This window comes from Eublepharis macularius, chromosome 9, assembly GCF_028583425.1.
Source record: "Eublepharis macularius isolate TG4126 chromosome 9, MPM_Emac_v1.0, whole genome shotgun sequence".
In the NCBI taxonomy this organism is placed as follows: domain Eukaryota; kingdom Metazoa; phylum Chordata; class Lepidosauria; order Squamata; family Eublepharidae; genus Eublepharis; species Eublepharis macularius.
Genome location: NC_072798.1, coordinates 36,530,538 through 36,602,626, shown reverse-complemented (window position 1 = coordinate 36,602,626; position 72,089 = coordinate 36,530,538). Strand labels below are relative to the sequence as shown.

General features: G+C 43.9%; 2 protein-coding genes across 2 annotated transcripts; both read right to left on the bottom strand.

Moving 5' to 3' along the window:
- Positions 1-15,692: 15,692 nt before the first annotated feature.
- PDXP (pyridoxal phosphatase) lies at positions 15,693-18,359 on the bottom strand. The gene is made up of 2 exons (XM_054988814.1): positions 17,768-18,359; positions 15,693-16,492 (listed from the first exon to the last, which is right to left on the bottom strand). Exons 1-2 carry the CDS (start codon positions 18,357-18,359, stop codon positions 16,167-16,169), a joined length of 918 nt encoding a protein of 305 aa, XP_054844789.1. The 3' UTR covers positions 15,693-16,166.
- A 2,714-nt stretch (positions 18,360-21,073) lies between these two features.
- Positions 21,074-67,447, bottom strand: SH3BP1 (SH3 domain binding protein 1). The gene is made up of 18 exons (XM_054988936.1): positions 66,966-67,447; positions 53,623-53,665; positions 50,197-50,301; positions 47,210-47,286; positions 40,696-40,807; positions 40,419-40,495; positions 39,000-39,135; positions 37,864-37,932; positions 37,528-37,618; positions 33,460-33,602; positions 32,911-33,022; positions 32,725-32,806; positions 30,436-30,516; positions 30,131-30,247; positions 27,526-27,623; positions 25,921-26,050; positions 24,786-24,898; positions 21,074-23,847 (listed from the first exon to the last, which is right to left on the bottom strand). Exons 1-18 carry the CDS (start codon positions 67,025-67,027, stop codon positions 23,426-23,428), a joined length of 2,070 nt encoding a protein of 689 aa, XP_054844911.1. The 5' UTR covers positions 67,028-67,447; the 3' UTR covers positions 21,074-23,425.
- Between the last annotated feature and the right edge of the window lie 4,642 nt (positions 67,448-72,089).

Below are 72,089 nucleotides of genomic sequence, written 5' to 3'. Positions count from 1 at the left end.
CTGATGTGGCTGTCATCATGAGGCAAGCACATTGGAAGAATAAAGGGCTTCTCCTCTTCTATTTTAGCAGTGGAAAGTTCTGAGGACTTGTGGCCAGGATGCCCTTCTGTGTAATTGGTGAGAGGACCATGCAGTTAAGGCAGAGCTATGTGGGAAGTCCACACCCTTTCCCTGGTTTATGAGCCCCACAGCTGCTTTTGCCTCCAGCATGACAAGCCTATGCAGACTCCCAATTCTCAGGCTTCTCCTCAGGTGAGCTCACACCTTGTGAAACCGAGGAGCCTGTTGAACCTGGTGTCTAGCCACCTGTTTGTGTACAGGACAAATAGTAACTACGTAAACATCCCACACATGTAGTCCTCCACCCTGCCCATGTACCTTCACTTTGCATGGCTCGAGTTAGCAGTGTTGAATTCTTCTCATCTGATACTGGGATCTATCAGGAAAAAAAATCCTTCACATCCTCCTTATGGACTTTCCAGGGGCATCCAACTAGCCATTGTTACAAACTGAATGTTAAATTAGAGGTCCCTCTTGGATTTATCCATCAGGGCTCTTTTTATGTTATTGGATTTATCCATCAGGGCTCTTTTTATGTTATTGAACCCAATCTTTCAGAACATTCAACCACACTCTAGCACAGTAGTTTTTAATGTGCTGCTGACAAACTGCTTGGCATTTCTACATATTGCAGAGAATGCTCAGGCATGTTCCACCCTGCACACTCAATTTATGCAAGACATTGGCCTAGACTGCTGAGCCTCACCCTCGCTATACAAGTGGAGAGTGCACTTAACACTCTTGCCAGGGAAGCTAGTTGTGGGCATGCTGTCTCTTGGGGAAGCTTGCCTCCTATTAGCAATCTTCCTGTTGCAGTATCCTGGGGAAGCTCAGGGCTTCCCAGAATGCACTTTGAAAACCACTGCTCTAGCATTGCAAAGAAGCAGAAGCCAGGAGAGGGATTGTGTGTAGACAGGGCTGATATTTGTTTTATTTATTTACTTCACTCCTAGCTCTTCTTTCTCCCCAATGGGAACACAAAATGGTTTACATTATTCTCCCCTTCTCCTTTTTACCCTGTGAGGTGGATTAGTCCAAGAGAGAAAGACTGGCCCAGGGTTACCCAGTAAGTTTCCATGGCAGAGAATGGGTCTCTCAGATCCTAGTCTGACATTTTAATCACTACATCATGCTGGCTCACTTGGTTCCCAATGACTAAGAAGTAAGGAGTAGAGATAGTCCCAGTCTAGTGGCAGGCTCTTTTAAATTCTCCTATATAATGAATTTGATTTCTCCTATATTTTTGCCATTCATTTCTATGAAGCAATCTCTTGGGCGCACAAAATCTGCTCTCCAAGGCTGCTTCCACAAAGAGATAATACCCTGTTGTGGACTTGTTGCTGTTGTGAATGCAGAGGCATTTGTAGCAGCACCGATGGAGCATCCCCATGGAGTGATTCTTTCATTTACTCCTCCCCATCACTCACAGTTGTCAGGCCCACCCCTATGCCTCTGGAGGCCTTTTTGGCCAGTTTTCTTAAAACAGAAGTACGTATATTGGGAGGGAAGGTGGCACGGTGTAGTCTGAACTTGTTAGATCTTGGAAGTTAAGCAGCATCAGTACTTGAATGGAGGACCACTGAGAAAAACTCTGCAGAGGAAGGTAATGGGAAACCACCTCTGCTTCTCACTTGCCTTGAAAGCCCTTCACTGGGATTATCATGTTGGTTGGGACTTGATGGAACGTACATACATAGCAGGCATATCACTATATACCTACCTACAGATAGTATAGTATGTAGTTATACTATCTGTCTATCTGTCTGTGGCTGTCTCTCTGGCACACCAAGGAAATCGTGATTTAAAAAACCTGTGAACGGCCCAGGGCCGTTTCCAGACGGCTTACCTGCCTCCGGAACGTCGCGCCATGTTGCGGGGAAAACGCAGGCAGGTTGGAAAGTTCTGGTGTACTCAAAAGCTTGCACACCATTATGTGTCATTGGATTGGTGTTAATAAAAGGTGTTACATGGATTGTATGTTCTTTACCCCCAGCCTAGCACTTGTTGCTGGATTGGATCTTGCAGGATCCTGTTTTGCATGATGCGTAGACTGGCAGAGATGGTACCCATTATCTCATTTAGCAGCAAGCATTTCACTTTACTTCTTACTGTTTGTACAACCAGAGCTATAAACAGCAATTCTCTTTCCACAGGAGGAGAACCAAAACGTTAGTTATCATGTAACTTAACAACAGCTTCCAAAAATTTCGCCACACGCAGTAGTTTATTTGTCGCTGTTTCTAAGTAGCCAAGATGATTTTGCTTCTGGAGAGAGTTCTGATTAAATAGTGGGAGCAGCATGCATTATGTTCCTAGGAAATAAAGGTTGCATAATGCATGCATAGACAGATGTTCCTGACTGCTGCTGGGAATCTCTTCAAAGCCAGTTCAAGTATGAAAAAGCCACCAGAATCTTCTGAAGCCAATATGGGCTTTTTTGTTTTTTATGTTTTGTGCTACCTACCCTTGATGAGGCAGAATTCATGTCCTTGCTTTCCAGACACTTTTAGTAATGACTGTACCTAAAGCTCCACGATACTCAATGTTTGCTTCTTAACTATGTGGGAGTTTAGTATATATCATCCCTCACCTGCCTCCATTTCAATGGAATGATATAAAAATTCCCCATCAGGCTTTTTTTACTCACCAGAGTGCTTGGATTATGTGTGTACCACATCCCAGTTATCTAGTGACTGTTGAGTTACCTGAACCATCTGAGTATAACACTTGTAAAGGAGGAAAGTAAAAAACCCACCATCACCCCAACTGTATTCTTTTTGGAATCAGGGCTTGGCTGCTCCATATTTCAACTGTAAGAAAGTGGCATGAGGAGATCTATCAATAAAGGGCAGTAAAAGGATAAGGAAGGACCAAAGACTTCACTACTATTTCTGTAAACAGTGACAGTCCTTCAAGTTCACTTCAATTGCTGTAAGCTATGAGGGACCATAAACTTCACTACTATTGCTATAAGTATGGTCTTCCTGCTGGGTAGATCCTATGTTGTTTAACATTTCAGTCATGGAATTTGTCTCTGCTCTGTTTCAACACTGTTAAATCTTTAAGCCGTTCTTTTCATTCATTCATCCTGTTTTTCTCTTTAAATCTTGCAAACTGCATGTATATACATGTATATTTAAATATCATGAATTGATTGCACTGACTCACACCATGTAATCCACCTTGAGTCTCAGTGAGAAAGGCAGACTACAAATGATATAAATAAAATAAAAATAAAAAATAATCCTAACAACTTTGATATCCCTGTGACTCAGCCAGAGACTGAGCCTCAGGGCACTTTACAAATACAAGCCAGGATCTAGAGAATAAATGAGCTATGTACAGTTTTTTAAAACTTATGATCCATATGCCAAACCACCTCTGAGAGTGAAGAGACTTCCCAAAGCCATTTGAGTTATGGCCTAGGGTGGGTATCTGCTGTTCAAAACCTCCCACCAAGCATACTTGAGCTCTTGGACACACCTAAAATCCCTATTTAGATCCTAGAGTCTCTTAATTAACCTAGGAACATGTGCAGTCCTGCCTTTGAAAATCAGTTTGAGGGTTAAACCCTGGTTTACAGAATAAGAATTAAGCATTAAGCATAGGCCAGGTTAGCTTGACCCAGCTTACTCAGCTTTTATGAGAGCCTAAGGGAAAATCAGCATTTGGCTCCTTCACCCAGGCTTCTCTGGAACTTCCTTGGAAGAAAGAGGAAGAAATCTCCATTTTTTAACAGTACATTGGGTATTAGATTTGTTCTATTGACTAGCTGTGTGCTGGCTCTTATCAGCTGTCATCTTACTGCAAAGCTAAACTATGGGAATGACACATTTCCCCCTTCATCTCAAAGGTGGCTTTCAGTGGAGCAGGACTCTGGGAAAGCAGTGTGAGAAACATTTATTGCCTCACCTAGTTTGTTGTCGCATAAAAACATTTCACTTTCATTTTGTATGGTGGGGGAAGCATCTACATGCATCTAGATAAGATTGTTGGCTACCTAATTCTTTCATTTAGAAGAAAAGCTGTAGTTGTACACGATCATGTCCCCAAGCTTTATTGCTAAGAATTACATCACAGCTTAATTTTGCACTGAAACTAATTTTGACCTGTAACTCTATGGCTTTTCACATGCTCGGGGATTCAATACCTGATAGTCCTCAGTTTTCTCTCAGGCTGGCTTCTGGTCACAGGTCATCTTATCCTGATAAACAAGCTAAAATGTGGCATGATGGCAACAGGTACCACCAGGGGTGAAATACACTTGTGCACATCCAGAGGAGCCCATGGGATTGGCTATGGCAGCAGCAGGCCTGCGCCACTTCAGCACTGTACTGTTGCTTGTTCCTTGGCTGAGCAGGCAAGAAGCAAAACCACCACCGGGCAGGGAGAGTCCAGAAACTATACCGTAGTGCATTTTAGAATGGCACTGTTCATACTTAGGATTTGGCGTGTGACATTTCCCCCCACCCCCCACCCCTACTTCAATCCTTATTCTACTAATTCCCAGTGCTAATTTGGCCTTTTTCACTGTGGCTGCATACTTAGTTGGCATTTTCAGTGAACTGTCCACTGTGATCCCAAGATCTCTTTTCTAGATATGCCCAGCCAATTCAGATTCCATTAGCATGTGCATGAAATTGGGATCTTTTTGCCTCAGTATGCATTGCTTTGCACTTACACGGAATCTTTTACTATTTTGTTGTTTGCTCACACAGTCTGGAGGGATCTTTTTTGGGTTGTTCACACTATTTTGAATTTCATGACCTTGAATTAATTTGGCATTCTTGGCAAACCTGGCTACTTCATTGTTCTCAGCTGATACCAGATGATTTTACAAGTAGTGGTCTCAGTACCAACTTAATCTTACCCTGTGTTTCATGTTCCTTAACCAGTGACCAGTTATTAAGAGCAGGGGTCATTTAGTAGAAAAAGAGGCACTCATTAGCATAACTCATTAGCATATGCCACACCGCTCGACATCACCGGAAATGTGTTATTAGCATAGCTGATTTGCATATGCCACACCCCCTGACATCACCTATCCAGGCTGTTTTGGACCCAATCCTGGCCATTCAGGGCCAAAATTGGGACCAAAATGGCAAAAATGGGCTGAAAATGGCCAAAAAGGGGCCCAAAATGGTCAGGATCGGGCCGCTGCTGAGCGGGAGAGTGATCCACAAACTCGTCAGAGGCCTGAGCCGGGCCGTTTCGGCCCCAATCCAGGCTGAAACAGTCCCCAAATGGCAGAGAGTCAGGTGGGCGGGGCCACCTGACATGTGACCTCTTTGGGGAACTACCAGAATTGCATTCCTGCGTGTTCCCCCTCAAAATGAGCCCTGATTAAGAGAACCTATCATTTCACAAGTGTTTACTTTATTGAGGGTCTTTGGCAGGGGCATTTCACCTGTTTTTAGTTCAAGTACATAATTCTTACCAGATTACCTTTATCTGTACTTTTGGGGATAAAGTAGAGAAGAACAATGTAAGCCGCTTTAGGTTCCCATTGGAAAAAGGTAGGGATAAATGAAATAAGTAAATAAATAATTTTGCTAATACATTGAAAGAATTCTTTTTAAAAAATGGCAACAGGACTTCCTTTTGGAAAAATCATCATGATACTTCTAAGCAAAATGACTTCTTCTGTGACAGAAATAAGGGTGGTGTCTATCCTAACCAGCTTCTATTTCATAAGTTCATGACATATTTGTGACCATCCCAAATAGGGGATGCTAAGGTAATATCTGTGACTCTAAAGCTAAGACTACCCCCATGTGCTTTATTTCCTTTCTTAGTTTTGCAACAGTTCTTTGTGCATCTGCATATGCTATGTGCTGTTAAGTCACTTCTGACTTATGGTGACCCTATTGGATTAATAACCTCCAAAACATCCTATAATTTACAGCCTTGCTCAGATCTTGCAAACTGGAGACCATGGCTTCTTTACTGAGTCAAGACATCTCATTTTGGGTCTTTCTATTTTCCTACGGTCTTCTACCTATCCTAGCATTATTGTCTTTTCCAGTGAGTCTTGTCTTCTCATGATGTGACCAAAGTACAATAGCTTCAGTTTTGTCATTTTGGCTTCTAGGGAGAATTCAGGCTTGATTTGAACTCATTTATTTGTCTTTTTGGCCATCCACAGTACCATATCCACAGTATTAATAAGCCTCTCCATTTCATAAACTGTCATTTCATGAACTCTGTTTCATATCTATCAAACTGTCTTCAAATCAATAAACTGTCTTCCTGTCAGATTTTGTCATGGTTCAGCTTTCACATCGTACATTGTAATGGTTTCTTGATATTGGTTTCCAGTGACACATCCTTATCCTTAAGGATTTTTTCTAGTTCCTCCATGCCTATCCTTTCATGTCTCAATCTCCTGCTAATTTCTTGGTTGCAGTTTCCCTTGCATCTGATGAAGAGAACTGTGATTCTCGAAAGCTTATGCTACAGTAAAGTTGGTTAGTCTTAAAGGTGCTACTTGACTCTTTTCTATTTTGCTACTACAGACTAACACGGCTAACTCCTCTGGATCTATGATGTTTCCCTTTTAGTTGTTGATTGAGCCAAAGAACAAAATCTTTCAATATTTCAATTCCTTCCTAAAATTGTGTAATTTAATGTAATGTAATTTAGCCTTAAAATTATGTAATTCCTCAGTAGTCATTATTTTTGTCTTCTTGCTGTTCAACTGTAATCCTGCTTTGGCACTTTCTCCTTTAACCTTGTTTCAAGTCTTCACTATTTTTTGCCAGTAACGTGGCGTCATCTGTGTATCTCAAATTGTTAATCTTCCTTCTGTCCATTTTCACTTCACTTTCATCTAAAAATAGTCCTTTAGAGCTGTGATATACTTTGCCCTGCAAATCAGTGCTCCAGGGTGTAAACTTTTCTTCAAGCGAATAAAGATCTTCCTCTTTTAAGAATTCAGGCTGTGTTGAGCAGTCCCACTTCTTTCATGCAGAAGCTACAACTCCTGGCTAGGCTGGGTTGGATAGCAAACAGGAGAAAGTGTAGTGGGAACTAGGAGTGCACATACCCCTATGCTCATGTACAGAGCTCAAAACCAGTGCTTCAAGCCACTGGTAAACAGACGAAAGAGCAAAATGTTTGGGCATTTACTCTTAATCCTCACGGGGAGGGGTAGAAGTGGTGCACGTCCTCAGACATGCCTGCATGGCCCTTCACCCACTGGGACAGCTTCCATATATATTCCATAATTGTAGACTTAATAATGCTTTCTGTCTTCCAAGGATGAAAGTTAGGGAGTAAGTTAGTTCTGTAATGTCCTAGCTCTCCTCTAGATTCTTTTGTTACAAAGTGATGTAACACTGGCTATCTCCCAACACTCCAGTAAGGCAGAAGAGGTCTAGTTTAAATATGATGCTGAATATGGCTGCAATCCTAAGAAAACTTACCTGGAAATAAGTCCCAATGAATAAAATGGGACTTGCCACTTAGACCTGCTTAATATTGCTCTCCATATGTGCTTAATTAGCACCCCGGCTCAACACCTGTCTGGGTTACAGACCTCTGCCATTTTAACTATATATGTATCTCTGCTTTGCATGGACAGCAGCCTGGTTTAAATGTGATGCTGTCCTCAAAAAGTTTCACAGAGAAGTTCCTCTTGACGGTTCTCATCACATGTTGATCAGGCCTGATTTTAAGGTTATTGCGTATTTTTGTTAGTAGACTAACATTTTCAACATGTGAATTCATAAATTTTCCAGTGTCCTTTTCATTGCTTTAAGTTTGGTTGGAATATCAATACCATAAAGAAAGAACAATCTCCATAACAAACAAAGAATGAATTCCCATGTGCTATATAAAGCTCTTTTTTGGCCCTTCTTTTGCAGATGGTATTCACATGGCGTATCAGGTTTCTGAGTCAACAGCTGGTCATGTAGGAATGTTTACAGTTGCACTGTAACCTTGTCAATGTGTCAATTTCAACCTACTTGAATGACACTCCTAGCAAACAAATGACATGGAATGGCATTAATTGTACATAGTATATGCAGTTTCCCTTCCCTTTACAATGACAGGTTGCAACTTGCAGCTTGATAACTGCTTTTTAAATGTTTTTAATGATGTTTGCAACAATGACACAAAACATAGGATGCAGTTTTCACCATGCAGTTGTAACTGCTGATACTGAAAAGCTGATTAGGGTCCTCAGTGCAAAAGCTTTTAAGCACTGCCCAGCTGGGCCTGTATTTGTCATGAAAGAAATATGCTTTCATTATTTTTAATTTGGTTTGGGGGGGGGATAGTGATTTCTCTTAGAGAAATGGCACAGCCGCTTTCAAATAAAATTAAGGATCGTGAGAGATGCGAGCTTCATGCCTTGTCATCAGTTCCTTACGTCTCACCTGCTTTGGCACTGGTCTGTCTTTTTCTGCTACTCATTGCAGTGCACAGACATTAAAATAGAATGGCAGGAAAGAGGACAGGTTGTGGATCCTTCTCAGTCTGCAGCACTGCCTGCCTGCCTGCATATACAAGCAAAGGGCTAAACCTATGGAAGGACCCGGCATAGACATCATTCTCTGCCTTCCTCCTCTCTCCAGCAGCCTGTTGCTTGTCCCAAAGCTTTCTTTGTGATTCTGAGGATCAATGTGGACAAATGCATCACAGCACAAGGGAATGCAGTGAGAAGGGGAGGATCAGGTGAAATAACCAGCTTCTCCTTCCTTCCCAGATAGCCGCTTCTCTTTCTAACTTTCTGGAACTCTTAAGACAAACACCAGAATAATTGCCAGGTTGGAGTGTTTCCTGATATTGCTAATATCAGGATAAATACTGCTGATTTTCCAATTTGGATTTTATTATGAATATATTCAAGAACAGGGTATATACAAGTCAGGCTTGGTTAGTCAAGTTTCAACGATATGCCTGCCATTGGTAGTGTCTCCTTCTTGAGATTTCTTTGAAATTTTGGCATGTACCCAACCATGTAGTTCCTTTGATGGAATGGCATGTTTTTTTGTGGTAGAGGAGGTGACAATCTCTGCTTATTTCCCCATCCCTCTTTGCTCCCTATGCAGCTTCTGAGAGCACACTGATCCCCATGAACAAAATTTCAGTGGGTTACAGCAGGAAGGGGAAACAAGGAAGCCCTACTGTCCAAAATCCATCAATGATTGAATCTGTACCACAGAGCCGGCATGGTGTAGTGGTTAAAGTGCTGGCCTAGAACCTGGGAGGCCTAGGTTCAAATCCCTACTCACTCCTAGCCTAACCTACCTCACAGGATTGTTGTGAGGATAAAATGGAAGAGATAATTATATAAGCAACTCTGGGTCCCCACTGTGGAGAAAGGCAGACTATAAGTAAAATAAATATAATATAATATAACATAAGTCTTTCAAGAGCTACTTTGACTCCTAGCCACAATTGAAAGTCCTGGTGATGGCAATAAAAATCCTAAATAGTCTCGGAACACAGTACTTAAGGCCCATTTGCCCCATCAAGGTCTCCCAGTAACATTATTATGCATAAAGGCACTAATGTGTACACCCCTCCCTTCTAAAGCAAGGGGAGAAACTATCAGAGTCAGGGCACTATGGCTGTGGAATGCCCTGCCTACAAGTCTTTGCCTGGTATCTAGCCTGTTACATTTTAGGAGCTAGGCTTTTAGTAGTTGTGTATTTTTTTACGTGACTATCCATTTTCCTCCCCTGATACTAAAACCATATAGCTTCTTTTTCTTATCATGGGTTTAATAGTGAAGTATCTTTGAGAGATCCTTTCAATTACATTTCATTAAATATACACAATGTTTGTTACATTAATGGTATTTTTTTATTTTGTTGTTGTGAACCCTGAAAACCAGGTCTGGGAGGTGGGCTAGAAATCATTTAAATAATTTGCTTTGCATGGGAAGTAGGCTCTAAAATAAAAGTTTGCATGTATAATTTGAACAAGAAAAAGGTATGCACACTGAACTAGAAAGGGCAGAAAGAGGCATTTCAATTTTTGTTCCAAAGTAAAAAGGTTCATATGTTCTTGAGGCCACAGATTTAATACTAGGGAACAGTGCTAGCCACAGTAACCTATAGCTATCTAGGAACCATATAGTTGGTATAATCTCTGCTTATGGAGCCAATGAATCAGAACTTTGGACTCTTTTTTTCCTTCTAGATTTTTGAGGTTTGGACCTATACCATGTTTTGCTGCTTGAGTGTTTAACTTTTTCCTCTAGCTCCTTTGGTACTGACTTTTCTATATCTTTGTAACCATTTAAACTTTACTATAATTATCCAAGTGCTTGCATTGCAACAGCCAGTACAGGGTTTGCTTATGATCAGATTACCCTTGGCCCCATCCACCTCTGTGCGTGTTGGAAGCAGGACATGAAAGGGAAGAGAATTCTCTCCAATCACACGTCCCTCTAAAAGTATGAAAACCCAACACTAAAAATGAGAGCAAGCAAATTGTCCTCTATCCGCAGAAATTTTCTGCTGCATACATTTAATTCTTTTCTGACTTGTTCAGTAAAAAAATCTTTATTAGAGAGTCCTCTGCTGGATAAAATTAGTACTTGCCAGAAACTTTTCTGGCTTTTTAAGCAGACCCATTTGGAATACAATTTAAAAAAAAATTAGATTATTTATGGTCCGCCTTTCTCACTGAGTCATAATGCTCAGTTGCTGCGATTGTTGCAAGGGGAGTTGGAATGAGCCAAGTAACTTGTCTCAAGGTAAGCGATATATTTCTAGAATGGAAACTGCTAACATATCATAGCTGAGAATATGCCAGTGCTTTCAAGCATTGTCAAATTGCTACCTTTCTCATAGGCTGCAGCCATCACCACCCAATCTTTTAAAAAGGGATGAGGGAATAGGCAACACACACAGAGAAAGGCTACCCACCCCCTTTACTTTCAGATACGACATAATACGTCTGCTTTTGAATCAAGGCCATTCCCCCTCAAACACTTAACATGCTGAGACTGGTGCTTTGAATGGACAAAGCTGTAATCCTCGATTATCTCTAAATAATTGGGATTAAGCCTTTTGATCTTCAACCATGTTAATTTTTGCTCCTCTTTTTCTAAAACTTTTACCATTTGGGGGGCTGAGTTACCTGTTCCACCAAACATTGCTCTGCATCCAGCCACAAAGTCAAGATGCTGAACCTATGCTTCTCTCCAGTATTCCATGCTTGCTTGCTTCCTCCTCTGTGCAAGCCATTGCTCAACAGATTAGATGGAAGCTACGTAACTATATCTGAATTTAGACCCAAAGTGAGAATTAAAAATATCCCCACAGTGGGGCCACATAGAAATGGGGGTGATTTTTCTACAAACTTTAGGCAGGGAACAGGTGGGAGGAAAAACCAAGTGGGCAGGTGGGAGGGATGGGGGTGGGATGGGGACTGCAAGAAAGGTGAGGAAGTGGGAGCAAAGGGAGGGCCATTAGATTCAGATAAAGGGACGCTCCTTCCCTGAAGAGGGAGAAAAAAGGAGGAAAAGCAGGGGTCAGTAGGGGAGACAATGGGATTTTTCTTCTCGCAGAGTTCCTGCAGGTTTACCTTTTTCAGCCACCCTCAAAAGGGTAAAGGGCAGCTGCTGAGACTGCTTCAGCAGCTGCGCTCTCACAGTCCTGAGGATGTCTGGAAAGGAGGAAATAGGTAGTTTTTAGTTTGTCCAAGAATGGCTTTAAACAGTAACTGCAGTTATTGTTTTCATCTTTGTAGCTATCCTTGGGCAACCTAAAAATAATCACCAATGTTTTGCTGTGGATATATTACCCTTTATTATACTTGTTTCTTAGCTCACTTGCACATTAGCCTTACAGGTTACACAATATGCAACATCCCAGTTAATTAACAAGAGAATTTCCTTTGGACTGATATCTCCAAGTTATTCTTGGAAGGAATGGTTAATTAAACAGAGTACTAAAATCCAAAGAGAATGAGCAGCTTACTTACCCACCAGGTCATAAACTCCTTTTACTATGTAGCAATCTGCACTTCACAAGGCCACTGTGTGTGAGGCAGATGGTTAGCATTTTTTTTTAACCAGAACTACAAAAGGCAGGAAGTAGCTTATATATTACACATGGGACTGGTTTGAATTCAGTCTCTTCCAGTGCTAACAAAATTATTTCCACAGCAGGCTCTGTAGTATCTCAAACAACTGAAGTAAAGGTCAAAGTCTGTCTTGTTCTCTGCAGTGAAAGGATAAATTAAAGATTCATTCAACTTGAGCAGCAAGTCTCTGTAAGCAAACAAAGCAATTTCATTGCCCTGCTGATGTTGAGATTCAAAATGAAAGTTACCCACTGTAAGTTTTAAAGAGCATGAGGGTAAAAAGCAGCAAATTAAAGAGATAAAGAAGTCAAAGGCTAGTCATGCGTGGAATCCAAGGCTACGAGGAGGTATACAAATGTTCAGAGTTTCCATAGCAGTGCTAAAGAGATTAAGCAAAGGTGTTTTCTGTATTTCCTTCCACCAGAGGCTGAAAGAGAAAGCAAATGCCTCCTTGTTGCTCTTATTGGATTTATTAGCAGTTTTTTGATAGGGTGGACCATGCCATCTTGTTGAAACATTTGGAGGTAGAAATGAGCATCAAGTAATTCCTTATGGACTGAACTCAGAGGGGTGTTGTTGGAAACCAGTAGTCATCAGCATGGAACCTATCCTGTAGTTTCACAAGGCTCAGTCATTTAATTTCTCTGTAAAAGCCTTTAGGAGGAATCATTTGTGATTTCAGAATTGGCTGTCATCAGTATATTTATTTGTCCAAACCATCCAGCTCTGCTGTAGAGGTCCCAAGCCTGTGTGTGAATGCTGTGGTTAAATGACTAAAGGTAATCAAGCTGAAACTGATCCTGACAGAACAGAGGTGATGCTGGCTGGGAAGGCTGAGGTCTTCTGGGGCACTGTGCTTCCCACATTTAATGGGGATCAGCTGACACTTGCTGACTCAGTTAAGAACCGAGGGGTTATACAGGAGCCAGTATTATTGCTGAAGTAGCAAGTTAATGCAGTTTTTAAAAAATGCTTTCTTCCATCGTAGCCCAGAAGATGGCTTCCTATCTTGATTTGGCAAATCTAGTCATTGGGATCCATGCCACAGTAACCTCCAGGCTGGAGTACTGTAATGCTCTCTACGTGGGTCTGTCCCTTAAATCAACTCAGGAACTTCTACTTGTATCTAGATTCAACCCAAGTGTGCATAGACATGGCCAGCTCCTTTGGACAGGGTGTAAGATACCATGATGCGCCCATTAAGAATAACGTGTACATATTAAAAAATTTTAAAGACGATAACACTATTAACTCTGGTCCAGAGTGCTGAAAAACGCTACTGAATACCATTTTCTCCCACTGCAAAAGTGTCCGGCTGAATTTGTGTCTTATGAATGCTTTTTGTCCACATGAATTCACAAGATAAAATCAGTATTTTAAAGAACTGCTCTCTGACCTTCCATTTAGACTGCCTTTTAATGATGCACGTTAAATGGCTATTGGGCAATAAAAAAAATCACGTACAGGAGAACTATCTGAAATGTTACTAGCCACACCTGGCCTTGGGGAAAAACCAGAACATCCACTATATCTTTCATGAAGGCCCAGCTCACTGTACAACTTAACCTAGTTTCTTCTACCGGAAAGTAAGTCCTGTATGTTTCTCAATCTCTCCTCAAAGCTGCAGAGTTCACTGTCTCCATGTTTTTGAACAAACACAAAAGAGATTGACAATGTAGAACTCACTCTCCTCTTTAAGTGCTACACATTCACATCCTACTATCCTGCCTCTCAGCCTGGATTAATGTCAGAACAGCATGCGACTACTGCGTTGGGAAGTGCTTTGGCTTTTATTCTTCCTTCTGTAAAGATCAGAGCCAAAATGTAAAGGACCATAAGCAAAACCAACCAGTCAACCTTGAAGACCTTTACCACACGAGGGAGGGCTTCAAATCTACACCATTTAAAATACTGCACTAACATTACATACTAACTTCCATTTCGCTTCTCAGCTATTATACCCAATTGGTCCTTGTATGCATTTTTTTCACACCAGAAACCTCCATTGCTGCCCAAGTCTCTGTCTGGCTAATTTGATCCCATGTCCACGTTCAACACTCTCTACTTGGCAGTTTTGTTTTTCCCTGCCCCACTGTCAGGATGTCAGTTCTTTAGCCAGAGCAATGCCATATTAACTCTTGTTATAATCAGTAGTTTTCCAGTTTGCCTCCCTCTAGGCCCAGATGTCGTCCAGGCCGTTCATACTCATGGGAGCGAAGAGTCTTATCTATCCAACCCAGCCAATGACCTTGATGTCCTTGTCTTCTCAGGCCTTTGCAGACAGGACTAGGGGGGAGGCTGGGAATGGGTGTTTGAAGTGTTGTAACTTTCGTTTTACATGCCATTCTCAACAAAGCTTTCGTTCAGCCAGGGGCCTCTCCAGCCCATGGATTATGGACACCTGTATCCTGAGCATAGTCTTTCAATAAACCTTTTGAACCAAGAGACCTTGTGCTTCTTGCAGAAGGGGTGGGAGATGAACTCGAGGTAACTGGGATTCCATAGTCTGACACCCACCATCATTCAACAGGATCACTTTTGTTATTATGATCAAAATATTTATTCATATACAGTTACTTCTCATTTCAAAGTGACCAGGAAATCCACAGCAACTGGTTAAGTAGGTGAATGAGAAAACAAGCTCCATCTCACACCTGCACTTTATTATATGCAGAATGACAGCACGTGTCAAAAAAACACAACTACAAGGAGGTACAAGTAGTGAGTGGACTCAGAGGTGACATTCACACCTTGGCACAACTAATCAGCATAATTTATACAAACACTTTAATAAATACATAATAACCAATAAAAAGACAAGCAGCAAAGACTGATTTCCGGAGGCTGTGACAAACTCACAGAACTGGAAATGCCAACATTATCCCACAAACCAAAAATTCCAGAGGAGGGCAGAGAGGGTGGACCACGTGGTTCATCCACGCCAAGGAGAGTGGGCACACCAGGCACAGACAGGGGCTAAATGATCTTCTGAAGTGTTTCATTGGTCTATCCAGTCAAGGAGAGGGGGGGGGGGAAACCTGTACGTATTTCCGTTTCTGTGCAGGCAAAGTGTGTTTGGAGGCTATTGCTGGAAGATTACTGAGTAGTAGGGACAACCAGTTCATAACATTATAGCACAATGATAGTTCTATGCAATACTTCCTTACAATAGCAGTCCTCTCCCAATTTATCAAAATTAAACAGAAGTGATAAAAATTCTTGTTGTCTAAGAAACATCTCCAGCTGACATGGCATAAAAACATTCCTTCATATTTTATTCACAGTTAATGAGTTTTACAGAACCCAAGTTCAACAATCTGGGAGTTCTATCTGGAACACAGGCCGAGCAGTACCTAACATTTCAGAGTAATTCCTGTGGATGCATACAGAAATACTGTAAGAATGGGTCATTTAGGCAACTTGCTTAAAAATGATGCCATGAAGCAGATTCATCCAGAAAACTACTTGCATCTATTAAAAGCAAACTGTATCTCTCTGATAAAATGTGTCCCCACATTTTATCCTGTCTATGGAGATACAATGTTACTTCTGAGCAGGCTTTTTTGGTGTTTCCTATCTATGTTTGAAGAGTTCTGGGACAAGAAAGCCTGACACTGGCATTTAACGGCAGCTGTGATTTAAAAAAAAATAAGAACAGCACTGGTACAAATGTTGCCTCATTAAAGCTTCAGAACAACAAATACAATAGTAAAGGACAACAGTAAAGGCCACTAGTGGCTACAGAACAACAAAAACAATTCAAATAAATAACATAGCTATACTACACCAAGAGGAAGCCAGGCGGAATACATAAACAAATAAATACTGACTTGGTCTGGAAACATTCTCTGTTTTCACATAGGACCACGTGTTCCTCTACTTCTGGCTAAAATGAGAACAGAATGAGCTCCAAGAATAAAGGGGGAAGCAATCCCCTCTCTTCATTCCTGCCTAAACAAATACTGGAATGTCATAAGCCCAGAATTAAAGAGGGGTGTGTCAACAGGAAAGAGTGACATTCTGGAAAGGGATTAGGACCCTGTATCCACCCACATTCCCTCTTACTCATCCAGGCCTGGTATCAAGTCTGCAATACTGTCCACATAGTAATGAGGCACCAGGTCCTTTGCAGTGGGGCTGTCACTGGCCATATAAGCCTGTGCCTCCTCCAGACGTGAAACGCCTGTCAGGGTCAAGACCGTATCCATACCACAGTTCTTGCCAAACAGGATGTCTGTCTCCAGTCGATCACCCACCATGAGCATGCGAGATGGATCCACACCAAAGCGCTCCACAATGCACTCAAACATGTATGTGTTTGGCTTCCCAATTACCGTTGCCTTGCGCCCAGATGCTGTTTCAACTGCAGCTGTGAGACTCCCAGTTCCTGAGAGAGAAGAGACAACACCCATGAAGATGAATATTCTAACGCTTACACACAGCCATCCACCTGTAGCAGTCTCATGAATTTAACAGTAGACATTGCTGAAGAAGAAACAAAGAACCACATCAACCACCACAGCAGAGAGGAACTAATGAGGCTTAGTTCTTACTGAGGTGGTAATCCTGAGTCTGGGCTGTACCACTTCAGATTGTAGGCTGAGGTTCATGTAACTGAATGTTCTTCCATACAAAAAAAGTTCCCTCCACACAGAAAACATGAGGCAAAAATTAAAGATATATGTGGTATAGTAGCATAAAGATGCAGCAATTTGCATCTATTTACCGGGTATACTTACAACTGTTCTTACAGAAAATGAAATTTTTTTGAATTCTATAAATATGCCAGAGAGTACAATTTTATATGCTAACTCTGTTAGACTCTTGCCATGAAAATGCATTAAGTCAGCCATGACATTATAGCACTCTCTACCACCAACTAAATTATAGATGATGCATGTCATGCTGTTAAATTTCCTGTTTCTTTTCAGAAAAATGAACAGAAAAACATCTTCCCCCTACCCATGGGTTCAAAATTTCCAGAAAAGTGTACATCTCTGCCACAGAGCCACAGCTCCTCCCTTCTGAGGCAATACGCATAGAATATAATCTATGCTATTAGGTACTGCCTGCTGATGCAGATATGCTATCAGGTAGCTTCCATGTTGCTAAAAATATCATGTTAATAAGTTACGCTTTCAGCTACCATACACTACTATATCTCTTCATACTGTATGATCATGTTCTATGAATTTGTTCTATGAATGTCTTAACTGTCGATTATCTTGTATTGACTTGCATTTTGTAATCTGCCCAGGGTATAAGTGAGAAAGGTGGACTATAGACAACCAACCTATGTATAGCAAAGATGTGAGGGGGGGCCCAATCTAAACCCAATCCAGTTACGATAGCTGAAGACTAACCCACTTCCCCTTAGCAAAACCACTGCTCTCCCTAGCCTACTTAAGACCTAGAAGTGATGCTCAAGCACATCTGGAAGGAGCTGTAACTCCCTAAAGCTTGCACCCTGAAAATCTTGTTGGACTCTAATTTGCCTCTGGACTCGAAACGTGCTTGAACTCAACACCCTGTTGACCTGAAGGCTTCGTTTCCAAAGCCAAGCAGCTGGACGTGGCTGCATGAGGAAAGGGCCGTTTGTGTACGCGCAGGAGCCCTCCTATCGGACCACGGGCGAGGCCCGGCAGCGAGACTCCCCACTCACCCGGGGTGCGCTGCCCATCGCTCAGCGGGTGCCAGGGGTCGGGGTCGGTGGCCACCAGCAGGCACTGCGGGTCGCGCAGGTAGGCGCAGGCCTCGGAGAGTTTGGAGAAGGTGAACTGGTCGTCGTAGCCCACCAGGACGGCGCGCACCGGGCCCGGCGCCAGCTCCTCTTCCCCCACCAGGCGCAGCCCCGCGTCGCGCAGCTCCCCGCGCAGCCCTTCGCCGCCCAGCACGAAGACCGGCCCGGGGGGCGAGGCGGAGGAGTCTCCGGCGGCCCCGTCTTGGCCGTCGACGAGGCGCTGCCGCAGAAAGAGCGCGGAGCAGAGCGCGGAGCTGAAGACCTGCTCGCCTCGGACGCCGCGGAAGCCCAGGCGGGAGAAACGGCGCTCTAGCTCGGTCACGGAGCGGCGGCTGTTGTTCGAGACGAAGAGGGCGGTCTTCCCGCCGCGGCTCAGGCGCTCCAGCAGCTCCGGCGCGCCGGGCACCGCGCGCTCACCGGTCCACAGGACCCCGTCGCAGTCGAAGAGCACCCCCTGCGCCTCCCCCAGCACCTCGCGCAGGCTCGGGCCGCTCAGCCGCCTGCAGCCCGCCATGCTGGGACCGCAACTGCCGCCACGCCCCCTCCGCCCGCAGGACTCGCGCGGCCAATTGAGGCCCCGCCGCAGCCCTGACGGACAGAGGGAAAGCGCAGGAGGCGGGGCGTCACGAGGCCAATCGAGGCGCGCAACGGCTTAACGTCGGGCGGGGAAGAGCGGATCCAAGGCTCAGCGTCCAGTTAGGTTTCGAGCATAGTTGTGATTGGCGGCTGGGCAGGAGGCGGCCGCTCTGAACAGCTTATGGGATGCCGGGCAGAGTTGGGTTGTCATGACGACCCGTTACTGTCGCGAAGAGGAATAGATACGGCCTATAGTAACCCGCCCGTTTGACTTTCTGAGGTGGTGGCCGGCGGGTGGACGGAGAGGGGAGGAGGAAGTAAGCTTGGATCTAAAAACTCGCTTTCTGCTGTTAGTGCTAATTTTACAGGAAGGAAGAAACATAGAGGTCTGCGCAAGCAAAGCGACACCATGTAAAACCTATACCATAGAAAAAATTAAAGAGCGACGGTGAAAGTATCCAATGATAGACATCGAACAGGAACCAAGCGGAGCGATTGGCTAACTTGACACCTATAGGAACTCAAATACTGCTTGGAGGTGGGGCTAAAATGGTAACGGCATTTTTAAACAGTGGTAAACAAACAATCGAACTTGGGCGGGGAAAAAGAATGAGTGACTAATCCTGCGGCCTATTGGTTCCGGGAGGAGAAAAGCGGCGTGGCGTATCCGTACGTGCCTGCTTCTCGTGCGGTGGAATAGACTCCACGCGAAGGCGGGAGGGAGTGGGCGATTGTTTTAGCGCTTCTAGCCAAAGCATGCAACTGAAAGCAGCTCACGGTAGCCTCTTCCGTATCCATCCTTGCATTGTGCTGTCAGTGAGGCTTAACAAGTATGGACCTGTTAAGACCCTGTGTTAGAACAGGTGAAGTAGGAAGAAGAGGCTGGTCGCGCATGACTTTCCCACTCCTATGGTTGTCCGCCTCCTGTAAATCTCCCAGAATTGCAACTGGTCGTGCGGCGTTACCCCACACACCCTGAGAGAGGAATTGGGTTCTCAAGACGAGACTAGCAGAGCCCGCTTGAGGGGAGGGAGGGATAGAAGCCCAAGGAAGGAAGGAAGGAGTTTGCCGTTGCCTGCCTCTGCATAGCTACCGTTATCTTCTTTGGAAGTCCCCCATCCCATCCTGCTAAGCTGCTCAGATCTGCCTGGGCTGTCCTGATAAGGGTAACTGGTATTAGTACTGGCAGTTTATCTCCAGCCGTTTGCACCAAATCCACACCTACCACTTGAACCACTTAAGCCATTCTTCTGCTCTCAGTGCACATGTAAAATGCAGCAAGGCAGTTCTGAAAGCGCTTCTTACTTCATTAGTGGCCATGCAGTGGGACCAATGTCAGAAGTGCATTCAGCAGCCTGATACAAGTATATTCAAAACTGGCCGTTTTGTACATTTTAAAATCCTGCTGCATACACCTTTAAAACTACCTTTCGTTTTTCACATATATTCAACATCTACAGCTGAAAAGTACCTTAACAGTACCATGTGGATTTAATTTACTGTTGCGTTTCAGCATATCTCATGTAATTTCAGTTTTCAAGAGTTTTTGTATGTGTTGCTGATATATAATTCAGTTCTACTTTTCACTTAATGGTACTGTTGAAGGATGTGGAGTTCCAGCCTTAACTGTCTTTGGAGACTGCTGGACTACAACATAACGTGGCACCAGTGGGTTACGTGGTGCCTACCAGCGTGCTTCCTCTCACGCATTTGCTTCTTTCCCAAACCAAAGAGCTTGTCTTTGCTTTTTCCCACTTCACTATATAGTAGGAGACGCTCCAGAAGATCCCGGGAGCATAATCTTTGTGTCTACAGGCAACAACCGTTACAAAACAACTACCTCCATCATACCTCCATGCTTGACTTGGAACCTCCTAACATTTGTGAGATTTCTCAAAGTATTGTAATTGGACCTAAGGACACCACAACAAAATGGCTGATACAGTGGCTAACTGTCTTCAAAATTCCCAAATTGTCCACAAGTTTCACAAGGTTGGGACTCCCACTGTAGACGGATCTTGATCCTAGTTGCACATGCAAGTAACTGTGCTGACCCTTCACACTCCATCAGTTGATAGTACAGTAATCATATCAAGCACAACAGGCCTCGGGAGCTCTTCAGTGTTCCTACATTCTCCAAACTACCTTTTCTGGGTTATTCACAGCTGCAGATTTGAGAGCAATTTCTTAGATAATACACATTTCTGTTGGTCTTTCCTGCACATGGAAATAAGCTTTTTGGGAAAGCTATTTTTATCACACGTGGACTTGAAGAACTGCATTTTCTCATCATTTTACACATCCCCCCTCCTATTTGACTGCTCTGTAGGATAAAGTATGAGAGGGGTTTTGTAGAAGTTGTAAACATGGCTAGAGTTTGGTGGTTGGTGATGGTGGTAGCAGCGAGGTGAATCATTAGAAGAGAGACTTGAAGAAGCAGCCTTTGGAGCTCTGAGCTTGTCAGATTTTGCATTTAGAAGTTCCCTCCTAGTGACTCTTTGTTGGTCTCTGGAAATAAATTGATCTTCACAGAGTCATCGTAAGACACTGATGTTCTCTTCTCCAAACTGATTCCCCACAAAGCCTATCATTTTCCTTCCTCAGTGTAAGTAGAAGAAAAGTAACATTGCACTCTTCCACATGTGCAGAACTCTGTAATAAGATTATATACCAATTGTTTCAATGAAATAAATGGCAATCATCACAACTATACAGGACAAGCACTCCTTCCATTTCTATGCAGAAGTAACACTACCATGGGACTGTAACTACCACCATTTGATGATACAGAAGTTAGACACACTGAACAATTGTGTTTAACTAAAAGAGAAGGGGGATGCTGCAAAATCACAAGGCTAAAAAGCAGCATCTAATAAACTGAATCTAATGATGTGGTTGATGAAAGCTTATGCCACAATGTATTTGTCATTGTCACAAGGCTCTGTCATTTACACAGTTCTCTCCAGAACAATCCAAGAGCTGAATTTATCCTTGCTACAAGCAAGAGAAATATTCTTTAAAAATGAAGAAACCTTCTCACATTAGCCATAAATATGACCCCACATTTAAAAAATAATTTATCAATTACGTATAAAAATAAGTCATTCCCACCTTCTGTCAAAGACTATGAAAACTAATGTAAAGAGATTCTTAAGGCATATGCATTGCAAATGTAAGTAAATAATTGCCGTGCATTTTCCCTTCTCCCAAATCCTAGGATGCATAGTTCTTTGAATGTGCTGGGAATATCTCACAAAGTATGCTCAGCACTTACAAAACTATGACCCAGGGTTTTTTTTTTGAGAATAACTAAATAGTTTGAAGTTTGTCAAGCAGATTGCAGAAGTGATCCTTAATGGACAAATTATTTTTGTTGCTATTCACAGGAAATACCCACTATCTTTCATCTAACATAGGGCTGCCTTACATGTACACCTTTACTAGCATGTGTGAATATAGTGTTTGTGAGGTCCAAACAGTATTTTATCATAATCCCAAACACAAGCTGTTCAGTTCCTACACTCAACTGCCAGTAATCAAGAAATGATGTACAAATGTACATATACGTGTGAACAAGCCCTGTGCTTATGTTCACAGTAAAAATCCATACAGTGTATCTAAGGTTGTGAGGTACAGAGCCCTAGAAAGCTCCTGTGCCTTTAAGAGCTGATAAGAGGGGGAATACTACCAATGGTACTCTCTGCTGTCACTGCAGTATTTATGTTGGAAAAGGTCACACCTGGCAGAGTTTTCTCTTCCATATGTCTATTTACAGGGTTTGCCTCTGGCAATCCTGCTGGTCAACACTTTGATTTTTACTAGAATCTTCCTTCTGTTCTTTTTTTAAGTATCTTGAAAGATATTGCACAATATGAATTTTCAGAGGTGTTTGGCAAAGGGAGTGCTGTCTTTTAACAGTTTTATATCATTTAAAAGCAAAATACCTTATCCTTTAAAAGCTGAAGGAATCCCTGAGATCATTTGAATTAATATCCTATTATGGGCAACTAGAAATAGAATAGATAAGATGTTCTTCCTTTCTCTTATCTCAGATCTTGAAGGTCATACACATACCCAGCATCTTAATGACAAAAACATCTGATAAAAACAGAGGCACTAGCACTTAAGAGGAGGGGGGGGGAGGAGAGAAGGTAAGCAAGCCAGTAAATAATATTAATGTAACTGCTGAGGCTGCAGTTCAAAGAGGAAAATCAGTGTGGTAAGAGAAGTCTCTTAACCAAGTTTTCCTTTGGACCATGTCCCCACCAAAAGTCACCAACAAAACTGCTTTTATCTTTCTTAGGGGTGGGGGTAAGTAAAAATGACAGATTTTTCCTTAACAGGTAAACAACTTGGTGAACAAAACGGTCAGAGGAAAGATGCTAGCGGCCCTACACTTTTCTTCCCCTTCAGATTCTATCCTCATTGGTAGTAGACTAAATGAAGCTGTAGACTAAAGCAGTCTAATTTTGGCCTGGACCACAGGCTGCCTGTGTGGAAGGAGAGGGTAGTTTTCTACATGCATGGAGCATTCAATAATACCACATCAGAAACATGGCTACTGTAAATCTGATGTGCTAGTTTACTAGATGCAAGGAGTTTTTAATGCAGGTGGGCAGACGTTCAAAAAAGGTATTTCAGAATTCTACCAACTCATTCTATGGAATGTATACAGCTGGCTTTGTAGCTGGGTGGTAATCAGGAAGGAAATACCAAAAAGGAGAGAAGGATGGAATGATGAAAAGAAGGAGAAGCTTCACTCAGGGACAGGAGACATGGCGAAGCAGGAAAAAGGGAGGCACATGGAAGAAGAGATTGCTTTTGATGTTGCAGACTCGAGAAGTGGCTTCCAATGCAGAACAGTGTGAGAAGTTAAAATGGCACATGTTTTTCCCACTAGGAACTGCTAGCCTTGACTGATGTACAGTGTTCCACCAAATCCTACTCTTTCTCCGTCCTGAGAAACCAGCTGGCAAAAATGATGCCTGTGTAGCTGCTTCTATGTCAGTCATTCTCCAGTGTTTGGACCTTCAGATCAGATTCTGATGGCGAGCCATTTTCTCCCATGGCTGTTGGCTCATTATGTCCTGTTGCCAGAGGAATGGAATCATTGGATGTTTCTATTCTGCAGTCATCAGCCGGAGGCTCTTCAGCTGCTGTTGCTGCCACCTCATTGCTCACAGGTTCTGACCGAGGCTTTGGGGATGGTGGAGCATTGCGACTCTGACGCCTGGCTGGCTGTGGTGGAAGTGGGGGTGGAGTAGATGGAGCTCGCATTAAGTTTCCTGCGGCTTTTCGAGGCAGGGCTTTAGGAATGGCAGGAGGCTCTGAGGCAGGAGGTTGGCTCTGATGCTGAACAGGAGCTGGGGTTCGAGGCTGGACTAGGGGTGGAGGCACAGTGGGTCGAGGGGGGGCAGCTCGCTTTGCTGCAAAGCAAAAACAATGAGATTAAATGTAGGTTTTGAAAAAATTCTCTTTGTGGATATTGTTTATTATCCATCCCATTCCTACACAGCAGCTCTGTTCCCATACCACTTTCTTTCTCCGAAAATCCTTATTCCTAATACCAATTTCAAACATGCAACTTAAAGCACTTTGTAACCATTTTGTCATTATCGGGGTACACAGCTGAAAACCTCAAGGTAGCTCTGCAAGTACTTGTACCCGTTTCTGAGCTCACTGCTGGCTATTGCAGGAAGGCTCATTTACAAGCACTTTTCAGCCTTCCTGTGCTTTGTAATTTCAGGGCCAGTTCAGACATTACAAAGTCCTCAAGTTCCCCATGTGTCTACCCAGGTTATGTTCATCAGATGTCCTCTGGGAGTTCCATGCTTGGGCTTAATTTCCAGTTGTGCATGGGCCCAATTTCAACTGGGACCATGGCATATGTTGAGAAGGGGCTTAATCCTTCCCCCTTGCACTTTATTCCTGACCCAAAATGGTCCAGAGGAGCCCGTTTTACCCTGTTCGTAGCTACACATCATATTTCATAAATGGACAAACAGCAGCTCTCCAAGCCTGTTTCAGGTTGGGGAAATGGTGTTCATTGCGGTGGGGCAAGCCATTTTTGTCTGCACCCTCTAGCCCTGATTGAAATCAGACCCACATGTGCCTGGGAATGCAGTTCCAAGCATGGAATTCCCAGAGTATGTTTGAGTGACAGGACTCAGGACGGACACGTGGACTTCATAATGGGTACATTTTCTCTTTAAGTGGACATTTACAAGTGATAAGAATTCCTTTTAGTTTGGAATCTTTTGCCACTTACGAGCCTATTTTCAAAAAATGACGAGAGGCCTTTTAAAACAATCTGCTTATGTAAGTTTCGAGGAGGAAAGATACTCAGACTCAGGACAGGACTTACATTTACGTGAGGCGTCATCAGCAGGAACAGGGGTTGGCAAGGAAACCGCTGCTTCAGCAGAGGTTTGGGTCACTTTGGGGAGAACTGTTCCTGCGACCACCTCAGGATTTTTCCTGTGAGAAAAAAGACTTGTAAGATCTTTGTGCTGTCATTTGATGTTAAAAGAACAAGACACAAAAATAAGCACTCAAATAAATGGTTCTCGTGGTGTCTTTCAAGACCCAAAAAGAAATCCTTAAACACGGCAACGCTTACGCTAGTCCCATCTAGTATCAGTAGCTCAATATCCAGTCTTCAAATAATATAGGGAAGGGATGTTACTAAGGAATACCTTTGTTGTGAGCAAACAACCCCATTTGTGTTTGCTGCTTTAAAAGACAATAATCAAGGGAGATGTATGTTTCAAGCAATGGTGCAGGAGAACAAAATATAGGATAGGAGGAGCACAGTGAAATAGGAGGCCCTTGCTGTGAGAGAACAAATGAGGTATTCTAACCATGTGGCATGGCAAGGCGTAAGAACTTTGTTCCTTGCAAGCAATATGTTACCTGGTGAGAGAAATCATGTATTCCCAGATATTACAGCCATTTGAGTACCAGGGAAATGTAATATCCCTGCAACAGAAGTATTGTCTATAAAGATGTCCAATTGATTTTGCAATAAATATATTTTCCTGAAAGGCCAGGTCTATGCAACAGATAGTTATAACATTATAATGCTATAATATAATATATAACTGCTATATATGCTATAATATAATATATAATATATTATAATAATATAATATATAACTGACTTTTTAAAAAGCCCTTCAGTGGCAGAGAGAGAAATAGGAGCCAGTGAGAGCTGAGGCAAGGTCCATTCTCACTGTGCAAATGCCTCTACAGAATAGTCTCCATGTAGATGGAATCTAAGGAACTTAGGAGTCCAAAACATCTTGTAAACTGCCTTGGTTGCACTTGTTGGGGAAAGGTGGTTCATAAATATTTTTAAATAAATTGTCAAACAAAGGAAAACCACAGTTAATTTTTGACAGTTCATGTTTCGCAAAAGCTGAGTCTATGCCGTGAAAAAGTCACTGCTTCAGCTAAGACTATAACAAGATAGCCATAACATGTAACGCAACCATGCCTACCTTTCCTCAGGCAAGGAGAAAACTGGCTCAGCTGAGAGAAGGCAGGATGTGGGCTCTTCCGCTGAAGGAACTTCACTGTCTTTAATTTCCGGTGGAGGAGTGAACAAGCCAGAGATGTTGAAGTCAATATCTTGAAAACAATCAATAAAATGAATGAGACAATCGGAAGGGCTGAAATCATACTCATCATCATGAGATGCTATGGTCCTTCCTTACATCTGATCCTTTCCACCTCTGTGATTCATGACAAGTATGATCTTTATTATCCTCTGAGGTCAAGAGGAAAAGCCCTGCTAGAAATCTTTCTGGGGTTAGATAAATGCATGGACACCCCAAACTTCCTCAGTGGCAACCTGGACATTATGTAGGTGATTGAAGAGATAGTGCTTAGTGAGTCCCTTCAAAACAAGGCAAGCTCTCCTTCTTCCTGGCATTACAACTGCAGTGACCAGTATAGATACCAACAAACTGAACACTTGTTCAGCCCTCAGTTTCACCCCATGCACCAGATAGGCTTCTCACCTTTGGTTTTTAAAGGACCACATGTATAGCAACTCTGGAGAAGCAGTATTTTCTAAATAAATAAATATATTTATATAATTATTTTGCATATCACTGGTTTCAGACACCTCAGAAATTTGTACCTGTCTTCATTCTGAAATTCCTTACCTACAGAGAAGCCTCTACAGTAGTACCAAATCTTTCTAGAAATCCTTTAGAAGATCAATTCAAAGCATTCTTTTTTAGAACGGACTTTGCAGAAAGTTTTGTACATTGTTGGATCAATTATTTTGGAAACTTTTGAATTATAGCACTTGGGCAGTTTCCACACAGCTTACCTTATTCTGCAAAATAGCAAACTCTCGCACGAAATCTCACGAGAAGACGCTGTTATCATGCGAGAAGACGCAATAACAGCGTCTTCTCGCGAGATTTTGCGCGAGATTTCGCTATTTTGCAGAATAAGGTAAGCCGTGTGGAAACAGCCTATGTTTTTATGATGTACAGAAATAGACACTGTTGGGATGGGGGAGAGGCAGGCTGCCTCAGGCAGCTAAATTGAAAACAAAATTCAGCATAATAATGTATGGTTGATTATAATTTGCTATATTCATGTTTCAGGTTACTTAACTTTGCAGATGGATCACATATTTTAATGAAGCATCTTATAGCTTTCAGCAGCTATGTTAAAGTGGCATATAAAATCAATATGACTAAATTAAGTTATGATTCCATGTATTACCCACACACCTGTTAGTGCTATCTCTTAAGTTTTGCTCCACAACCAAGGAAAGGCTGTCCTTCAAATATCGTATTCTGATTTAACCCAAAGCACACATCTTTCACAATATCATGTACTTTTATCTATTTTGTATCCCTCCTGTATTTTAAGGTGCTTGGATCAGCATAGAGATGATTCTATTATTTCTGACTTAGCCCTGATAAGGAGGAGGAGAAATATATGGGACCCCTACTGCACAGTACTGCTGTCCCCTCAAAGGACACCTTGGATTTTCTATCTATGACCACACAGAAGCTTTTCTTCCTCTCACTCATAATGAGGTATTGGTCTCGGTCCCATCAAGTCAACAGATAACTGATTACCTCCTGGGAAGAGGGACTCAGCATTTTGTATGAGGGGTTCCACAACACCCACAACTTGAATGGAGGATACAGAGGCCATGTCTAGCTGCACGTTGCTCCTGGGAAAGAAAAGCCATCAAGAACAATGTTAAGCAGATAATGAAGCCAACATCCCACGAAGCCCATCCATCTTTCCTAGCACAGAATTGTGTAAAACTCCTGAGTTTCACTAGCTTTTTCCACCAGATATCTGCAGGTGGGTTGAACGTGCAGCCAGTGGGATTCTACCTTCTACACTATTCTTAAAGATAGCCCTTTTAGTGTCTGGATTTGAGGTGGAAGAGGAGAGGTCTGGTGTACAACTATATAAGTTTGTTATTTCCCTGATTCCCTATTCTTGCCTATTGGAATCTGATTTATTCCTTGGTCTTGGTCAGGACTGGAGGTCATGGCGATTAACCCTGTGGAGACGAAGATCCCAGAAGACCCCACAGTTTCTGGGGCCTCAGACACCCAGGAGTCAGATATGCCACCTGTTGAGATCATGGCACAAGAATTCCAAACAGATCCTGAACAGGATCCTGAACATGATGGCCACACAAGAATCTGTCAGAAACCTGCCCTTTGCCAGGGATCTCATGGGCACGTGCAGAACCCCTGGAGTGGAAGAAGTGTAGAGCCTGAGTAGAGGCTCAGATCTGGTGACATCGTGCCCAGTTGGCTGCCCAAGATCACTCCTCCACCCACGAGGCTTGTGATAACTAAGATCTGTCGTGAGATTTTGCGGGCCACTGGACTAAGCTAAGCACCTGCAAGATTTTGGCTTTGGTGACAGCTGTACTCATTTGCCTTCATAAATAGCCTCAATCCTGCCTGGGTGATTATGGGATCAACAGCTCCACTAGAGTTTGCTAGTGCCTTCCTCACCTCCCTGTGCCTTAAGAGCCCTGACCTGCTTGGAGAGCAATTGGGACAGACCTTGTTATCCCAAATATTTTGGGATACACGTATATGAGAACTGTCCCTGCTCACACACACTTCCTTATTTAGGTGCTAGTTGCAGAGTTGGTAATTCTGAGTTTTAAAAGTTTAATATCAACTACTGATGATCAGAACTTAGATTACTAAGTTCTAATATGTGAAAAATTAAAAGGAAGCCCACACCTCAACTCCACAACATCACCAAACAGGGCCTCAGATGCCCAAATTTTAGCTAGTAACACTTCTCAAGTAGCTCTTGCTTCCTGTGCTTTTAAGATTATCAGGGCAAGGAGTGACCAAGCCAATAAGGAGAGAGGAGTTTACAAGAACCACCACTGAGGATGGAGTTGAAGGAGGATGTATTTAGGTTGCACAACAGATAGTGATGGGAGACCTTTGCACATTCTGGAAAGTTGCAGGGCCAAGATTTTTTCCTTTTCTCCTTAGGACACAGGAATCCGCGTGTCCTTTTATTTCTTGGGAAGTTTTAAAAGAATAAGAGCCTGGAGTCATTTTAGAGACAGTATGCCGAACAACAAGTAATCAAATGTAGCTTCTTGGTTTGTCTGGAAAAAGACTTTGGGTTCTTCATGGCTTATGAAGAAGGCAGAAACTCTATACCCCATCACAAGGACTGCGCCTTCTAGATATATACTTGCCCAACCTGGGACTCATTGAGCTGCAAATATGTGACAGGATGTCAAGTGACAGGATGAGAGAGCCAGACTTTTTACTTCTCCACTATCAAGGGAGACTATGGGTAACAGACCGGAAGAGATGGGGATAGAAAATATAAGCCAAGCAGCAGGAAGCCATTACAAAGAAAAAGCAGCCAAGTGTCACTCCCCTGAGTGTCTCTCTATCCTGCTGCTCTTCTCAGCAGACATACAGAAGCCTGAGACAGGATACCCTCTAAGTAGCAATCCTTTCAAAAGGCAACAAAAAAGTAGACCAATAGGTGCTTATGACTCAGCATTCTATTGCCCTGTATTGAAAAGACAGAAACATGATAGTATCCTTACTATATGCCATGCCTTGAACTGGAAAGCCCAGACAAGCCCGATCTCATCAGATCTTGGAAGCTAAACAAAGTCGGTTAGTAATTGGATGGGAGACCTCCAAAGAAGACCAGGGTTGCAGAGGCAGGCAATGGCAAACCACCTCTGTTAGTCGTTTGCCATCAAAACCGCACTATAGGCTGCCATAAATCAGCTATGACTTGACAGCACTCTTCACCACCACCACTATAAGCCACAACACTGGTGAGAGTGCTGCAGATTTCCTGGTTAGAGTCTAGCAGCTCATGTATGTATATTTCCAACAGCTAAGGAACTGACATCCGTGGATGAAGATCTAACCTCCCTTGCACACATACCTGATGGATTCATATGGACTTGCTTGCTTGAAGGAAGTGATGTTTTTAGCACAGACACCTGTTTTCAGAACTGCTCTGAGCCTACCTCATTCCACTCCCATTTTGAGACTTTACCTATCTTGTTAATCCTCTTTAATCTACTCATTTCACCTCATTTTCTAGTTGATGCTGTGTTTAGCAATTTGCAAGTCACTAAAAACAATAAATGTTTTAAAAAATGATGTTTTGACAACACCTAGGGAATTGTTTCCTGGGAGCGCTATACCTTACCCTTCAATCTGTTGGGGCCATAACAAGTTGGGCCCTAAGACAATGGCAATGTTGCTTGGGGTCATTTTGTTCACTTCCTGATGTTCAGCCAGCTTGGCTAAAAACCGGATCAGATATCTGTTGGAAGAAGGGAAGGGAAATATTGTCTAGATTTTCTAGAAAGGCCCTTGTGTTTTTTTAACCTGTTGTATGACACAACAACATTCAAAAGAAAAGCTTTTCCCAAACAGCCTATGATGGATCTATTGATTTTTTGCTTAATGCTTTGAGATTCTCAGGCCATACTGCTGACCAGTGGGCCTCACCTCAAGTTGTTGTAGTTGGCATTGGGGAGACGGTTGCAACATTCCTTGAGGAATCCCAGTCGACTTTCGGGCTCTTTGATGCTGAAAGAGAAGAGTGTGGAAAGGTGGGATTGACTTCTGGGAGTGAGGGGAAGAGAAGGACCAAGAGTTCCAAGGACCACTTCTCCTGGTACAGATCCATGTGCCTCCTTAGATATGCCCATCAATATCTGCTAACAGCTCCATCCCGAAGTGGAAAACAATTCGGAATAACCTGAATCCCGAAGTGGCAAGGGTGGCTTTAAGTTTCAAATGCCCCACCTCTTTCTTCACCTGATGGGAGGGGGCGCCACTCTCTTTGTGCTGCTTTCATGCTGGAAGTTTGAAAGCACCCTTTTCGTGTTGCTTGAAAGCAGAAAGAAAAGGGTGGCTTGCAAACTTTCTACCCCACCACCTCCTTCCCCTCCCATTAGGGGAAAAAAGCACCAGGGAGAGAAGTTTGAAAGCAAGCAGCACTTTTCTTGCTGTTTGCAATGCAAACAGCTAGAAAATGCAATGCCAACAGCTAGAAAAATGCTGCGGGAGTGACTGCTGCCGCTTTGACCGAAGCTTCCTGAAGCTATAAGAATTGCTTCAGAAAGCTTTGTTTGGGATTCCTGAATTGGCTCAGCAATGCTGGGGCTGATTCGAGAATCCTGAATCTTTCCAAATCGGGTCCAGCTCAGGTTAAAAACCCAAATCAGAAATCCGAGGCTCACATCCCTTGTTAAGACTACAGAGACCAAAGATATAATTAGGCAAATAAAAATGCATGTCAGGAATTTGGAAATTACTAATACATCTGTTAGGGTGCAAATGGTATATTCGACTCTTTACTTAGGTATTGCCCTCTTGAATCAATGAAGTATTTTTATCATTTGACTGTACCAAAGCTTAGAAGAGCTTTTACTCTGGCAAGAATGAATGTTCTTTCCTCAGCAGTTTTGGAGGATAGATATAAGAAAGTACCATATGCTAAGAGAACATGTAGATGCCCATACGCTAAAATGCTCTTTCCTCAGCATTTTGGAGGATAGATACAAGAAAGTAGATGCAGATGTAGATGCCCAAATGCTAAAATTGAAACCATTGAATATATGATTATAGAGTGTCCCATATCTAATGAGTTGAGGGCTAGCTTAATTACCCCTAATTAGGTAGTATGGAACTACCTAATATGAGAGCACAGGGGACAGGGTTACTTCCAGATTTAAATGATACCATTACTTTTTCTGTGGCAAAATATATAAGGTCAATAATTAAATATCAGAGAAATTACATTAAGTAAGGTTCTTTCCATTTTAATTTCTGCTTAAGGCGATAGCTGTATGAACGGTACTAGATAGACAGACAGACCCACAGACCCATGCCTATTTATATGATCATTTTTGTAGGCGCTGGTATCCAGTATAATATATGGTCATGTTTTAGCTTTGCAGAAAACTGGGCTGAGCTTTAATTTGGGGTATTAAATTTTTAATGGATTATGTTATTTTAGTCACCCTGAGCTTTTTGGAAGGGTGGGATACAAGTATTTTAATATACAGGAAAAGGAGAAGAGATCCAACCTTTATCATTGCTTCAATTAATGGTGGTATGTATTGCCTAATGGCAGGATATACTCATGCCAGCATCTGGCTGATAATCATATTAATTGTATTTATATCCTCCCTTTCTTCCATCATAGAATTCAGGATGACCTATATAAGATTCTCAGGAAATCTCTCATCCAAGCTCTAATTAGCCCCAGATGTGCTTCGCTTCAGCAAAAGCGAAGATGTGCCTTCAGATCATATTCAGGAATCAATTTAGGCTGTATTTTAACCAGTGTGATGTCATACGGGATCTATCCACCGTCACATATGATGGAGCAAGTCCTTCATGGCTGCCCAAGAGATGGTTGTTTGGAAGGAAGTTTCATTGTTCAAAGATTCTAGGAACCCCCAGGCAAAGGTTCCTAGAATTTCACCCTTAAGCAGAACATACAAAACATTTGCATAACTTCCCTTAAAAAAAATCAGTTGGAGGCTATCATTAACTTATACTTTATCTGTGATGAGAGCATAAGCCACTCCTTAACACTACGCAATGTCACCTATGCACATTGAATTTCCAGCAGTGCAGCTAGTACAGGTCATCTGATAGTTAAAGTAACCTAAACTTTGCGCTGAAATGAAATCATCAGGATACTTATTCACAGAGTATGTGATTTGCATGCAAGACCTCCCATGCTCAGTCTCTGACATTTCCACCTCTAAAAACATGTCTTACGTGGCAGCTTTGAGCCAGTCATCATAGAGTTCAGAAGTCATCAAGGGCTGAGGCAGCTCTCGCAGGTAACATTTCAGGGCACCTGAGATGAAAACAAAGAGATGCATTTAAGAAATGTTGCAACATGTCTAGCCATCATCAGAGGAAGAGATGGACTACTTTGTACTGAGATATTTAAGTACCTACCTGCCACTGCATGGGGGTCTGCATAGAATTCATCTAGAGCACTTGAGCCACTGGAAAGATAGTATTTCAGCTTCTTCAGTACAGAAGCCCCAGCTGCCAACCGGAAGAGCCCCTAGAGAGTGGAAATGAGAGAAATGCAAGACAAGTCACATTGGATCACACTAATGGTCCATCTAATCCAGCACCCTGTTCCCCACAGTGGCCAACCAGATTCCCTGGAAGACCTACAAGGAGGGCCACTGTCTCCCCTATGTAGTTTCTCCCAACAACTGGTATTCAGAGATACACCATCTCTGAACATGGAGGTTCCATTTAGCCATCATAGCTAAATGGATTGATGGATCTATTAGCCATGCCTAACCCCTTTTTTAAAGCCATCTGAACTATCAGTACATTTTGTTGCAGTTAATTCCATAAATTACTCAGGAGCTGCATGAAGAAATATCTCTATCTTAATTGAGTGCCCTCAGATCTACCTAGTATTATGGGTGAGGGAGAAAAGGGTGAGGCTTGAGAATTGTGCCAAAGGAAAGAGTAGACGGCAGCTACCTCTTCCAGCATCCCTGATGTCAACAACATCATGACACAAGCTTCAATGGGAAGTGCAATCTCCCGCCCAGAGTTGTTCAGATGAGTTTCTAGTGGCATCCCATATACCCCTAAGATAGCTGTATCTGACAGGAATGGAGAGTCTGAAAAAAAACAGGAGAAAATTTTGGAAGAGACAAACGATAAAGCCCACTGGATAGATGATCTAGAGTGATTTTCATTTCTATAATAAGTTGGTTGGGAGATTTCCACAATGCATGACCACATAACCAGGTTTTGCAGAGTGAGCTGGAGGAATATCTGTCCAGTTTGCTAACAGCACAGAAAGCCAAAAGCTGCTGATGGTGCCAGAGACTGCTTCAACAAGGAAGCACAACATTATAGGAATCAAGGTGACAGATTTCTCCCCAGTTCCAGATCTCTTATTGTTTCAGTGCAATTCTACAAATACTTGTCCGGGAGCAAGCATCACTGAAGAGAACTGAACATGATTCTGAGCAGATCTGCTTAGGATTGCTCTCAAAAGAACAGCAGAAAGTACATCCAAAGGAAAGCTGCTCACTGTGTTTTAAAAGCTGAAAACAGGCAGCTTGTTCATGAGAGCAAGCCATATAGAAAACCCATTGTCTTCTTTCACTCTTATTGTATGGGTGTGGTGCTTTAAGGCTGATTCAACAACTCCTCTGTCTCTTTACAACCTTCAAGTCAGGCCTTTGCCACTTGTTTCCTTTTTTTACTATGAAAAGATAACAAATAATGATTACAAAAACATCAACACCAGTCTTATAAACATCCAGAAAATTGTCTCTTAATCATATCAATATATAATTTTCATTTACAGAAACCAACAAACCCCATGCCAATTTTCCTTTATTTTTTAAAAAGTGTCCATAGTCTGCTTTTCTTCATTCACTTAAATGAAGTTTGTTATTTTGAACATTATTGCATAGCCTCACAAATTAATTTTGCTATTCCTTAGCCATTGTTATTTTTACTTCTTCCCAGTATTTAGCCTACAATATATTTGCTCCATCTTACTGGCTACTGTTTCTTTATGTGGTGGGGCAATTTTCCATATGTAGATCAATAACAATGCAATCCTAACTTTATTTACGATTGCACTGTAAGAGCAACACAGAATCCAACTGGCTCTTGCACATGTTGCAAGCCCCACCCTTTCCCAGTTTTCCACACTGTGCCATGCAATGACAAGAGTTTTGCATTTCCACATCAGGATACTATGAATAACTACCGTGATCATTTAGAGATCATATTTATATTCCAGCTTCCAACTGCCGTTAATGAGGCCATCGGAGAGAAGGCAGAAAGCAGCCAGTTATCCCTCCTACATGCTAGTTCCAGTTCAACTGCGAGTCAAATCCCCAAGAAACAACTTGCATGTAATTTTAATTGTTCTTTGTACTGGAATTTGAATCCTGTGAACCTCTTTGGAGTCAAGTTTTTTGGTATTTGTGAAGGGCTGCACTTTTTAAAAACTTAGAAGTGCTGTACAAACAGCTGAAGGACTGTTAAGGGTTAGTTCTGCACAGAAACAGAGAGCTTTGAGTGACAGGCTACTCCAAGGAATCTGATTCGGCAGCATGAGTTGAACAGAGAAAGACTTCTGAACTGGATGCTGGGGAGCAGGAAGTCTGATTTCAGCCCTAACTGAGAGGAGTTGAGTACTGACAGTTTGGAGATTCAACCTTGACAAAGAGTCCCTCTACACAAGACATCTGACATGTGTTCTTCACATGTTGGGAGACACAGTGTTAGCCAGTAAGTGTAGTTTTGAGAGACAGAGCTGGTGGAGATCGCTCTGGAGGTAAGGTTGCCAGCCTCCAGGTAGTGGCTGAAGATCTCCCGGAATTACAACTGATCTCCAAGCCACAGAGATCAGTTCACCTAAAGAAAATGGCTACTTTGGAGGGTGGACTGTATGGAATTATGACATAGCAAGGTCCTTTCCCTCCCCAAACCTCACTTTCTCCAGGTTTCTCCAGGTTTTACCATCCAGATCTCCAGGAATTTCCCAACTTGGAGCTGGCAACCCTATCTGGAGGGGATGGATTCTCTTACAGCCCTACACCTCCTCTGGTGTCTCCTCCGGATCCTTTGCCTTGCTGAGACTTGGTTAAAGTTTTAAGCAGCAAGGGAGGCAGGATAAAAGCTCCAGGAGACAATCCCGCATGCCAGAAGTGGCAGAGGGCTGTGAGAGAATCTGTCCCTTCCGGAGCGATCTCCACTAGCTCTGTCTTTCAAAACTATGCTTCCTGGCTAATGTTGCATCTCCCAACACTTGATAAACACACACCCAGGCTCTCAGAGAGAGACTGAGAGCAGTTTATCACAGACAGGAGAACTGGGAGAAAATTGGCAAGGAAGTTTGGAAAATAGGTGAAGACTCTCGTTTGGGACAAAGGAAAGGTATCGATCTTATAGTGATAGGAGAATTCCCTACTCAGTCTAACAGGGAGTTATCTCTGAAGAGTGAAGAGATCCTTGGTTTGGTATAGTTAGAAACTGCCTGTGGAGATCTTAAGATTCAATTAAAAACTGAAGAAGAGTACTAGCGTTTGAAGAGAAGGGGTTTGTTTACTGGAAAGAGGGTACCCGTCTTCTTAAAACCAAAAGAGTAAGAGAATATGCAAAGAAAGTGTACTAGAGAGATGGGGAAAACACTGAAACAAAAGCCTCCCAACATAAAGATTTAAGAAACTGTGAAGAGCTTAAGAAACTCTCATTAGTCTGAAACATAAGAACTAAAGTCTGTGTATGTACTGATTGTACCTCAGAGTTATCTATACTGAGTTACCTCAGAAATTTTCAACCCCTGATTTCATCCGACCTTTCCTTTCCACGTTAAAATATTTAGTTATTTTTTAAATTTAAAAATGCCTCTAGTGCCATTTAAGTTGTTAACCAAAAAGGCTGAAAGGGGAAGGGGATGTGTCATAGTTGTAACAGCAGGACAAAATATAATTAACATCCTACCCATCAATGAAGGAACTCAAGGCAGCATATTTGGAGTGATCTCATTTTATCTGTACTAAAACCCTGTGAAGTAGGGTAGGCTGAGTGATGGTGACTGGTCCAGGGTCACCCAATTAACATTTAGGGACTGATTGTCTGCTTGAACCAGAGTTCTCTGGTCTCAGTCCAACCTATTATCTACTGTACTCCAGTGGCTCACATGAGATAAGAGTCTTTTTCAGGGACATGTTCATTCTTCTGTACGCCCAACCCTCTCTGGATCTAGATCTCATGGTTGTAGAGAAACATTAGCAATACCAATACCAAGGTTACCAACAAATTTCTTACACAAAAAGCACTACCATGTAAGCAATGGTGGATGACCCACTTGTAATAAGCTATGCTCATACCATTGTTATGTACTGTAAAGTGCAGGGGTCTTGAACTCAGCACACTGAGAGCCAAGGCCCAGTACATTACTCTCTGCATCATCACAGCCACAAACGAACTGACCTAAACTAAAAGTCTCTCTACACAAGACATCTTACACGGGACATTCAAGTGTAGAGAAACACAATGTTGGCCAGGAAGTGTAGTTTAAAAAGACAGAGCAGGTGGAGATCACTCCTCAGAGGGTTTGTTAATTTCACCTTCGCCTCCTGGAAGGCTCTGTCAATTTCACCTCCCCTTTGAGGGGAGGTGAAATTGCCTGTGATTCTGCCCCTGCATTCAGGAACTATTGTTGCTGTGTCATTGAACTCTGGCCAGACTGCAACCATGTTGGCCAAACTGCAACCATGCTTCTGGGCCCTGCGTTTTTGGATCTGGTGAATGTGGTGCAGTTGGATCCACATCTGGAAGCTATAAATCCTGATTTTATATCATATAGTGTAATACACACACGGCAACTATCACGTCCTCAAAGATTAAGGCCTCAAGAAACCAACAAAAACCTGACCACCGCTAAACATACTGCATGTGTAATCAGTTCTATTCTATTCATACTCTCAAAGCCCTATATGACACAACAAGGAACCCACCCACATTTTGACCCATCTTTGACATGATATACTAAAAGATAAATTTGTCTTGTACCTGGCTGACTCTGAGTCTCTTTCAGCTCTGCCAAAGTAGTATCCAGAGATCCCAAGGACTTCCTGTGATACTCCGCTTGAATTTCCAGCAACTGTGGTATACAGAACATACAAACACATCTTGTATTCTGATCCATGGTTATTTTTGTGCAAGCCCTGTCAATCCCCAAATAGTGAAGCCGCAAGAAGTGATTAGATAGATGGTTCTGATGGAATTTTTACATACAGAAAGAGCTGCTGTGTGAAAGGCTACAGCCTGAGGGCAAGGGATTGAGAAGAAGAGAAGGCAACACACAGGAGAGTGAAGGATGGAACAGAGGCAGGGAAAGTGACTTACTTTGATAAAATACTTAGCGTAGCTGTCCTCCTTGGTGGAAAAGTGGTAGAGGTCTGCCATGTACTCATCCTGCAAGACAAGATGTGGTAAGCATCGTCTTTATTCCCTTCATAAAATGCTGAGCATAGAAATATCCCATTCCCTCCTGTTATTTACTGCATTCCAGCCCCCTGAAATGCTCCTGTTATGGCATATTTAGGTAGTAGTTAATTTCTAGGTACAAGAGCAACACACATCACTGTACGCTTGGGACATGTATGTGGTGCAAAGGAACTTAGAGGCTGTGGATGCCATTTTGAATGTTAAAGCTTAACTCTGCCCCCTTCTTGTATTGGCTGTAAGCAGAGCATCCATCCCAATGAGCCAGGAGGGTTTTTTTAAAATCCAGCTTATCAGAGAAAATATGGGAGCTACACAAGTTGTCCCTGCATTGGGCACAATATCATGTGGATACTTCCCAAATACCATGGGGGCTTCCCACTCTCCACATGGTTCAAAGTCCCTCTCTGAAAGCAGCCATTGTAACATAGGTCTATGTTATTACCCATATATTGTTGACTGGTGGACTGAAGCAGTGAGGAATTGGCTTGCTTCAAGGCCACTTAGCAAGTTTACAGCTGAGATGAAGTCTGAACCAGGCACCTCCTGAATTGCAACACACTCTCTTAATCCTGACACTATGCCAGGTCCACAAACCTTTTCATGTTTTCCATCAAAAGATATTTTACTTTTGCAGAACTGGGAAGAGACATTTTTAAAATATAAAGCTCAGATACTTCGCTAATTAGTTAGAGACCATAGACTTTACCACCATGTTGCCTTACATATTATCCGTTGCTTTAAATATATAGTCCTATATACTACCAGTGCTTCATGTTGTCTAATGTCAGTCCTAGAACTGATTATGTTCTGTTTAGCATTTCTTTAACTCTGTATTAGATTCTTGCTAATGCTATGTCTTTGTAAACTTGTATTTATTTACCCTATGGCATTGTTTATGGAAATGTCCTTGATACTGATTGTTCTAATCTCACACTGTGTAATTTGCCTTGAGTCTCAGTGAGAAAGGCGGACTATAAATGACATAAATAAATAAAAATAAAATAAATAGCAGCAGAATCTCTGTTTGCACCCACCTTACTCTGTTCAACCCGCCTTCTCATGTCTTCCTCCTCCTCCTTCAGATTCTCCAGTTTGATCGCAGCTGAGGATGCCGCTGGGCCAGTGCCGGCACTGACGCTGTTACTGGAGTTCTTAGCCACTTGGTTCAGACTTCAAAGTTCCAAAGAAGAGTCAGAGAGGTGGGCAGGAATGGGGAAGTTGATGGCATCCAAAAATTAGGAAATAGAATGTTTTTTAAAAGACAGATTGAATACATGTTGCCAGGCTTCTTTAACAACAACTTTTCAGTTGCTATTATCTCTATGTGAGCCATTATGGTTGGCACATCTTAACTCATGCTACTCCCCCATGCAAGCAAGCCACATCCTGCTGTTTGCACATCAAATGGGAAACCCAGGCACACACTATGCTAATTAGGGATGCTGCAAATTTTGTGCCAAACATGTTCAATATTTGAACATACTGCATTCACCTGTGTTGATCAGATGTGAGCCCATCTCCAGGTCTGTTTAGTCTGGCACTAAGTGATTTGAACAGTGGCTGAACATGTTTGCACTGGGTTTTGCAAAACTGGGCAAGTGTGAAAATGCTGCCGATCCAAACTGATCTTATATGGAAGGCTATCTAAGCCAGAGTTCATTTGACCAGGCTGAGTGACTTGCAGTGCCATCCTAAGCAGAATTATGCCCTTTGACTTCAATGGACTTAGAACAGCATAACTCTGCTTATGATGACACTGTGTGTTACACAAATTCAGTAGCCTCCATTCAGTACAAGGGAATATGGGTTAGCCAGTGGCTTTCTTTTTAGGAGTGAATGCGGTAATTTATTCACCACTGACACTCTGAAGTGAATATGCGAACAAATTAGTGCTGATTGAAAAGATATATGAAAACACACCAGATCAGAATTTGTCTGCATGTATGTTATTAGATAGACAGGGAGTGAAAATAAGTAGCAATACAGGACATTGAATGCAGTGGAGCAGACTTAGGAACTGTTTACTAGGCATACAAGAGAGGAGCAGTCATTTATTTCAGTGTCCATGTTTAGTACTGAGTGATTCTTTTTATCCCCTTCTCAGTGTTTGGCTGAGCAATTATGGAGTCTCCCCTCCCTTATTCTCCCTAGCTTTGCCTCTTTTACAGCTAGGATGACTAAAACACAGTCACACGCTCCATCAGCTAGCAAAACCATCTGCCTCAGCCTACGATCGCCTGTACAAATTATGACTCAGCATTTCATGGCTTTGAATGGCAGAGACTATTTACAGTGGAGTTGATGCACCCATAACAAATACACTTCAGGTCCTGGCTGAGCAAGAGCTGTATGTCAAGGATTCTGTCCCATTTTTGCTCTCAGACAGACAATTCCCCCACCCATCCACCCATTCCCATCCCCACTCCATTCTCCTCACAGCCCTGGTTCAGTACCGGCTCTTGATGGTGTTCCAATCCAGAATATGTTTCTGAAGGTTCTTTTTGTGTTTCAGGATGATAGGTAGCTCCTCCTGGGAGAAATTGGGATGGGAGGAGTTAGTCATTGCAGCTTCTGCCCATTTGTTAGGAAGATTTGTGTTCCTGTTGCATGCAGTAGTCATATAACAGAGTCGAAAAAGCAGAGGAGGAAGAGGAGGAAAGGGAGCCATGAGAAGAGCAAGCTGAGAAGAGAGGAAACAGAAGGTGGAGAGGAGAGAGAAATGAAGATTACCTCACTCAGTTTGTTCAGGGGCTGTAGGACTTCTCGCTCAAGTGTCATTTCAAACTCTGCTAAGATCTTGGCTAGCATTCCTTCAATGAAGCAGCTCATTTCTAAAGCTCTCCTGTAAGCAAAGGAGGAAGAAAAAGGTCATTAGCATACATAAGACAGGGTTAACATACCTGTAACTTATGTTCATCGAGTTCTTCTGTGCCGACACACATGGGGTACTGCGCACGCGCAGGCCAGCCGCTGGAAGATTTTTTATCGCTTTCCCAGCTCCGAAGGGGCCGTTTGCCGTGCGCCTCAGCGACCGTTTCCCGCCCAAACGGTCACATGCTCCTCCAGCGGCCAACGGCCCCTTCCCTCAGTTCTCCCTTGCCGCCGCTCATCCAATACACAGAGCCATAACCCCGACTAAAGACTAGAGCCATAGCCCAGCCATAGTACAGCAATCTGTGTTGGAGTTCACAGCGGGGTAGGAGGGAGGGTTGTGTGTCGGCACAGAAGAACTCGATGAACATAAGTTACAGGTATGTTAACCCTGTCTTCATCTTCGTTCTTCTGTGCCTCCACACATGGGAGAGTACCAAGCTTCACATAATAAGGAAGGTGGGGTGAAATCCAACTCAATTTTATTATACAACAGGAAACAAGAACAACATATATACACATATACATATGTGGCAAAAGAAAACATACCAACCCCACAACATCCAGCAAGTATAAATATATATATAATATACACTATATACAGCGCCTCCACCTCCCCCATTGGAGCATATTAATCAGTATACTCCTAGGGAAACAAGGAATGGAGGACGGCCCTAGCAACAGCCACATCCTCATTGGCATTTACATCAACAGCGTAATGCTGTACAAAGGTATCAGCGGACGACCAAGTTGCAGCCCTGCAAATATTAGCTAAAGGTATACCCTTGAGCAGCGCCGAAGACGCCGCCTGGGACCGTGTGGAGTGAGCCCTGACACCCAAAGGACAGTCCACCCTAGCCGTGGCGTAGGCCTTCACAATGGCTGTCACAATCCAACGGGACACCGTCTGTGCAGACGCCCTGCGGCCCTTGTCCTTCGCCCCGAAACACACAAAAAGGTAGGGACTGTTCCTGAACACCCTTGTCCTCTCCAAATAAAAAGCCAAAGCCCTCCGCAGATCCAAACTGTGGAGGGCCTTTTCCCCTTTAGTTGAAGCTTCAGGGAAAAATACAGGCAGAGAAATCTCTTGTGAAAGGTGGAAGGTTGACACCACCTTGGGCAGGAACGAAAGACACGGTCGCAAGACCACCTTATTCGCATGAAAGCGAAGGAACGGGGGGTCTGCCCTAAGAGCAGCCAGCTCGCTGACCCGTCTGGCAGAAGTGATCGCCACGAGGAATGCCACCTTGTAGGAGAGCAAGTCCAGAGGGCACGTAGCCAAAGGCTCAAAAGGGGGCAACATCAACCTAGCCAGGACCAGGGAGAGAGACCACTGGGGCACAGGGGGTGACACAGGCGGGTAAAGATTAAGCATCCCCTTCAAAAAGTGGCGGGACTTATGGTGAGAGAAAACCGTGCAGCCATCCACCCGATCATGGAACGCAGAGATGGCCGCAAGGTGCACTTTCAGAGACGCCACACTAAGGCCCTGGTCCTTCAGCTCGCAAAGATAATCCAAGACCATCCCCAAGGGGCTATCCAGAGGCGCCACCTTCCTAGAGGCGGCCCAAGCCTCAAACCTACTCCACTTCGCCTTGTAGGCACGCCGTGTGGAGGGCTTCCTAGCGTTCAGTAGGACCTTCTCGACTGGCTCAGAGAAGCCTAGGGACGGGGCCGAATCCGCCAAGCGGTCAGGTGTAGTTTCCTGGGCTCGTGGTGGAAGAGCTTCCCGTGCAGGAGGAGATCCCTCCGGGGCGGAAGGGCCACGTAAGCTCGGCCGGACATCTCCAGCAGCTTCGGGAACCAGAGCTGCCGTGGCCAGAACGGAGCCACTAAGATGCAGTCCGTGTTGTCCCTCTCCACCTTGCACAGCACTCTGGGTATGAGAGGGAAAGGCGGAAACATGTAATGTAGTCCCCGGGCCCAATTAAATTGGAAGGCATCCCCAATAGAGAGGGGGTCGCTTCCTGCCCGAGAACAAAAGATCTCGGCCTTGGTGTTCGCCAATGTCGCAAACACGTCTATGCTCGGGCGACCCCATTTCCGAAAGATCGGCCCAACGTACTCTGCGTTGAGCCCCCACTCGTGATTCAGCATGTGCACCCTGCTGAGAGTGTCCGCCTGCACATTGTCCGACCCAGCTACATGAATGGCACGAAGCGTCACCCCATTCCTGATTGCCCATTCCCAAATGAGCGTGGCCTCCCTGCAGAGGATCATGGACACCGTGCCGCCCTGTTGGTTCAGGTAATACATAGCGGTAGTGTTGTCCGTCTGCACCAGCACCTGATGGTTCTGCAAGATTGCTGTGAATGACATAAGTGCAAAACGAACAGCCCTCAGTTCAAGCACATTAATATGGAGACCCCTTTCTCTCTCAGACCACACATCCTGAACACATAGCTCCCCACAGAAAGCCCCCCACCCTTGCAGAGAGGCGTCCGTGGTCACGGAGAACTCGGGATGATGGAAACCAAATGGGGTCCCCTTAAACAAATTAATATCCGACAACCACCAGTCAAGAGAGGATATAACGGCTCTGGGAACAGAGAATTTAGCAGTCGGAGGATACTGTAAAGCATTGTATCTCCTCACAAACCAATTCTGGAGCGGGCGCATCTGCAGCCTCGCAAAAGGGACCACCGGGGTGGCAGCAGCCATATGCCCTAGCAAGCATTGAATCATGCGCACTGGCTGAAAACGATTTCGTTTAAACAAGGACACCAGTCTCTTCAAGGAACGTGCCCGCTCCGGAGGCAATAAAGCCTTGGCCTCCAATGAGTCGAACACTGCCCCAATATAAGGCACAACACGGCTAGGTGTCAGCTTAGATTTTTCAAAGTTAACCAGGAGGCCCAAGCGTTCGCAAGTGTCTAGCACCAACGCCACATCTTGCAGCAGCTTAACCTCCGAGCCCGCTGTTATAAGCCAATCATTGAGATAGGGGTAGATGGTACAGCCCCGCTCTCGAAGAAAGGAAACCACAGGAGCCACGCACTTAGTAAACACACGTGGGGCTGTGGAAAGGCCGAAGGGGAGAACCTTGTAACGGAATACCCGCTGCTTGTAAACGAAGCACAGAAATCTCCTGTGCTCCTCCAAGATCCCCACGTGGAAATACGCGTCCTTTAAATCTAGGACAGCGAACCAATCCCCTCTCTTCAAAAGGGCAATTACAGCAGGCAGTGTGATCATCCTAAACTTGGTGACCCTTAGAAAGGCATTTAGGCCCCTAAGATCCAAAATCGGACGTAGACCCCCATCCTTCTTAGGGACTAGGAAGAACCGGGATAAGAAACCCCTCTCAGACTCCACAAAGGGCACCTCTTCCACAGCACCCTTAGCCAAGAGGGACCTAATTTCATCCTCCAGCTCAACCAAGGTATTATTCACCGCACTCAGCGGTGAAGTACACATCGGCAGTTCAGTGAATTCCAGCCCGTACCCCTTATCAACAATCGTTAAGACCCATGAGTCAGATGTTATTGACTCCCATTCAGACAAAAAAGGACTGAGTCTGTCCGAAAAGTTCAGGGCTGCCGCAGGGCCGGGTCCTCAGAACTGCCTTCCAGCCCCTTGCGGATCTTTTTGCTGGGGCGGAGGTTGAGACGAGCGGGGCTTGAATGGCCTACGCCTCCTGCCCTGGTGTTGCGCTGGGGTATACTGGCGCTGCGAGGTAGGGTACTGCTGATAGTGCGGACGGGGTTGATATCTGCTGCGGTACTGGTAGGGATTATACCTCGATGAGTACCGAGGCTTGAACGTGGACCTGTCCGTCGGAGTGACCCCCAGGGAGCATGCTGTCTGCCGGTCCTCCTTCTTCTTTTTAAGCGCCTCATCGGTGGTGGTAGAGAAGAGGGAATCACCCTCGAAGGGCAGACGTTCAATCTTGGCCTTCACCTCCTGCGGGAGGGCAGTCGACCGCAACCACGAGTGCCTCCTCAGAAGCACCGCTGATGCCATACCCCGAGCAGCCGTGTCAGCCGCATGACTCCCGGCATTCATCTGTTGCTTCGACAATCGTACTGCCTCCGTCTGCAGCAACGACACCACCGCCTTCTTGTCAGCAGGGAGGTCAGTGACATAGTTCGCCAGCTTTTCCCATAGGTAGAGCTGATAGCCCGCCATAATCGTTTGATAGTTGGCTATCCGGAGGGCTAAAGCAGCAACTGAGTACTGACGTCTACCCAGTGCATCCATCTTCTTTCCCTCCTTATCCGGTGGGACGGAGGAGGACCCCGACCTCTTGTGCTGAATCTCCTCGGCTATCAGGGATGACGGTGGAGGGTGCTTGATGAGAGACTGCCACGTCCCCTGCTTAATCTTATACATCTGTTCGATGCATTTGGACGTGGCAGGCAGGTCAGATGGTGACTTCCAGACCTTGTCGATGATCTCCTCCAAGCCCTCCAACATAGGAAAACCTACTGTAGCCGGGTTCTCCCCATAGATTCTGCACAGCAACTTGTCCTTCGTCTTCGGGACCACAGAAGACACGTCAATCTCCAAGGCCTTGGACATGCGGGCCATTTGGTCTGCATAAATCTGCAGGTCCTCGAAGGGAGAGCTGGTGGAAGGGCCAACATTGTCGTCCGGAGATGGCTCGGAGAGCGACTCAGAGCGGTAGCCGGACCCCGCATCCTCGTCATCCTCATCAGACGCAAGTGCTGACACTTTCTCTCCTGGGAAGGGTGGAGGCAACCACTCACGACGGCTAGACGACGACGGCCCCGGATCCGACGATCTGAAGCCAGGTGGAGCCCCTTTCCACAGGCACCGATAGGCCTCCGGTAGACCTGAAGCCTGCTGGTGACGCGCAGCCACAGACCGCTCGGATCCGACTCGCTCGGATCCGACACTCCCCTCAGACCAACACCGCTGGCTACGGGCAGACTGTGCAGGCGACGGATCCCTCGTCACCTCTCGGATCCGACGACGCGGAGCCGGGCTCGATTCCGGTGTTGGCGAACGCCGTCCACTCGACAGGACCACATAGGCCCCCGGATCCGGCATCTCTTCCTCAAGGAGGGGACGGTCAGGGGAGTCTAGGTGAGGTGATGGCGTAGGTGGAGACACCAGGACCACCTCTTCTGTAGACCGGCGCCGAGGGGACCGAGAGCGATGCTTGGTCTTCTTAGCCTTCTTCTTCGGAACCGATTCGGAGGAAGCTTTCGGAACCGATGTCCTCTTGGTCGACGCCTTCCGTGCAGCCTCCGGTCCCGGGACTGTCACAGGCCCTTCGATCGACGCCGGGGCTGACCGTATCGGACCCGACTCGCTCGGTTCCAGCCTCGGAGCCGACCTCCCCGGTTCCGACCTCACCGACGCCGACTTGTGCGGAGACTTCGCAGACCTCGCCACCGAGCTTGCCCTCGACGCCGGCTTGTCTGCCGGGCGGGATGTAGCCACCGATTTGGAAGAGGTTACAGAGCCCGCTCGAGACCGGCTTCCGGCATGGGTGGGGGTTCAGCCAGCCTTCTCCGTGGCCCCTCCGCCTCGGAGGGTCCAGGGGCGTCCAAGACCCGCTGCCACAGTGAAGCCTTGAGCCGGGCGGACCGCTCCTGCCTGGCTTTATGCGTAAAGCCCTGGCAGATCTTGCAAGTGGGGACTACATGTTCCTCCCCCAGGCAAAGCAGGCAAAGGCTATGCCCGTCCGTTTGAGCCATTTTAGCACGGCACTGGGCACAGTGCTTAAACAGGGCTGTAGAAGCCATTCCGAGGGGCAAAAACAAACGCGAAGTCAAAAACAGTCCGGGTCAAATACTCTACCAAGATCAGTCCGTCCAAATCAGTAAGCAGAAGAGAAGTCAAATCCAGATCCAAGTCAAGTCACGAGAAAGCAATCCAAAGACACAAATAAGCACAGAGCTACAAGCGAACGTTCTCCTCAAGCGGCGGCAAGAAGAGAACTGAGGGAAGGGGCCGTTGGCCGCTGGAGGAGCATGTGACCGTTTGGGCGGGAAACGGTCGCTGAGGCGCGCGGCAAACGGCCCCTTCGGAGCTGGGAAAGCTATAAAAAATCTTCCGGCGGCTGGCCTGCACGTGCGCAGTACCCCATGTGTGGAGGCACAGAAGAACGAAGATGAACCAGAACTTGTTTCTCTCTGGGAACCCTGCTGTACTCATATTGTCCCCCTGCTTCAGTGCAACGTTTTTCCAAGATCAATGCTGCAAGTATCCTCCTTCTTGGAAATACAATATACATTTGTAAGAGTTCTATCAGCCTGCAAAGGATGATGCTTGGCTTAGAACACAACGGGGATTTTCCAAACCAGAAAGAGGGCTGAGATGACACAACCCTTCTAAGGCTTAAAACCAGCTTCCTAGAATGCATGTTATGTTCAAGCCCAGGAAATGTCATCGATATTCTTACCCAAGGCTGGAATCAGTGTCTAGTTCTTTGAAGCTCTCGGCCATGGTAACTGACAATGACATCAAAGACAACTTTTTCTGCACAAAGTTGGAAAAAATGAGAAGAGACAACAAATAGAAAAGATGAATCCCCAACTTTTTCCTGAAACAGAATTAAACCGAGTGCTCTGAACCAGCACCTGCCAATGCCTTTGATCATAAAAGGTAGTAACAATGGATAAAAATTAGCAACAGAAGAAAGGAAAGATTCCTCCTTACTAAGACTGTGGCAGCTATTCAGTAATGGTAGCTTGAAACTATTAACATAGTGGGGGCAAAAGACTTTAGGCCAATTTAGTAATGGCAGCAGCTTTTCCTAGACCTAGTCAATAAATATATGTACGTGTCACTTCTAAGATAAACTTTAAAATATGAAACTGAGGGAGAAAGGAAGCACACCCCATTTTTTAAAAAAGTAAACAAACTTTTCTTGATTAGATAGGGCATTGTTAAATGGTGTTAAGTAGTTCTGTGCCCTATTGTTTTCTCTTTCAAAGGATACATAACAAATAGTGGATATGCTCACATTCTCACTTTTTAAAAAATTAAGGGGGAAAGTATGTGCCATGTTGTAGCTAGGTTAAGTCTGTACAGCCATTCATATTCTTAATCCCACTTTTCCCCACTTTGGAGGGTGGACTCTGTGGCATTATATAATGTATACCTCCCTGAGATCCTTTCTCTGCCCAAACTAGGCTTGCCAGATCTCCCGGACTCACCAGCAGGAGAGGGTGTGTTCTGTTAGTATCCTTTCCTCCCTCCCTCATGCTTGTGTGCTTCCGTCCTCAGCCTGATATTGGCTGATTCTGCACACATTGGATAATGCACTTTCAACGCACTTTATCAATCGTTTGAGGTGGATTTTTTGTTCCACACATGAAAAAATCCATTCCAAATGATCTATAAAGAGGATTGGAAGTGCATTATCCAACGTGTGCGGAATCAGCTGATGTCACTTCCAGAAGTGACATTATGGCACCAGCCATGGGAGTGCTCCTGTGCTTCATGTGAGGCTGATTCTTTGAGAATTGGTCTGTTTGGGGCCAAAATCGGCCCCAAGCAAAGCACAGGAGCCCTCCCTTGGCCAGCACAATGACTTCACTTTTGGAAGTGATGTCGCGCTGCCCAGAAGCACATGTGCTGCACTTGTGCCAGGGGTGCCTACAGGTGCCGGGCGATTGCTGGGCAGCTCAGAACCCCTAAGCAAACCCCTAGGTGGTGGGCATCTGGGATCCCTAAACCTAACCCTGCCCTCCCCCGGCTCAACCCAAATCTCCAGAAATTTCCCAACTTGGGAGTTGGCAATCATAATCGCAGGGTTACTGTGAGTGTAAATTGGAAGACAGGAGAATGATATATACTGAATTAGGTCCCTTTGGGAGAAAGGTAGGGCATGAATGAAGTAAATAAACAAGCAACCTGTGAAGCAGATTAGGCCCAAGGTCAGTCAGAGAACTTCATTCCTTTTTAAGGAGAAGGGACTTTGAAATGGGATCATGCAGTAGCCTGGTTTAGCTTCAACTGAACAACATTAGTAGAAAATTTAACAAAGCATCAAGAGGTTCACAGGTATAACAAGGCAAATTAGGGTTGCCAGCCTCCAGTTGGGGCCTGGAGATTTCCTGGGATTACGGATCTCCAGACTGTAGAGATCGGTTCCCTTGGAGAAAATGGCCGTCGTCACACGGCCATAAATTTAGCGCCAAACTAGTGCCATCTCCTGCTGAATTCTCACCTAATTCTCCCTTGCAATTTCGCCATTCTCCCCAATTCACACTTTGTGACTCTTTATGTCGTCTTTATCCACTTCCATGTGAGTGCCCTGGATCGACTATGAACGCTTTGCAACACCAAAACGCTCACTCTCTCTGATCATCTGTCTCACCTAACACTGATTCTCCTGCCCTACACTCCCACAAGCCCCAGCACGACCCGCAATTAAGCCTCAAAGTAATTTTTTTAAAAAAATGTCAGCCTTATAGCGCTATAACACTATAGCGCTATTCTGCCATGGGTGGGAAACCTCTGCTACCTATCACGGTTGGCTTTTGGGTTGGCCCAGCACAACATTATAAGAGAAGAGTGATATAATGCAAATATGTGAAAAAAATTTTTTTTAAGGGGGTGGGATTTTTAGGGCCCCGTTTCCAGAGGCACTTTGACTGACCGTCGAATTGCGCTTTTCCCTTTTAATGAGACTGACTGGAAGCGCAAGCAGTCGTCAAAAGATGGGAGAATCCGTTCTAATAACGATAACAGAAGAAACGATTTCTAGTGCAAAACTGGCGAAATAAGGGCCAGTGTGACGACGGCCAATGGCTGCTTTGGAAGGTGGACTTAATGGCATTATACCCCTCTGAGGTCCCTTCTCTCCCCAACCCCCTATTTCCAGGCTTCAATCCTAAATCTCCAGAGGCTGGCAACTCTAGCACACAGATATCAAAGAAAAGAGTTTTTGAAAACAAAAGAAGAAGAGCAACGGGGAGGAATAGCATGAGACTCCTATATAGACAAACTGCAGGAAGGTAAGTACCTCTTTAACAGAGCTACAGGCTTACGTGTGAGAAAATGCAGAAGTGAAAGGCTAAACAGGAACGATATTTAACAAAACATCAGCAGCAAACTGTACAAAGTCCACCAGTCTGGATATGGCCATAGAGATTACCGTATTCTCTATTCTATGGCCAGTCACACTCCCTACCCTAGGCCAGATCTACACCCCTTTGCCCAAACTGAAAAAAATATTGCAGTGCTTTGAATGGGGTATGCGAGAGATTTTAAAACTAAATACCCAGGACTCAAGACACCTGGCCTTACTGCCTCTTCATCATCTTGAAAGTTTCCTCATCTTCTAGTCCAAATTAAAAATAAATAAAAATGGAAATAGGGCAGGCAGAATAGAGCTTGGACTGAAAGAATGGGGAGAGGAGGAGGGACAAAAGTACTTACCACGCGTTTCTCCACATCAGCCCCATAAGGGCCCTGGAGGCAAGCCACAAGCCTCTTGTGGACATTATGTGCTGCACGCTTTGCAGGTTCAATTCTCTGTTCAATCTTGAAAAAAGGAGGGAGAGGAAAAGGTTAAGCAGCTAATGGAAAGAAACAGTGGGATGTATGCTCTGCGCACCAATTCCCCTTCACATCCAGGAACTGTTTCTTTGCCAAGAATTCCCATAGAATGCTGCCAAGAGATTCAGTTTGGCCTCCTTATATTTCAAGAGATTCCACATTAAATCAGGAGTAGAATATAGATTTCTGAAAGTCTCATTCGTTGAACAACAACTTCCTGGCTTCCAAGGATATGGACACAGGTGCAGATCTCCATCTGATTCCTGTCATGATTACAAGGGAATGGTTCTATCATATTCACAGGGTTTTCCTTGTTAATTATATACATTTATTTATTTATTTATTTATTTATTTATTTATTTATTTATTTTAGTGGTGTGATCCAGTCTACACACGGATACGACCACAGGAATGTGTGTTCAAATCATGCCCCTTCACAGAAATGAAAGAAACCCAAGTGTAAAAGAGAACTGTGTTCGCAGATCCGTAGATCAATGGCGAGTATCTGCCATTTACCCCAGTAGAATTTAAAACTGCATAGGGCTAAAAAAGAAAGCCTCCAGCCATGCCCTTTGCTGGCTGCCCCCGTGCATCTTTTTCTGCCACTCAGTGCCCATCCCTATCCTTCTAAATTAATTTTTCAAATCCTGAGAACCCCTCTACCTATGAAAACATTTACAGGCCAGAAAAAGTTGATGGCAAGGAGAGCAATTCGCCGGCTGATAAATTATTATTATTATTTGTATTGTCAATGTCTTGTAACAATGCAAAACGAACACAGACACAACCCTACTAAATATAACCTTAATAACCATGGTGTTTGAGGGATATTTGGAATTTTTCATGGTCTTTCAAAATTTTATTTCTTTATTCCACCATTTCTCACAGAACTCCCAACGATGCCCTGCAGAACCCTAGTTGGGATACACTGTTCTACAGAATTCCTTGCAAGATAATATTTTAAATCCTGCGATCTCCTAAAAGCTAATGTACAGATTACAGCAGTGGCAGCCAGCCTGCTGGGCAAACTAGCACAAGTCTAAGGAATGGGACTGTGCTGCTTTCAAGTGCATTACCAAATACATGAAACCTCAGATTCCCTCGGCTGGCTTTCCCTGTCATCCACTTAGCCTGGGTCTTCTTGAAGCAAACAGCAGCACCAGGCTAGAAAAGCAGGCACAGATATAGGTCTGACTCACTGCAACATCCATAGTCAAAGTGGCCCTTTCTGTTCCTATTCGGGCACGTGACATGAACGCCTGTTACTCTGAGCCACATGTGGCATCCATGTCACAGGTTGGGCAGCCACAGATTAAGCATGAAAAAACCCCCAATAAAATGTATACAAATGTTTTATTTTGCACATATTTCTTCTATACTATTCATTCATGCATATTAGCATTGTGGTTTTTCTCCATGGCTCAGAAGCAAGCAACAGAGATAAAAAGGATGTAGAAGCACAGATTTTGAGGTGCAGAATGTAGGGAGGCTTTTCTTTGGTAGGGAAGGGGGGTTGTTAACTATGAATTCTGAATCAGTACCATAGTGTTTCTGTTCTTAGCTCTGAAATAATAGGTGCATTGTTTGATTAGCTCTTGAGATTCCCACCCACTGTAATAACCACCTATAGTTTTATGATTTGTGGAATCATCCTACAACAACAAAGAGTCTTGCGGCACTATAACAGATTTACTGAAGCAGACGTTTTTATGGATTACTTCATCAGATGAAGGTCCTTCATCTGACTCACTGCAGCCAGTTTGGTGTAGTGTAGTAGTGTAGTGATTAAGAGCAGCGGGACTCTAATCTGGAGAACTGGGTTTGATTCCCCACTCCTCCGCTTGAAGCCAGCTGGGTGACCTTGGGTCAGTCACAGCTCTTCCAGAGCTCTCTAAGCCCCACCCACCTCACAGGGGGATTGTTGTGGGGATAATAACAACATACTTTGTAAACTGCTCTGAGTGGGTGTTAAGTTGTCCTGAAGGGCAGTAAAGGTAAAGATAAAGGTAGTTCCCTGTTAAAGCACCGAGTCATTACTGACCCATGGGGTTTTCTTGGCAGACTTTTTGTTACAAGGTAGTTTGCCATTGCCTTCCCCAGTCATCTACACTTTACCCCCAGGAAACGGGGTACTCATTTTACCGTCCTTGGAAGGATGGAAGGCCGAGTCAACCTTGAGCTGGCTACCTGAACCTGGCTTCCACCAGGATCGAACTCGTGAGCAGAGCTTGGGCTGCAGTACTGCAGCTTACCACTCTGTGCCACAGGGCTCCCTGAAGGGTGGTATATAAATAAAATGTTGTTGTTGTCCCCCCACCTCAAAAATCCTAATGCCTCAGTAGATCTTTCAGAGTATCTCCACTAGTTCACTCAGAACTTGTGTATACAAAAGTGATTTTTAGTTTGGAGAAAAGCCACATAAGTGACTGGAAAATTAGGTCTGGTTGCAGGTCTCCATAGTCCTTTACATTTTTTGTTCTGCTATACTGCTGTCTTTTTCTAATTGAATCCATAGATCAATGATGGGCAGATTATGGCACATTTGGTACTAGACCAATTCTGTGGGCATCCTACTTCGCCTGTCTACAGCTGGGAGGTGATTGATTATGCTTTTGACAGGATATTATTTTCAGCCAGCCTTTCTTTGTAACATCTCTCCCCCCTCACCGCCCTACCCGCAACCGCTGTTTTTTAAATATATATTTTATTTAAAAAGAAAAGATACAACAATAGAAAGTGCATAAAAACTTATACAAGCACTACATTTAAAATTATATTAAGCTAATAGAAAGATACATTCACAATATATAACAGCACAACTTAATTGTATAATAGTTCTCATTCCCTCTCCTTAGTTACTTTTACCCAAACTTGCACATCAACTACTTATAATTAATCATTTCTCCTGTTTTATCTTTTTATCTTTGAATTGAGTTACCTCGCAACCGCTGTTGTCTGCAGCTTTGAGTATAAATACTTCTGCCTAGCAGATGAACTAGCTCTGACTCACAAAAGCTTGTGCTGGAATAAATGTTGTTAGTTTTTAAGGCAACACTGGATTCCTTGGATTTTTTTTTTTTTTTGGCAACAGACTCATCTAGAATTACAGGTCTCTCTTCTTTTCTTTCTGCAACAGATAAGCACAGTGATCTCTCTGGATGGTGAATAATTTTAGAAAGTGGGCAAATCCACTCCATGGCTGTCCTTTGACTCACAGAAGGAAAACATGATGCACAAGCACAAGGGCTCTCTCCACACCTCCAGGTACAGGTAAGTACATGCTTGCAGATCAAACCCATGCCTCACCTGTAACAAGTCTTCAGTCAAGTATTCAGCTGTTTCCAGGGCTCTAGGGAACAGAGAGCAAAAAACTGAGTCAAATCCTCCAGACTAGGGTGTCTACCTTCCTTGATGATAAATTAATGAGCCTCACCCTAACAAAACTCTCCAGCATTTTTTGTGTAAGAAACAAATTCGTAAGGGGAAGGATATGCGAGATCTTACCACCCACAGGGAATCATGAATCCCAGGTCACTGTTATGCTCTCCATGCTACACTGTCTTGAATTCTAGTTTTTAAATTGGAATCCCTCTTTGAAATTCCTTTATAGGTGCCAATACACTGTATATCCTATCACTTGTACATGTTAAGTACTTTAACTATACCTCTGTAATTTCCTATTGTATCTGTTTAGCTCATTTCTCCTGGCAATAGCTTTACATTTTGCCTAAGACAGTTGACAGTGTCTCATACCCGTGCTAAATGAAGTGATTTATTCTTGGGTTTGGATTCTGTTCTGAAGGAGTCTCTCTTTGGAGCATCCCCTCTCTCCTCCTCTCGCCTTTCTGTTTCGTGCATAAATCAGACTGATGGATTTATGCTCTAACGCATCTGATGAAGTGAGCAATAGGCCAAAGGTCATCCAGTCAGCATGGTAGCCACAGGGGCTTCTGAACTCAGCTCCTCCCTTTCTGAGTCCAGTGGTCTAGTATCCACTGCATGTCTGTTTAGTATGTACACATTTGTTTCACTGGTACATTTGGATCGTCTTAGTATTATCCGTTACATCCCTACCCCTTCCTCCAAGGAGCTCAGGACAGCATCGTTCTCTACGGTCACAACCTATGATGTACTTCCAGTTAAGAGAGAATGACTGGCCCTAAATCACTCTCTATCCTTTATGGCTGAGTAGGAACTTTAACTCTGGTCTCCCAAGTTCTAGTCTGACACTAACTCCTATAACTCCACTGGCTTTAGCATTACTATCTTCTCATATTTAAGTTTCCATTTTTTCATACTGTTTAACTACTCACCTCATGAAAAGGAATCTCATTCCCTGCTAGGAATCACACTTTTGTGTGTTTGGTAGGTAAGAAGCACAGAAAGGGTGCCTGGATCTACTCTTGGTTGCATATTACCTCGAATTAAGAAAAAGAATTCCCAAAGAAGAACTGGCAGAAATCTACAATGGAAGGTTAACAGTGCAATCCTAAGCAGAGTTACTCCAGTCTACACCCATTGATTTCAATGGGCTTACACAGGAGTAACTCTTCTTAGGATTGCACTTTTTGTGTGGCAAGAGTAAGGAACTGGTAGAGCTCCTGGATCAAGAAACTTGACAGCCAACCTTGATTCTCGGTATCACTTTGGCACTTTGGGAATCCTTGACCTGCTCATTGTCACCCCTGCAGTTGCTGCAGGCAGTAGCCCAGTCAAGGTTAATTGACATAAGAGGCCAGTGAGGTTCCACATGGACCTTCAATCTGAGCAAACTTGGACAAAAATCAAACTCAGTAAGACGCAGCCCACCTGCTTCCCTCTGCCCTTCAACTCCCTGATTATGTACTTGCCAGTACAGAGCCAAAACTCAAGTCCAGGGGGGAAAACCTATCCATTATGTCCACTACTTTACCCTTCTTCCAAGGAAATGGGTACATTTTATGGGATCCTTAAGCCCAGAGAGGACCAGCCTAGGCAGCAATTCTATTGTCATGGGCGGGGCTAGCCCAAGCAGGGTGGTTCAAGTCCAAACCTTAAGGCCAAAGTCAAAGTGGAGTTCCAAGAGCGAAAGCCAAGTCAAACCGGTGGCCAGAGCATGAGATAAAGCCAAGAGTGAGTCCAGAGTCCAAGAGCAAGGTCAGGCACAGTCCAAGGTCAGTCACCAATAGCGTCAGGTCCAAAAGCAGGCACGGGCAAGGTTCACAGAACACGGAGTGGTTGCAGGCAATAGACACGTTGCTTCCACGCCCAGCAGTTCCTCCAGACTGGCTCTCATAGCCAGGCGTGGTTTTCAGCCAGCTGCTGGGGCTCCATCCTGATGCTACTCATCATCACTCTCCAGCAGCTGGCGTTGGCTCAAGAGGCAAGCACTGTGCCATCTCTCCTGCAGTTCCAGTCTCTGGCACTGCCTGCGGCGTTCCTTGGGCATGGGTGAACCTGGGGGGGAGGTGGAGGCTCTTGGCTGCGCTGCACCTGTAGAAGTCCCTGGCTGAGCTTCCCCTGTGGTATTGGAGCTAGAGGGTGCTGGTGCCTCAGCTGCTGGCTGCAAGCTCTGATCAGCCAGCAGCTATTGCTCCTGATTGCTGGCTTCTGCTGAATCAGGGCTAGGGCTGGCTACACAGGGCTCCTCTTCTCCTGAGGAGACCTGACTGGCTACACGAGGCTCCTCTCCTCCAGAGGAGACCTCACTCTCAGACTGGGCCATGACATCTATTACCAGGATATAGTCATGTAATTTCAGAAACATTTTTCCCTTTTCATGATTCATTTGATTGTATGCATGGAATTAGATTGTGTGTATGTAGGCAGCCCACATTAACAAATTTATACTCAGCCTGTCAAAAAGATGCTTGGGTCCCCCTTGCCAGCTTACCTATCTGCTGCCAAGCTCATTTGTCTGCCTATCTTTTCCTTCTCTAGACCACCAGCCCAGATAGCAAAGACTCTCATGCAAAGGGGGAAAAAGAAGCTAGCTATTCTCGGCCAGTAAATGATACAGAGCATCACAAGGCTTCCCTTCTCGAGATACTTTAGAGAAACTTTAAATTACCAGCAATGGCTTCTTTGAAACTGGACCACTTTGAAACAAGAGCCTCAAGCGTGGAGTATCCAGCCTCTGAGTGAAAACCTTAACCCCATTGCTCCTGTTACCTCCTCTGATGAGGAGCTGTCACTCAGGTTCTTCTACTTTCAGGGTCAGGAGGAGACTGCACCCAAAGTGAAGGGCAGGTGAAGGTGAACAACTAAGAAGACGGGAGAGACCTGTGGCACACTTCAAAAAGGGCTTACAGAAGAGACTCCAAGGACAAAAAAGAGTTACAGGCAATCAAGTGACATTTCCCAGGCAGCAAGCAGGGTGCAAAAGCTTCCAGCGTCTTATGTATAAAAGTATAGAGCTGGAATGTACCCAAAGATCATCTAAACCAGCCCCCTGCACAACGCAGGAAATTCACAGCTATTCCCCTCCCCCCTCACTCAGCGACTTCTGCTGTATGCCCAGAGGAGGCAAAAATCCTCCAGGATTTTTCCTGGAGGAAAATTCCTTCCTGGCCCCAAAGTGGCGATCGGTATTACCGCTGGCATATAAGAAAGGGCCACGAGAACCAAGCACCAGCTCATCCCTTCATGCACTCCCTCTCCTGATCTGTGTACATTCATATTAAGTCAGAGAATCATCATAGCTGTCAGGTGACCATCTAGCCTCTTCTTAAATATCACCAAGGAAGGAGAGCCCACCACCTCCCAAGGAGAGCCCACCACTTCCCAAGGAATCCTTCCTCTGTCAGCAAGTTCTTCCTAATGTTTAGCCAAAAACTCTTTTACTTTAATTTTAACCTGAGGTTTTGGTCCAACCTGCTCGGGCAACAGAAAACAACTCTGTTCCATCCTCTATGTGACAGCCCTTCAAATACTTGAAGAGGGCTATCTTATCACCTCTCGGTCGCCTCCTCGCCAGGCTAAACATACCCAGCTCCTTCAACCTTTCCTCATAAGATTTCGTCACCATCTTCATTGTCCTCCTTTGGACATGTTCCAGCTTGTCAACATCCTTCTTAAACTGGTGCCCAAAACTGTACACAGCACTCCAAATGAGGTCTAACCAGAGCAGAATAAAGCGATACCATCGCCTCCCGTGATCCGGACACTATACTTCTGTAGATACAGCTTAAAATCACATTTGCCTATTTAACTACAGCATCACATTGCTGACTCATGTTCAGTGTATGATCTACTAAGACTCCTAGATCCTTTTCACATGTACTGCTGCCAAGACAGATCTCCCCATCCTATAAGTGTGCCTTTGATTTTCCTACCTAAATGTAGATCTTACATCTGTTGAAATTCATGTTGTTAGTTTTAGCCCAGTTTCCTAGCCTGTCAAGATCATCTTGAATCTTGCTTCTGTCTTCTACTTTGTTTGCAACCCCTCCTAATTTAGTATCATCTGCAAATTTAATGAGCGTCCCCTCTATTCCTTCATCCAAGTCATTTATAAAGATAGTGAACAACACAGGGTCCAGGACAGATCCCTGAGGTATTCTACTTGTCACTCCACTCCAAGAAGATGAGAAACCAGTTACAGGCACTCTTTGGTACGATCTGTCAACCAGTTACAAATCCATCTCACAGTAATAGGATCCAAACCACATGTTACCAACTTGTAACCAGAATATCATGTGGAAGCTTATCAAAAGCCTTACTGAAATCAAGATAATCTATGTCCACAGTATTCCCCTGATCCATCAAAGTAGTAACTCTCTCAAAAAAAGGAGGTAGGGTTAGTCTGACATGACTTGTTTGGCTCTTAATAATCACAGCTGTCTTTTCTAAATGATCAAGGACTGACTATTTATTCCAGGATTTTTCCAGATATGGATGTCAAACTGACGGGTCAATAATTACCTGGCTTCTCCTTTTCCCCCTTCTTGAAGATGGAGACAACATTCGCCTTCCTCCAATCTTCTGGCACCTCATCTGACCTCCAAAAGTTCTCAGAGATGATAGACAGAGGCTCCACAATTACATGAGCAGTTCCTTTAGTACCCAAAGGTGCAATCATCTGCCACTGAGGACTTGATTTCATTTAAAGAAGCTAGGTGTTTATGTACACAGATGTTTATGTACCACCCCAATGTTTATCCTGTGCTGCAATTCCATTTCTTCCTCATGTGTTCCGTTTTTACCAGGGTGAGCACAGTTCCCCCCGCAAGTGAACACTGAGGCAAAGTAGGAACTGAGCAGCTCTGCCCTCACTTTATCACCTATTAACATCTCACTTTCCTCTCTCCATAGCGGGCGTACCATTTCCCTATCTTTTTTCCTGCTCCAAATATAACCCAAACACCCTTTTTTGTTGTGTTTAGCATCTCTCGCTAGCCTAAGCTCATATTGAGCTTTAGCCTTCCTCTCTACAAGCACTGGCAAGTTGTTTATATTAATCCTTGGTTATACACCTGTCCTTCCATTTCTTAAATATGTCATTTTAAATTTTCAGATCTTTAGAAAGCTGTTTATAGAGTCGGCCTGGATTCTTTAGGTTCCTCCTATTTCGCTTTCTCATTGGAATCATTTGTGATTGTGCCTTCAATATCTTGCTTTTAAGAAACTCCCACCCATCATAAAACTCCTTTCTCCCTGAGCTTTCTGACCATAGGAATTCTCCCGAGCATGACTCTGAGCTTGTTAAAAATAGCTTTTCTAAAATCCAACCTATATGTCTAACTATGTTCAGCTTTCCCCTTAACCAAGATCTTAAAAACTCCAAATTACATGGTCACTAGTACCCAGGGTGCCCACTGCCTTCACCTTATCAATCAGTTCTTCTCTATTGGTGAAAACTAAGTCCAAAACAGTAGACCCCCTTGTTTCCATCTCTACTTCCTGGAAAAGTATACAAGGTACTTCCTTGTATACAAGATACTTCCTTCATAGTGTGATCAAACGTGGACCCAATATAAACATGGCAGTGCTCGAACAAACAGTGCAATTCTAAGAACACTTTCCTGAGATTAAACCAATTGCACTAGGATTTTTAGTAGCCCCGGGGCTACTCAATGCACAGGGATTGATAGTGTACTATTGTTTTGCTATAACAGTCATGTGCAATTGGATTGCTATGGCAGAACAACAATGAAATATCCATCAATGTGTAGATGCATCCCTGCTCAGGACTGATCTTGACACTTATTCATCTGTAAGACTCTGAACTCACACAGCATCTCACTTAAACTGGGCTGCCATGTGCAAAGATGCTCAATGTGCCGCATGGCTGCTTTGCACGAGTGGCAGCCCAGTTTAAATGAAACATCGTGTGAGTTCAAAGTCTTACAGATTTGTATGTTTTGCCTCTCCCAATGTCTCATTTAAATCATTCCTTTTTCAGCCCTGAACAGGCAGAGGCAGAAAAGAGACTATTTATACTGCTACCTGTAGGAGTAACTTAACATCCAAACCCTAATCAGCTTTTGAACAACAAAAAAATGGCCGTTCTAGAACATTCTGATCTTGTCCCACACAGGAAAGTAAAGACAGTTTGAAAACCTCTTGTTTTAAGCAGCGTGGGGGTGGGAAGGCAAGCAGGGCCAAGGAGTGAACAGAACAAGCCAAAACTCCTCTGAAAATCAGCCAAGAAGTATTTTTCTTCCCTAGCCCCCCACTGTAGCCCCCTCCCCCCATGACCTATATCTATTTCCCACCCTATGGCCTTTATGGGGAGCCTTTCTGTATACATCACGCCTGTAGGCTTCCTGAAAACAGTTAAGCCATGGTGAGGCCAGGAGTTCTCCGGGAATTCACCACAAATCTTCGGACTACAGAGATCAGTTCCCCTGGAGGAAATGCAAAGTTTAGAGGACAGATGTATGGTATCACAGCCCCACTGAGCTCCCTCCCTTCTCCAAATTCTGCCCTCCACTGCCCCCAAATCTCCAGGAGTTCTCCAACCTGGAGTTGGCAACCATAAAATACACCTCATCTCTGCCAGGTAAGCCCTAAGAATTTTGGAGTGTGCATTTTAAAGAACCTTTGTGGGCCTTTCCCTCCAACTTGCTGCAGTTAACAATTTATTTAAAATGTTTATAACCCTGTTGTCTCCATAAAACTTGCCTGAGGCAGCTTACAATATTCCACAAAACCGACTACATACTCATAAAACATACAAAATAAAAACATAAAAACTGACCAGAAGTACAAAGATCATAATACAAGTAGTGTCATCTTAAAATCCAACAAGAAACCAGCAAAAGTGAAAGCAAAAAGAGATGTCGGATAAAGAAATCACAGTATGGGGCAATTAAACAAAAGCTTAAGTAAAGAAGCTTTCACCTGGTGCCTGAAGGAGCACAAATTTGGGGCCAGGCAATCTTCTGTGGGGAAGGAACTTCCAAGTCTTGGTACCACAACCTATATCTGATAGTCACTGACCTTACTTTCTGACATCATGAGAACAGAGTACAGGGATTCTGAAAATCATCTTAACAAGCAGATAAATTCATATGGAGAATACAAGGACTTCAACAACTTTCACCCTACTATCAATCTGAGCTTGGACCACTCTACACAACAGGTACACTTCCTGGACACCACTGTACAACTACATAATGGACGGATAAATACTACCTTATACCGGAAACCCACAGACCGATACTCATATCTACATGCCTCCAGCTACCACCCTAAACATACCACTTGGTCAATTGTCTACAGCCAAGCCTTACATTACAATCGTATCTGCTCCAATGCTCTTGATCGGGACTCCCACTTAAGAGATTTACAACAAGCATTTTTGGGACTACAGTACCCACCAAAGTGAGGAAACAAATCGACAGGGCCAGACTAGTACCCAGAAACAGCCTGCTCCAGGACAAACCTAAAGGAACTAACAACAGAACACCACTGGTTGTCACCTATAGTTCCCAGCTCAAACCCATCCAATGTATCATCAGTGATCTACAACCCATCCTGGAAAATGATGCCTCTCTCTCAGAAGCCCTGGGTGGAAGACCTCTCCTTGCCTACAGACAGCCCCCCCAACCTGAAACGACTTCTCACTTACAAATCAATCATGAATCGGCTAGCAGAGTCACCAGCACAGGTACCAGGTCCTGCAACAGACCCAGATGCCAGCTCTGCCCTTATATCTACCCAGGAAATACAATTACAGGACCCAATGGCGTCAACTACACCGTCTCTGGCTCTTACAACTGCTCATCCTCCAATGTGATATATGCCCTCATGTGCCAACAATGTCCATCTGCTCTGTACATTGGACAAACCAGCCAACCTCTGCGCATAAGAATAAATGGACACAAATCTGACATTAAAAATGGCAACATCCAGAAACCAGTGGGAGAACACTTCAATCTACCAGGACATTCCATCAAGGACTTAAAGGTCACTGTAGTTCAACAGAAACCTTTCAAAAACAAAATCCAACGGGAAGCTGCTGAATTGGAATTCATAGGTAAATTTGATTCAGTCAGGCTGGGATTGAATAGAGACTATGAATGGTTATCTCATTATCAGAAGTAACTGACTTCCTTAACAGAAGCAAACTGATCTCCATATCAGAAGCTACTGTTTGCATCTACTCCTCCCTCCCCTCTCCACCTATATATCTGACCAGTTTCTTCTTGCCCTCCATGCATCTGACGAAGAGAACTGTGATTCTCGAAAGCTTATGCTATAATAAAGTTGGTTAGTCTTAAAGGTGCTACTGGACTCTTTTTGATTTTGCTACTACAGACTAACACGGCTAACTCCTCTGCAAAGCTGTTTGTGACACACTGTGTCACAATTTGTGTTGCCTTAACTAACACATTACCTTCTTATATCTTCCTTGAATGAAAACTACCCTTCTTGGACTGCTGAATTCCACATTCAGTTCCAATCTGTGAGATTCAAGATTTATTTGCAAGATCCGCCTGCCCATCCTACCTCTATTGACTGCAAGTAAAATCCACCGAGTCTTATTTCTCAGCAATGCAAATGCCTGTAAAACAGCCAGCTGGTATGCTTTCCTTCTTCTCCTGCTTTTCATTCATTCATTTCTCATAATGTTTTTAAAAAGATCTCTCAACAGAGATCATCTGTTACGGGTTTGATCAAGCTGCTACGCACTACAGCAGACAAATTGCAGTTCTAGCCTTTTTGGCAGCCTGTAGAGTGCTTGATCCTCGTGTGCGCAGGACTCCCAGTCACAAAGCAACAAAGGTATTCAAAGCACATCACATCACATATACTATCTCGGTAGTCCCACTCCCTGCAAGAAACCTGTTGGCCCAGAATTGCAGATGAAGGGCTAAAAATGGCTTGCCTCAAAACCCCCTGACTCAGGCTAAACTAAGGTTGGAAACAGAGACTTCTTTACTGGTATGATCTAAGTCTCTTCACCCTTACACAAAATTATGCTTTATTGGCATTTCAGCAAAAACAGAAGGAGAAGCTGAGATATCTAAATTTGCCAGAAACATCCCGAGATATTAGGCCTACCACAATTCATACTACAACACAGAGCACCATGAAAGGTTTCTTCTGCTGCTAATAATTGTCTTTCTCCAGGTACAACTGTATAAAACCTGAAATGGCTGTCTGTCATATAACAAAGAGAAACTATGTATTGTCTGCTCAATTGAGTTAATAAAAACATTTTATGCACGCAAACACACCAAGAATCCCTACTTCCCCAAAATATCTGGTTGCACATGATGAGCCTATATTGTTTTCAATATCAGTAAGGTCATCCAGACATGTCAGCTTCTTGGGTTCCCTCGGGAGAAGGCCTATGAAACTAGTTTATTTCTGCAGCATAGATAAATCTCTGATTTAAAAAGAGATTATGTTTACCGTGCCCTATGGTTTAGAGAGAGGAACTAGCTTTTTTAATGGCTTCTGGTACACAAGAACAGGAAACTCTCAGCAGAGGGAGGGAACTGCTTTGAAAATAGTGTGGGGGACGGTTATAGCAACAGGTGAAGCAACTGATACTCAGAACAATTTTTAATCTGGAAAATGTCTCATGGGAATGTAGTTCATATGAACTAGAAAGTAGAAGAAATGCATGTAAAGTTCCCTGCATTTAGGATGAGCAGTTCACTAAAATCTTATGGGTTTTGTTCAAAGTGCATTTGATAATAACTCCAGTTAGAAGTAAAAAAAGAAGAACCCTTATTTTATTAAGAAATCTTGTACACAGGGGTTATGTCTGAGGTCTATAATGACCCCATGTTAAAAAACATAGACTTGAGAAATCATATTTGTGCATCAAAAATATCAAGCTCTCTGGACATGTATGTACATGGAGACACAGACACAGATACACTATACAGACACACACACACAGCTGACTTTAATTGCTACTTCAACACAGAGAAGTTGTTCAGCTGAATGTATTTTCAGAATGTTTGACTTGCCCCTCCCAGAAGATGCCAACTTCCAGTGGGGCTTGGAGAGCTCCTGGAATTACAATTGATCTCCAGCTGTAGAGATCAGTTTCCTTGGAGAAAATGGTAGCTTTAGAGGGCAGACTATGAAATCTGTCCCCAAACTGCCTCCTCCAGAGTAGGGTTGCCACTCCAATTTGGGACATTCCTGGATATTTGGGGGGAGGGGTTGAACCTGGGGAGGGATTTCAGCAGGTATAATGCCCTAGAGCTCAACCTCCAAAGAGCCATTTTCTCCAGGGGAACTGAACTCTGTAATCTGGAGATCAGTTGTAATTCTAGAAGATCTCCAGGCTCCACCTGGAGTTTAGCAACCCTGTTCCAGAAGCACCACCTCCAAATCTTCAGGAATTTCCCTGGCCAGAGTTGGAAATCCTACTAAGAGTGTATAACCAACTCAAGATCATCCAAAAATTTTCTATGCCAGAGCAGGGATTTGAAACTGGATGTCCCAGTCAAATACCTACTCAAATACCCTTCGAAATAACAGCCGGGAGTACAAAGGCTGGAACAATGGAACAAGTACCTCCCATGTGGTCACGGAGCAAAATTTTGTACAGGTTTGGGTAAAAGTTACCTGTTCTGGTGACCTACACCCGCCCCCCCCTTCACAGAAGGATTAAAACCAAACACATGAAATCAGCATAGCTTTTCCCATTTGCTTTGCACAACAAATGTAGACACACACACCCTTCTCAAAGCCCCACATAGAATTATCAAAAGACTTTCCCGTAACAAGATTCTCCTCCTTGCCTAGCTTGGAGTGAGATGAGTTATGTGTAAGTTTGTCCTCCTTACACGTCACACTAACAGCTAGGCAGGGAAGACGGGAAAATCAGCTACAGGGCATCTCAGTAGAGAGACTGGTCACATCATGTCATTCCCAAGCTTTGGAAGGGAGGAGCTCGTAAAAGTAGAGCACCTTGGAAGGGAGTGGGAGGAAGTTACCTAACAAAAGTACCAGCAGTAAGATTAATAATCTTTTCTCTAATAGGAAAATGAAAAAGAAATTATCAGCATGAGTGTAAGAAGAGAACTGAGACGCAAGCTCAACTATGATGGTAGTCCTGTCGTGACTGTACAAAACTATTTCTGCCCAAGTAATTCCCTTTTGTATTTTGTTATTTACTTCATCTGTGAAACTTTCAGTACCTCACCTTTCTCCCCAATGGGAACAGAGCAACTTACATTGTTCTCTTCTCCTCTATTTTATCCTCACAGTAACCCTGTTAGGTAGGTTAGGCTGAGAGGATGTGTGACTAGCCAAAGGTCACCCAGCAAGTTTCCATGGCACAGTGGGAATTTGAACCCGGGTCTCCCAAATCCTAGTCCAACACTCTAACAACTACACCACGCTGGCTGTCTTGGTGGGTTAGTGAAGATGTTCTCAGGAGGTCCCTGAACGTGGCAAGAGTTCCCGGGGTGCTTTCCATGGAACTCTTGGTCTAAGGTAGTTTCTCAGCGAGGAAAGTCACCTATATACACACTTTATTAATAAATAATAATAGTATCAGCCCACAACTGCCCTTTACAAAAAACTTTGTTGAGCAACAAGGATAAAATTAATCCCTGTTTCTCTTATGCTTATACTGCTCATAGGTTTCTCCTTCCCTACAATGTGACAATGTATTGGTTCGTTTTTTTTAAATTTCCTTTTTCATTTTAGCTAAATAGCAGCTATTTGGCTCATGTGAACACATGAAGCCACTGATCCTCCTAGTTCATCCTTACCTGCTCTACCTTACAGAATTTCTCACATAAAGAAAAGCCTTTCCTGCGTGTGCTGCTTGAGATTATTTTACTGGAGAAGCACGGGGCTGAATCAGAAACCTTCTTCAGGAAAGACACAATCTTTTACCACTAAGCCTCAGCTCTTCCCCTTGTACCCCCAGTACCCTAGTTAGAGAGTTGCCAATATCTAGATTTTATTTCAAAGATGTACTTGATACCACCACCATCATGCTGAAAAATGTGTAAATGATTTGCCTTCAAGGGATGCTCAATAACCAATGGAGGTATTAGTAGAGCAATTTCATATGGCTGTCATTTATCAAAGACAAGGCAATTTATGCATATGCAAGACGAGCTTTGAAATATGTGGACACATTCACAGAGGACAGATCTCTATCAGCAACTAATTAGCCACCCATGATAACTGTATGGAGCCTCCATGTTTAGAGCTAGTATGCATCAGCACAGAAGGGCTATTGCCTTCCTTACATGCTTGTGAGCTTCCCGAAGATATTGTGGATGGCCAGTGTGGGAAACAGGATGCTGGACTACATGGACCTTTGGTCTGATCTATCAGAGCTCTTCTGACAATCTTTGACAAAAACTCAGAAGCTAGAATAAGGTTTTCAGTGACAATGAGCAAGAACTCTGGTACCCTGCTTCCATGCACTTTCTAATTTCATGCAGTAGCAGAATAAAATTCTGCATAACAGTAAAGATTGCAGAATTTCTATTTTTTTAAAGTGCAGAACAAGCACAATTCATCAAAGGAGCTCAGCATTCAATGCAGTTGTGTAAAAGGAATGCAAGAACATTGACCTAGTAAAATCTCCCAAATGTTTGGCTAGTCTATGGGTTGATACAGATGCCCACTATACCAGGTATTCTATCACACATCATCTCTTGACAATCAGCAAATGGTCACAAGCACAACTTGGTAAATGGTCATTTATACATGCCCTCTAGCTAACCTGCCACTGGTAGCCCGGGGTGACGGACTAAGGAACCACTGATCATAATTTGAAGGAAGGATTCAGACAACCGAGAATCATGAAAAAGCAGTTTGAAAGCTTACTTCTCAATGGTTCCAAAAACATTAAAAAGTTTGTCTGTAGGGTACTTGGAAAGAGCATGCAGGAGATGGAGAACTTCCTGCCTAGCTGAAGGCTCCAGCTGAACACCTCTTCGTGTGTTGGCCTGAGGTAAGTTGGCCTGAGATGGCTACTGCCTAGTTAGCAGTTGTCTAAATCCAGATGTTTTTATCTGGCCCATTCAAGTTTTGTGTGAAATTCTGAAACATTACCTAGTTCTCCCCCACTGAGGAATCACCTGGCCCATTTAAGTTTTGTGCAAAGTTCTGAGGTGCTACCTGGCCCACTGAAGTAGTCCATGCAGTTTTGAGGCACTACCTGTGCACTGCCTAAAGGGGGAGCGTTAGGAGATGGGTACTGCAAATTAGGCCAAGAAGCCAGTCCTTACCGTCCACTGGTGTTGGGATGGCTGAGCTGCTGCCTCATCCAGTTGAACTGTCTCTTCATCATCTTGGGAGAAAGGGTGAACAGTCCCCACAAAAATTGATCAAACCTCCCTAGTTTTTCCTCTCAGCATACGCCAGCTGCACTTGTTGCCATCGGTTGCTTTCTCTTCTCTTCTCCTCCTCCTCCTCCTCCTCCACAGCAGGCTTGTTCCTGTCACTTCCTTCTCATTCTCTACCCTGCCCTCCCTCTTTTTTTCTATTCCTCCCTCTCTTTTTGTGGCTTCACTCCTCCCGGTTTTACTTCCTTCTCTCTGCCTCTCACTGATTTCCTCTCTTTCCCTTTCCTGCGATCTCCTTCACTCTCTGTTCATGGTCCCCCCCCCCGCACCTTTCCTGCCAAATTTCCAGCCTCCTGCTCCCTCTTTCTCTCCTCCTTCAGCACCTCTCCTGGTTGCTCTTCAGGTAAGATCTGCTACTGCTTCTTTCGGCTCCTGTCACCACCCCAAAAAGTATAAATAACTTCAGCCAAGCCTTAAAGGGGAAATATTATTACAGCAAACATGCAACAAGGCAGAACAGGCTCCTGCTGCAAGGGCTCCGGCTGTAGCACTTCCTACTTTTCTCTCAGCTACATTTAACAGTATGGGGCTGACACTTCAGCAGAGCTTGAGGTTTAGGCAAGGAGGAAGACAGTTGACTGATAAGCAGCAGAGAACTAGTTTAGGGTTTTTTTTGCTGCTGCTGCAGCAGCAGCTGGCTGTGCTGGTGAGGAAAGGTCTGCAGGTTTTCACAAGTCCCTCCATTTGTTTCCCAGACAGCAAAAAAAAAAAAAAGTTGTGGTTTGCTCCTACTCTCACTAATTCAGTTATAGCCATCGCAGGACACAACATGCAATTATAAGACACTAAGCGCGTTCCTTCCTTTGTGCTCTCAATTCTGTCCTGCCTGCACAGGGCCTACTTCCAGACCTGTGTATTTTCTGTTCAAAATTCTTCCCCAAGGAAGTGCTGACTCTCCAGACTTTCCAGTCGGGATGCAGACTAGGGCATGGGACAGAGACAGCACTAGTAGCATTAGTGGATGATCTCCATCTGAATATAGACAAGGGTCATGCCTCCTTATTGCTCCTCCTGGATCTCTCTGCAGCCTTTGACACAGTAGACCATGCCATCCTGTTGAGGCGTTTAGAAACAGAAGTGGGCATCAAAGGATGTGCCTTCAAATCGTTTCTCATGGAATGGACTCAAAGGGTTACCATTGGAGATCAACTGTCTCCAGAATGGGAACTCTCTTGTGGGGTTCTGTAGGGTGCAATCTGGATTCTCCCATGTTAATCGACCTCTATGTAAAACCTTTAGAAGAACTCATTTGCAGCTATAGAGTTGGTTGGAGAATGGTTTCCAGTTGGCAAAAGTGTCAGACAAAGATGCATATTACCTCCCTACCTGTTCAATCTCTATCCAGAGCATATCATAAGTAAAACTGGATTAGATCTAGAAAATTAACAGTTTGAGATATGCAGACACCATGTTACTGGCAGAAAATAGTGAAGACTTGAAACTGATGAAGGTTAAAGGAGAAATCGCCAAAGCAGGATTACAGCTGAACATCAAGAAGAAAAAAGTAACGAGTACTGAGGAAGTACACAATTTTAAAGTTGATAATTAGAAAATTGAAATTGTCCAAGATTTTCTATTCCTTGACACAATCATCAACCAACAGGGAGACTGCAACAAGGAAATCAGAAAGAGATTGAGACTTGGAAGAGCAGCTGTGAGGGAGCTTAAAGATAAAGATGTCTCTCTGGGAACCAAGATCAAGATAATTCAAACAATGGTATTCCCCATTACGATGTATGGATGTGAAAGTTGGACAGCGAGGAAAGCTGACAGGAAGAAAATTGATTCATTTGAAATGTGGTGCTGGAGGAGAGTTCTGCAAGATACCCAGGACAGCCAAAAAGACAAATAAGTAGGTACTAGATCAAATCAAGTCTGAAGTCTCCCTGGAAGATAAAATGACAAAACTGAGGCTATCGTACTTTGGTCACATTATGAGAAGACAAGATTCTCTGGAAAAGTCAATGCTAGGAAAAGTAGAAGGCAGTAGAAAAAGAGGAAGACCTAAAACGAGATGGCTGGACTCAATAAAAGAAGTGACATCCTCCAGTTTGCAAGATCTGAGCAAGTCTGTTAATGATAGGACGTTTTGAAGGTCTTTCATTCATAGGATCGCCATAGGTCAGAGGTGACTTGACGGCACATAACACACACACACACGTGTCTGCATAAATAGGATAACAATTGAACTATCACAAACAGTCACAGTACTTGGAACATGACACATACTAAGGTGATACCTCACTGACTCCTACACTCTTGGATAAAATCTGAGTTGCTGATGGACCAAAAAAAAAAAAAAAGATCTAGCCCAAACATTTGGTGGACTGTGATAACATCTAACAACAACAACAACATTGGAAAGGAGCAAGAATGTTAATGCCAGTTCACTGAAGCCCCATCACCTGCCCACTACTTAGTTCCCTTTTGTTTATCTTCTGAGATTTCACCATCCATTGCCTGTCTGTTCCAGTCTTTCACCTGTAAGGACTAGAAACTCTTTTTTCAACTGTAAAACAAAATTCTTAGGCTGCTAGATACTGTGCACAGTACCAAATTCCATGTGTTATGTTTGTGCAGAATTGTGGAAAATATACAAACCTAACTCTATCTTCTATCTTTACCTTTCAATATTATGTTTCAGGACTTCTCTATTTGACTCCTACCCATGATGTTTCTTCCACTTTCTCTTTGTTGGCATTCTCATTTAGATGGATTTTACCAGCCTTCCTTTCCACCTCCTAAATACTCTTTTTCTAAGTGTGATTGTGTATAGAAGGAGACTTTTCTCCCACTCCTATTATGCTAGAATTTTTAAGGCTACCCCATAATTAAGATGGGATTGCACATGTATGGAGAAAAAATTGTCTTGTAAACACTCCCTAAAAGATTATGTTCATTGCTGTCCAGGAAATGTGGGCTATTGAAAATAGCTGAGTGTCAGTTAAAGAAAAATGAAAGGTAGAGAGAAGGCATGAAGAAAATGACCTGCTAAACAGGGTTGTCATCCTATAGGTTCTGCCTGGAGATCTCCCATAACTACAATTAATATCCTGATTACAGAGCTGAGTTCCCAAGGAGAAATTGGCTACTCTGGATGGTGAACTCTATGGTATTATACCCGACTGAGGTTCTTCCTCTCTCCAAACCCCACCCTTCCCAGGCTCCACCTCCAAATTTCCAGGAATTTCTCAACTGAGAATGGCCAACTCTACTGCTAAAGCTCGTAAGAGCTTCTATCCAGGAGCGGAAGGATACACTCCTAGCGGCCACATATCCAGGATGAGCATAGGAAGCTGCCTTCATCCTTGGACCATTGGTTCATTTAGCCCAATCTCTCATCTTTGATTTTCCTCTCCAGGATCTCAGAGAAGGGTCTTTCTCAACAACCACTGCCTGAGGACTTTTAACTGCTTGCACTGGGCAGGCAAGCTTTTTGTATGCAAAGCAGGATCTCTCTTCCACTGAATCACAGCCCTTCCCTAAAACTCTAGCTGGTAGGAGTAGGTTTTGAAGCAATACCTCCTTTCAGAGACCAGAACCAGCACGAATTCTGCATGAACTAAGAAAGAACTTGACCCCCTAACAACTTATAAGGTTGGATTCGGTCAAATTTTTGACTCAGTCTCATTCAAATTCTCCTTACTACAGCTCCTGTCACATTTGGCTTTTGTACATAAAAGTCCCCAGCACAGTCTTTTTGGGTGGCTTGAGGGACCCCTTCATTTGTCATCATTGGAAAGTTGGTTGGATCCAACTTGGTAGTTAGTAGTAAAGTTGGAATTGGGGGATCTGTGTGTGGTGAGTCACACATTCCTTAACTCTCCTGTACAGAATGGAGGGAAGTAAAAAAAAAAAAAATACCCCCACCCAGGCCTGGGTGGGGGTATTTTTTTTTTACTTCCCTCCATTCTGTACAGGAGAGTTAAGGAATGTGTGACTCACCACACACAGATCCCCCAATTCCAACTTTACTGCCCCTTGCTTGCTTCCCCCAGAGTCATCAGTGCAGTTGACCTACAGCGCTAGACTTCCAAGGTTCAGGCACAGATGAGCCACAGCACGCAGCAATGTTGTACTTCGGGCAATTTCCAAAACATTTGTTCTACCTGCCAATTTCTCCAATTTGTTCTCTCTAGTGGCTAAAGTACATGGCCGGGTGCTTACCAAGAGAGCAAAGAAAGGGAACACCCCCAGAAAAGATGAACGTTTCTGCATACTTGGGAGACTTCCCAAGTATACAGGAAAACATTACTTTGTACATTAAAGAAAATTAAGCATCTTTCCCCATTAAAGCGCCTAATGAGGACAAAACATTATTACTCACTAGGAGTCACAGAATGTTGAGGGATGTTGAGCGTCAGTAAAAGGCCAACAAAAAACAAAATAAGACGGGTGGGGGGTACTGGCCTGCTCAAGACCCAACTGCTTATGGCATCTTGAGAGTGGAAGAAATTCCGTTTTCTTTACCTTGTGATTCTTTCCTTTCAGCCCCTCCCCCATTTGTTAGACAAGATAACTAAATAGGATCCTCTGGCACGGAGACAAGTATGTGGGGAGGGAAAACAGTCCGGCTGGGACATCTTGCTCTGTTGCTGAAAACAGACTTTTGTCCAATCCAGCCAGGCAATTCTTTCATTCTTATGACTGAATGATAGTCACCGCTGACCGACAACTACATACATGCGTGAAACAGCCATTGCAGGAAAGTTCAAACTGGCTTGTGTGCTGTATTCTGCTATCATCCCAAACAGCGCTTTTCTGCAGAGGCCATTCACGTGTTCAGCTGAGTCACTGCATAACTCACTGTATGAAGTGTATTGAGTGATGTACACGCAAGGCATGAATCAATACTGTTTTGTTCTCCCCAAATAAGCAGTGGCTTTCCTAAGATGTGAGATGTGCACCCTGGGGAATGTGAACACCGACTGCTGTATTGCCCCACTTCCATCTGCAGCGTCTATTATAAAGCCATCTCCAGTTTGCAGCTGTTTGCAACTCACTGCA

What these genes read in the sequence shown, in the direction of transcription:
- PDXP (XM_054988814.1), bottom strand. Translation starts at nt 18,359, where the DNA reads ATGGCGGGCTGCAGGCGGCTGAGCGGCCCGAGCCTGCGCGAGGTGCTG. An exon ending in CGATGGGCAGCGCACCCCGG is followed by an intron (nt 16,493 to 17,767) that starts GTGAGTGGGGAG and finishes CTTCTCTCTCAG; the next exon opens with GAACTGGGAGTCTCACAGCT.
- SH3BP1 (XM_054988936.1), bottom strand. Translation starts at nt 67,027, where the DNA reads ATGATGAAGAGACAGTTCAACTGGATGAGGCAGCAGCTCAGCCATCCC. An exon ending in ACGCTAAGTATTTTATCAAA is followed by an intron (nt 37,619 to 37,863) that starts GTAAGTCACTTT and finishes TGTATACCACAG; the next exon opens with TTGCTGGAAATTCAAGCGGA. An exon ending in AGACCCCCATGCAGTGGCAG is followed by an intron (nt 32,807 to 32,910) that starts GTAGGTACTTAA and finishes TTTTCATCTCAG; the next exon opens with GTGCCCTGAAATGTTACCTG.